At 61.0% G+C, this 50,532-nt stretch overlaps 5 protein-coding genes, 1 long non-coding RNA gene and 1 pseudogene across 8 annotated transcripts in view; 4 read left to right on the forward strand and 3 right to left on the reverse strand.

The window, feature by feature from the left end:
* The window catches only part of LOC128626393 (uncharacterized), a 4,497-nt gene extending 2,444 nt beyond the window's left edge, over positions 1-2,053 (forward strand). Inside the window, exons 3-4 of one of the 2 annotated variants that reach the window (XR_008390332.1) lie at positions 1-692; positions 1,212-2,053. The exon at positions 1-692 is cut by the window's left edge and continues 117 nt beyond it. This is a non-coding gene — a long non-coding RNA (uncharacterized LOC128626393). The remainder of the gene's footprint in view (positions 693-1,211) is intronic. The other variant, XR_008390331.1, reaches the window with a different exon arrangement.
* Positions 2,054-2,082: 29 nt separating this feature from the next.
* LOC128626392 (interferon-induced transmembrane protein 1-like) lies at positions 2,083-3,425 on the forward strand. The gene is made up of 3 exons (XM_053658701.1): positions 2,083-2,237; positions 2,396-2,607; positions 3,119-3,425. The coding sequence occupies exons 1-3, from the start codon at positions 2,105-2,107 to the stop codon at positions 3,311-3,313; spliced, it is 540 nt and encodes a 179-aa protein (XP_053514676.1). The 5' UTR covers positions 2,083-2,104; the 3' UTR covers positions 3,314-3,425.
* Positions 3,426-5,881: 2,456 nt separating this feature from the next.
* On the reverse strand, positions 5,882-6,903 carry LOC119060982 (interferon-induced transmembrane protein 3-like). The gene is made up of 2 exons (XM_053658702.1): positions 6,635-6,903; positions 5,882-6,162 (listed from the first exon to the last, which is right to left on the reverse strand). The coding sequence occupies exons 1-2, from the start codon at positions 6,818-6,820 to the stop codon at positions 6,019-6,021; spliced, it is 330 nt and encodes a 109-aa protein (XP_053514677.1). The 5' UTR covers positions 6,821-6,903; the 3' UTR covers positions 5,882-6,018.
* Positions 6,904-20,036: 13,133 nt separating this feature from the next.
* Positions 20,037-20,996, forward strand: LOC119060981 (interferon-induced transmembrane protein 2-like; annotated as a pseudogene).
* A 2,492-nt stretch (positions 20,997-23,488) lies between these two features.
* On the forward strand, positions 23,489-24,430 carry IFITM5 (interferon induced transmembrane protein 5). Its single transcript, XM_037161346.2, has 2 exons — positions 23,489-23,700; positions 24,105-24,430. The coding sequence occupies exons 1-2, from the start codon at positions 23,503-23,505 to the stop codon at positions 24,315-24,317; spliced, it is 411 nt and encodes a 136-aa protein (XP_037017241.2). The 5' UTR covers positions 23,489-23,502; the 3' UTR covers positions 24,318-24,430.
* Positions 24,431-26,384: 1,954 nt separating this feature from the next.
* Positions 26,385-32,265, reverse strand: PGGHG (protein-glucosylgalactosylhydroxylysine glucosidase). The gene is given in 15 exon segments (XM_053658567.1): positions 26,385-27,258; positions 27,340-27,551; positions 27,626-27,832; positions 27,834-27,866; positions 27,868-27,998; positions 28,115-28,248; positions 28,356-28,492; positions 28,580-28,652; positions 28,786-28,897; positions 29,094-29,225; positions 29,472-29,591; positions 30,395-30,830; positions 30,907-31,117; positions 31,436-31,719; positions 31,960-32,265. Coding segments are annotated over 14 exon segments (2,253 nt in total). The 5' UTR covers positions 31,695-31,719; positions 31,960-32,265; the 3' UTR covers positions 26,385-27,202.
* A 1,749-nt stretch (positions 32,266-34,014) lies between these two features.
* Positions 34,015-40,804, reverse strand: NLRP6 (NLR family pyrin domain containing 6). 2 transcript variants are annotated; one of them, XM_037161324.2, is made up of 8 exons: positions 40,586-40,804; positions 39,661-39,941; positions 39,388-39,426; positions 37,366-39,148; positions 36,740-36,832; positions 35,591-35,761; positions 35,321-35,488; positions 34,015-34,898 (listed from the first exon to the last, which is right to left on the reverse strand). In XM_037161324.2, the coding sequence occupies exons 1-8, from the start codon at positions 40,612-40,614 to the stop codon at positions 34,760-34,762; spliced, it is 2,703 nt and encodes a 900-aa protein (XP_037017219.2). In that variant the 5' UTR covers positions 40,615-40,804; the 3' UTR covers positions 34,015-34,759. The 2 variants fall into 2 exon arrangements, with proteins under 2 accessions (XP_037017219.2, XP_037017218.2); XM_037161323.2 differs by having other exon boundaries at positions 36,740-36,835.
* Positions 40,805-50,532: the final 9,728 nt, after the last annotated feature.

A 50,532-nucleotide genomic window follows, 5' to 3' on the forward strand; every position in this document is an offset into this window, starting at 1 on the left:
CCCTCACGCTGCAGGAGCAACACCCAGCGTCACCGGGAGAGGCCGGGAGGCACTGTCAGCAGCCAGGAGATGACACAGAAGCCTGTGTCCTCACTCTGGACGCGGGAAAAATTTCTCCAGAAAGACGCACAAAGCACGGCCCCTTCCTGGGAAACCCTCACGATGTCCAGCACACGGAGCCGGCTCTGCACCGAAGGACCAGGGAGTGCAACCAGCCTTGGGACAGGGCCCTGGCAGCCCGCGGAGCTGACACAGCCAGTGTCCGGGGCGGTGAGGACAGGAAGGGCCGAGGCCTGGGTCAGAGAACTTGACCGGGTGCCTCAAGGAGGGGGAGGCAACGCCCAGTGGCTGGAAGGACAAGGTGGGCCCAGCAAGCGGCAGTGGGCAGGACACACAGTGGGCCCACAGGAGGTGCTGCCCCAGGATGCTGGCGCACCTCCGGGCAGGCGTCCCACCCACAGCGCTGCGAGGCCTTGGTCCCCACCGGGGACAGCACGGACATCCCACCCAGGGGAAGAAACTCGGACTGTGGGACCAGTAGGCCCTCTCCTAGGTGAACACCCCAAGGAGTCGGGCCTAGGCTGCTGACCAGGGCCATCTTCCTGGGCCCCCCGCAGATGCCCCAGTGGGACGCCTACAGTGGGGTGAAGGTGCGAAGGACTCCACCCCCACCCCGGACCTGGCCCCACAAGGTACGTGGGTGCTGGACCTCTGCACCGACTCCCACAGCCGGGCGCCCGCATCTGACCTGGGGCGGGAAGGTCCCCCGAGTCCAGACGGAGGCTGTAGTGGTCTGGGCGAGGGGACACCAGGCGGTGGTGGCCCCACATGTGCTTGGAAGCAGGAGTGGGGCCGTTGGATGAAAAAGCACCCCATCCCCAAAGCCTGCTCCCGACATCCTCATTAGGCCCTGTTTCCTTTTTTTTATCTTTAGAGGGGCAGGGAAGGAGAGAGGCAGAGAAACATCAATGTATGGTTGCCTTTCGTGCGTCCCCTGCCGGGAACTGGCCTGCAGGGAACCAGCCTGCAACCCAGGCATGTGCCCTGACTGGGAATCGAACCGTGATTGTCTGGTTCGCAGGCCCGTGCTCAATCCACTGAGCTACACCAGCCAGGGCTAATCTTTGAGGTCTTGTAGGGGACTCAAGACTTGGAAAATTTTAGCTTCAGGTAAAAAGTTATAAGTCTAGCAAGCAATGTGTATGTTAAAGCTTTTGTTTCAGAAACTCCAGGTCAGGCCCTCCTGGCTCCTGGGAAACAGCCGACCCCCTGGGGCACCGCTAGAGACCACCACCTGGGGTCCGCGGGAGGCATCCAGGCCTTTGTGTTTCAGGCACAGACAGACCACCACCCTCCCCTTGAAACCGTGAACTGCTGAGGACAGGAACGTCGCAGCTTCTGAGTCTCACAGCCCACCCCCCACTTTATGAAAGGTCTGGCCTGGAAAGAAAAGACAAGATGGTCTGTTGGGTGTGAACCCACCATCTTCTCAGCTCTCCGCCATCTGAGTAAAGGGCCCATAAAAGATTCAATCGCTGTCATTGCTTCCTAGTTTGGTAGTGACAGGCAGCCCGAACGCTGGTGTCTGTTCCAGTTCCAGTCTCAGAAAAACGTGGAAATGGCTATAATGAGGCACCCGCAGTGCAGCTCTCCCCGCTCTCTGGGAACCGTGCCCTGAGCTGGGAAAGACAGTCAGAGCACAGGGCCAAGCAGCAGCTCCCGGGCCCCGAGCCCTCCGGGGCCCGGCTCCTCCCAGACACAGGCTCCCTGCTCTGCACCCCTGGCCCTCGGCCCTGAGCCTGCGGGGTTGGAGCCACACACGCCGACTGTGGTCGGTGGTTCCGAACTGCAGCAACAGAGCCACCTGCACGCTGTCCTCAGAGCAGAGGCTGGGCTGTGGACAGATGTTCCAACCAGCTCTGAGGCAGGGACAGCAGCTGTGACGAGCCCCACCTGGTGCTGGCAACCACGCAGGTCACAGACCCATTGTGACCACCTCCGCCAGGGAAAAGATTAAAATTTAAATTTAAAATTGAAAACAAGACAAAGACAATCTACATATCCAATCTGATTCATTATTAGCTCAGGACATCTCCCCACGAAGATGGAACCAGGGCCCCTGTTTGTTCACCTGGGCAGGGCCCTTTGCCCTAACGGGAGCAGAGCAACGCCGGGTCCACCCTGGAGAACGGGGCCCATAAACTTCTATCACACGCTCATATCTTCAACACTCCCAGGTACCACCCTATTCACCAACCCACTAATTGCAGGAAATAGAAACTTGGGAGAAATCTGAACTACCCCGGAATGGGAGGGGCCTAGAGCATTGTCCCTGGATCTGAAAGCACCCTGCTGAGGGCTCTGCTTCAGAAAGCTTCCACCTTCTTGCCTTAAGACCACACCAGCTCCCCAAAGCCAGAGATGATGAAGAGGGAACAAGAGGTGGCCGTGCTGGGGGCTCCCCAGGTGTCAGCACCAGTGGTGTCCACCGTGGTCAACATCCGGACTGAGACCGCCGTGCCCGACCACATCGTCTGGTCCCTGTTTAACACGATCTTCTTCAACTTCTGCTGCCTGGGCTTCGTGGCGTTCGCCTACTCTGTGAAGGTGGGTGGGGCGTGTGGGCCCCCGGGGGTCCTCCTGCCCACAGGGCCCTCGGGACCGGGAGTTATTGCATGTGGGTGAGCACATGTGTGTGTACAAGTCACAGTTAGTCTGTACTCGGTGCATGGGGGTGGCGGGGCCACCACTCGTCCCAGGATTCCAAGCAATTACCTACTGCTCTTCCCAGAAATTAGTTCTCTCAGAAAGAACAAAGGGACTCCCACACCCTGACCCACACCCTGACCAGTGGGGCGTTGAGGGCAGCAGAAGGGTCAGGACAGGGGAAGGATGGGCCCTGGAACCCCTGGAGAGGCTGAGAGGTTCTGAGGGACAGACCCCCGTGACCATGACCTACTCAGGCTCCAGGGATCAAGCACCGGAAGTTCCTGATCTGGCTGAAGGGCAGGGGGAGGGGCTCTGGGCAGGGACCAGCAGGGGAGGACCTGAGTCACAGCAGCTGGCTCTGCCCAGGCCCCACTCCAGGCCCCCCTCACAATCTCTTTTTCTCCCCCAGTCTAGGGACCGGAAGATGGTGGGTGACGTGATTGGGGCCCGGAGCTACGCGTCCACCGCCAAGTGCCTGAACATCTGGGCCCTGCTCCTGGGCCTCCTTGGGACCATAGGGTTCATTGTTCTTCTGGTGCTGGTGGTCTTCCCGGCAATCAGCTATGCAATAACACAGGCCATGCAGAACCACGGAGGCTACTAGGCGCTGCCCTCAGCAGGGGGACCACGTCTCCCCACCCCCTCCTGGCTCTGCCCCACCCCCCCACCCCTTCATACAGTTGCTGAACCCAATAAAGTGCACCTGGAAGTGACAATGCGGATGTTTCCTGGACCCAGGTCCCTGCTGAGTGCCCAGCCTGCCCCTGAGGCTGAGCCCACAGCCCCCCTGGCCCATCAGCTTGCTGCTCTGAGGGGGTCCAGCTCCTTCTCAGTTGTTCCTGGTTTCTGGGCCCCCACTGGGAGCAGCAGCTGGGCCAGGGTCCCAGGAGGGGCTTGGTCCTTCCCAGTATCTGAGCCCTGATCCAAGGGGGGCCGGATCCAGGGCCCCCTGAGCCCCCAGGACAAGCCTCCCTGAGCCAGGGCTGGCTGGTAGCAGGGGTGAGTGCTGCAGACTGGTGCCCTGGGAGGCCATGGTGTTCTCGGGTCTGGTGCAGGGTGAAGCCCAGCCCCACAGCCCCTCCTGGGTGGTCCCGCCATGGCTGTGCTTCCCCCAGCCCACCAGCTGTGTCCTTGCTTCTCCTCAGGGGACAGGAGCAGGGGTGTGCTGGGACCAGGGAGGGACAGAGCAGTCAGCCCTGAGGGACAGAAACCCTGAGAGGAAGGCCCAAATCCTCCCACCAGACAGGCTGGGCCTGCTGGCTGGAGCCTCTGCCAGTGCCCAGGAAGGGTCCCCCTGCCTTTGGGGACCCCCAGGCTTGGGGTGGGAGCCTTTGCCAGGGCTGCTGATTCACTTGGGGCCTGGGACTGTCCTCAGCTTGACCCGTTCCCTCCCCCCAGGCCCTGCCTGCAGTCAGCACAGAGAGGCTGGGGAAGTCTGGGGGGCCACAGGCTGGTGTCTGGGGGGTGAACGCGTCTGCACATGAGCCTTGCTGTTTGGGGACCTGGGCCAATCTGGGCTCCAGGTGTGGGGTGAGGTCAGTCCTGCTAGCTCTGGTCCGCGGGCAGCATCTCTTCCCGCTGTGGTCTTGTTGGGTCCTGGGGCACATGCTGTTGGAAGATCCTAACCCTGGCCCCCTTCCCCCTGTGCCCTGGTACAGCCCCTGTGGCGCCCCGACTTCTGGGCCAAAAGAGGGCAGTGCTGAGTCTGTGCTGGGTGACGCCCAGTGCAAAGGCGCCCCTGTACCCGGGGGGGACCCACGTCTGAGCATGAGGGGCCAGGCCCTGGGAAGAGGCCTTGCAGGAGGCGACGCTGGCAGACCTGGCCCTCTGGGTCAGAGAATTTGCTCCTGGCAGGACAGAGAGGGCGCCGCCATGTGACCGAGATCCCCCTCCCCGGGCCCAGGGCCGGTGGTACATCGTCTGCGGGGCACCAGTCAGGACGTGCGCTCAGCACTGCAGCTGAGACTCGAGACTAAGGCGCCGCCCGGCGGGACACCTCCCGCAGCCAGCAGAGCAGCCGCGCTCTATCTAGAACTTTGGAAAAATTACAGAGGCTCCTGAGGCTTCACGCAGGCGCAGTGTAGGCGCTGAGCAGGGGCTCCCCGCGGCTCAGCCTCCAGCCGCCTGAGTCCTGGAGCTGCCCTAGCATCTCCTCCTGGAATGTGGGCGGAGGGCGGTCCCCTTCACCCAGGTGGGCGTTTCTAGGATGCTAGGTGGGGTGGACTCCAGCCCGGGTGCAGAGGGTTGTGTGACCCCACGGTGGGCCAGGAGGGGAGGGGCCTAGCGGGTGGGCGGGACGGAAATGGGCGTGGCAAGCGTGTGGGCGGGGCCAGACCCAAGGGACAGGATTCACCAGTTTTGTCCCTGCCGGTCTCTCGTCAGTCTCCAGCGAGCCCCTCCACACCTTTCTCCGAGTCTTTTCTGGATCCAGAGAGGCTGGTCTGACAGCGTCTCCTGCGCAGGATGGTCTTCCCTGGGCCCGACCCCTCTCCTGCTCAGACGTGGGACCCCCGGGGACAGCCTGAGATCCTGTGGCTTATCCACAGGTCCCCAACCCGCCAGGCACCTCCGAGAGTTAGTGAGCAGCTGTTTGGGGCAGAAAGGAGGTGGGGGTGAGGGTGTGGAGGGTCCACAGCTGGGACTCGGCACAGGGAGGAAGGGGCAGTCTGGGTGGGCCCAGCTCCTAACGCCCGTCTGCTGCTGGTATCCCCTGGGTCTGCCCTGGGCCACCTCTTAGTGTACGATATCTGGAAGCCTTGAGAGAACCAGGTTTGGAGCTTACTTCCAGGTCAGGGCTGGGTTTCTCTTCCACCTGAAGAGCAGGGAAACCTGGGGCTGCCTCGCCAGGTGGCCTGTGGACTCCCGGAGTCCTGTCCCCTGAAGTCTTCTGGAGCTGATGGGGGCCTAGGGGCTGAGGGTCCTCTGGACCAGGGCCTCCGTACCTCAAATGCTCCCATCCTGGGTCGGGGCTCAGACCTCTGGGAAGGAGAGACCCCCCACCCCTAACTGTTCCCTCTGTTGCCCCAGCTGGGGGCCAGGTGCAGGTAAGGCCCAAGGACAAGCTCCACCCCACCGCCAAGCCAGCAAGCAGGTGGGATGGGGTGTGGGGTGGACTCAGCCCCAGGGGCAGACGGGGGCTCGCACAGGACCCTCCCCAGGTGAAAGCACAACGTTGTCAGGTGTGTGTCCTTTATTGCCTTCAGTTGGAGACACACGTGGGTAGGAACAGCTGTGAAGAGGTGACAGCCTCAGGCTATGGGCAGCCTCCAGAAACCTAAGTCTTTGTGACCTCCTAACTGTACAGAATAGTTATATTCCGATCGTTAACTTAATTACAATTAAAATGATGAACAGAGTGAGGCTAAAGACCAGGGCCACAATGTTCAGGCACTTGGCAGTGGATGAGTAACTCTTGGCACCAACCATATCCTGCATCATCTTCCGGTCCCTAGACTGGGGGAGAAGACATGGTGAGGGGGACCTGGGCAGAGCCAGCTGCTGTGACTCAGTCCCCCCCTGCTGGTCCCTGCCCAGAGTACCCCCCCCCCCACCTGCAGCCAGATCAGGACCCTCCTCTGCCTCTTCCTTGGAGCCTGGGCAGTTCATGGTCATGGGGTCCCTCCCTCAGAACATCTCAGCTTCTCCAGGGGTCCCAGGGCCCCCCTCCTCCTCCTGACCCCTCTGCTGGCCTCACCCCACAGGCAGTCAGGGTGTGGGAGTCCCTTTGTTCTTTCTGAGAGAACTAATTTCTGGGATGAGCAGTAGGTAATTGCTTGGAGTCCTGGGGACCAAGCCTGACCCTGCCACTCCCGTGTCCCTGGTACATACAGTGACCTGTACACCCACATGTGCACACACCCAATGACTCCACAGTCGCAGGGCCCTGTGGGCAGGAAGACCCCGGGGGCCCACACGCCCCACCCACCTTCACAGAGTAGGCGAACGCCACGAAGCCCAGGCAGCATGTGTTGCAATAGATGGAGTTGAACAGGGACCAGACGATGTGGTCGGGCACGATGGTCTCAGGCTGGATGTTGACCACGGTGGACATCACGGGTCCTGGGCCCTGGGGTGCCCCCATGATGGCCACCTCGTGTTCCTCCTTGATCATCTCTGGCTTTGGGGAGCTGGTGTGGTCTCAAGGCAGGATGGTGGAAGCTTCCTGAAGCAGAGCCCTGAGCAGGGTGCTTTTAGGTGCTGGGGGCCCCTCCCTCTTCAGGGTAGTTCTGACTTTTAGGAAGTGTCGATTTACTGCGGTTTTCAAACCTGGTGATTTCACGGGTACAAGAAGGTGGAAAAACCCACGAGTGTCAGGTGACAGGAGAAGACAGTGCAGGGCAGCCTGCAGTGTAACGGCCGCTTCCTGACCCTGTCACTCGGGACCATTCTTGTGGCTCATTCAGGGCTGGGGCGGGTCCTGGGGCTTTCTCCTGCCCAGAGGCCCCCCTCCCTTCCCCCTCCCCAGCCCTTGTGCAGGTCTCACTGTGCCCACACAGGGCCCCTGCAAGCGGTCACACAGACGCCCCTCCAGCCCAGGGGGAGCCCGCCCCCACAGCCCACACCTCCTCTGTTGTCCCAGGCCCCCTCTCTGGTGTCCAGGCTCCAGGTGGGGTTGGGTGCCTGGTGGATGCAGCCCAGGAACCAGTCCCTTTCCCTGTCCCCTGGGACTAGCAGGGTTTCCATGATCGAGGACACCTGGGGACCCGAGGAGGCAGCTGTGGTGGGACAGGGCATTTGGTGACGGCCTGGAAGCGCAGGGCAGCAGGCTGTGCAAGCCCCTGTCTGCTCCTCGCTCCTGCCCCTCAGTGGAGCAGAGGTGCTGTGGGGTGGTCACAGGACAAGCTGGAGGAGCCAGGACGAGCCCCGACCCTGGCCTGGACCCCCTTGTCAGGGAGCGGAGGGTGGCAAGGAGGAGCCAGGTCGCTGCTCTGTGGGGACAGAAAGACGGGGTCGTGTTGGTCGCCATCCGCAGGTCTCAGCAGCACGGACGAGGGTGGGGGTGGTGGTGGCCCAGGCCTGGACTGTCCCTGAGGACCACGGCCCTCGCCCTGCAGCCCGGCTGGGACAAGGCTGCAGACCTGCATCCCGGGGCGCCAGTGGTTCCCTTGTGGCCCAGAGGTGGCAGTCTCCAGGCTGGGCGGTCCTGCAGCTTCTGTGTTCTGGTCCCTTGAGCATCTGCCCCGTGTCCCCTCACAGGGCAGCAGCCGCTGCCCGCAGGCATCACCGGCCGCCCATCCCCACGTGATGCCGTGTCGTTGAAGGAGCTGGTGTGGCTCTGAGCTCCTCTGGACTGGGGACCCAGCGGCTGCCTCGACTGTGGGAGCCACTGGGCACTGGGCTGTCCTGGCTGTGGAGGACTGCCCCGTTGCTTTAGGACTGGCTCGTTCCAAGGGGAAGAATGTTCGATGTGCCCTATGCCGGGGCCTGCATCAGACTTCTTTTCTTTTCATGGCAAACAACCGTCTGTCACGTGGGATGTCAGTCTTTTTATCAGCGGCAACTTCAGGGACGTTTGAACTGTTTCTGCCATTTGTCTGCCACCTCTGATGTGACTTAAAAGTGTGAGCAGTTTCGTGTGAGCCCGTTACATTACTCAGGGGTGGATTCAGGCCTCCTGGATGTCTGTCTGCAGTCGTTCCAGAACTGCCGCCAGGTTTTTCTGGCGTGGCCCAGTTCCTCGGCCCTGGTCCTCGGTCCCATGAAGGAGCCCTGTGGTGTGGCCCAGCCTGGGGGAGAGGCGCCCACAGCCCTGGGATTAGGCCCCGCCTCCTCTCCAATCTGCTGCGCCCTGGGCTTTTCCATTTCCCCGGTGGTGACCCTGGACAGCCGGAGAGCCGCAAGGGCGTGTCTCTCTCCACCACTGGCTGTGCTCTTTGGTGAGGCCAGGCCTTTGCTAAGAACAGCAAAGCACCTTTCGGGTCCTTACATTCCTTCCCCCGCCCCGGAGCTGCGCTTTGAGGGCCTGCTGGGCTCTTGGAGATAAAACAGAAGTGTAGGGTGCCCTGAAGTGGGGCCTCAGGAGCTCCAGTCCCTGGAGTCAGTCTCCACCCAGTGTCCAGCAAAGAGCCTGTGCAGTGGGGCCTGCCTGGCCTCGGCTCCGCCGGTTTTGGGTTTGCAGTTCCCATGGTGACCTCGCTTCTCTGCCGGGGCTCACAGGACGGGGTGATTCTCAGCGTCTCTGTCTTCTTTCTTGTTGCAAGGATGGGAGTCGCAACTTCCAGCGTCTGTACTGGAGACCAGGAGTTTGTATTCAACTTAATTTTTTAAAAGATATTCTTTATGTATTTTCCGAGAGGGGAAGGGAGGGAGAAGGAGAGGAAGAGGAAGAGAAACATGGACGTGCACCAGTTGCCTCTCACGTGCCCCCCAGCTGGGACCTGGCCTGCGACCCAGGCACGTACTGTGACTGGGAATTGAACTGGCCACATTTCAGTTCATAGGCCGGCACTCAGTCCTCTGAGCCACACCAGCCAGGACTGTATTCAATTTTAATTTCAAGTTTAAATATCCTTTTCAGCTTTCATTTGTTTTTTTTTTTCTTAAAAAAAAGATATTATTATTTATTTTTAGAGAGGGGAAGGGAGGGAGAAAGAGAGGGAGAGAAACCTCAGTGTGTGGCTGCCTCTCACATGGCCCCCACTGGGGACCTGGCCCACAACCCAGGCCTGTGCCCTGACTGGGAATCAAACCGGCGACCCTTTGGAAACTGAGCCACACCAGCCAGGGCTCATTCGTTTTGTTGAGTAATTCATTTCTTTTTAGTCATAGTCTCTGTCCTAAGTGCCGGTACCCTCACAGCCTCCTTTCGTATGCGGTCGCGCCTGTCGGGCTGGTTTGGGCTCTTTTCCTGGGGAAGCCGATGATGGGCAGCCCGGCTCCCCCGCAGACTGCGGCTCCATCGTCTGGGGGAGGGGCCTGTTTTCTTGGGGTCTCGCCAGTCTCTGCTGGAAACCACACATTGCAGACGGTGTGTCCTCACTGTGGGCGCCAGCCCCTGCCTCTAGGGGCTTGTGGTCACTATTGGCCAGTGTGTTCAGTGACCACGGGATCTTTCTGTCAGTGCGGGGGCGGGGTGGGGGGCGCTCACCCGCTACCTGTGTGGACCCCTGGCGCAGCGGCTGCTCTGCGTGCGGACCCACTGAGGTCCTGGCTCCGTTGAAGGAGTTGCTTCTGATGTGAGTGCTGACAAGTCTTCTGACCCCAGGCTCGCCCGGGCTCACTCCTCCCGGCGCGCTGTCCTCCTCGCGTCCGCGGGACTCCTCCCGGTGGCCTTGCCCGCCACCTCCGCTGCGTCCGCGCTTCCTGCTCTGTGGCCAGTGCAGCCGGTTCCCTCGGGAAGAGATGGGGAACCATCTGCTTGACGGGCAGCCTGACCTCCCTGCCAGGACCTCTGCCCAGTGCTCTGCGGCTGCAGGGGGGGCCGTGGCAAGCTTCTCTCCGAGTGACCCTGCGGTCGGAGCGCCCAGCGGAGCCTGGAGTCCTCCCAGCCCACCTTTGCTAGCGCGGAGAGCCACCAAGCCATGAGCCGAACCAAGGACGGCCAGACCTGCCTGCCCGAGGCAGAGCGTTTGTTCTGCGAGCAGCCGGCCCCGCCCTGCGCCCCCCAAAGCCGCCTGGGCCGCAGCCTCGGCCTTAGCAGCAGAAGTGGGGCAGCCATGTGGGGGCTGCAGCCACACCCTCCTGGAGAGGGCTCAGGGCAAACTGTAGCGTTCACCGTGAATTGGCCTGTGCACCAGCGTGTACCATTTCTCCATGCATGTGACTTTCAGCTCAGACAGGAGAGAAAGGTCAGACCCATTTATAATGTGTTTAACGTATTTCCCAACACAGTTGCCTCTGTTATGCTGGGCAACACAGGTGCTGGTGTTTCCTCATCATACTTTGAGTTACTGTCCCCTGTGCTTTTGTCTTGACCTAGAGAAGCCCCGTTGGCGTTTTTGTGGGCCGGTTCCGCAGCCCAGAATCCCTGCCGGCTTCGTTTCCCGGGAACGTCTGATTCCCCTTCGTTTCCTGAGGTCAGTTGAGCTGGATACAGAATTCTTGAGTGACAGCCATTTCTGCTCAGCTTGTCGGGGCCTGAGCCCCAGTCCTGAGGAGGGACCCGTCCTGGTCGTGACGAGGGGCCGCTGCGCAGCCGCAGTTCCTCTCTCGAAGCTTCGAAGTCTCTGCCTGACTTTTCCTTCAACAGCCTGGTTACGCTCGCCCAGGTTGGGAGTCTGTATCGTCCTTCTGGGAGGTGAACCTCTGGGATGGACGGATTGCAGCTTTCCGCCATGTCTGCGAAGCTGCAGCCCTTGTTTCTTCAAATACGATTTACATCCCGTGCCTACGACCCTGTTCTCCTGGGACACGTTGTCCGCGTGTCCACGTGTCTCACGCGGCCCGAGGCCTCTGCGCAGTTTCCTCCTCTTCCTCTGTTCCGTTCCGCACGCCGAGTGGTCTGGCCTGACCTCCCTTCAAGTCTACAGGCCCCTCTCGTCCGTCTCAGACGGGCCACCGAGCTCCTCCGTGAGGTCCCCGAGTCTCCTGTATGCCCGCCGCCGCCGACTGTGTGCGGTCTCGGCGATTTCTACCTTTTCGCTGATATTTCCTATTTGGGGAGACCTCCTTCTCGCACTTGTCTTTGGTTTGTTATTTTCTTTATGTCCTTGACCATATTTCAGATAAGAGAGTTAGAGTCTTTTTGCAGTAATTACAGTGTCTACACTTCCTCAGAGATGATTTCTGTCAGCTACTTTTTTTTCCTGTGTGTGGGCCATCGTTCTTGTTTATTAGCATTTCTCAGAATTCTTTGGTTGGGAACTGGGCTTTTTAAATGCTAAAATGTGGCAATTTGAAAATCAAAAGCCAGATTCACCACCCCCCTGGGGGACTGTTACCCCGTTCTGCTGTTGCCACTGTCCGCTCTGTGCTCTGAAGCAATTCTGTTACTCTGAAGCAAATCTGTTCTTCATCCTGTGTGGCCACAGACGTCCCTGATGAAATCTGTGGTAAGATCATGTTTGCACAGAAATTACTTAAATACCTGAGACCAGTGAGTCCCACGTTTTTGCCAGGGGTTCAGGGAATGCGCTGGGGCGTGTCTGCAACACGCGGCCAGGCAGGCTCCCCCCCCTTTCCCCGACGGGGCGTCTTCCCGCACATGAGTTCCGCTTCGAGGACATCCGCGCTGCGGGCGGGTAGCCTTTCAACACCGCACAGTCCGGCGGCATTGACGGTATTCACGATGTGGTGCAAGCCCCACTCGTTTCTAGTTTCAACTTTTTTCACCCCAGAAAAACATCCTGTGTCCATTAGGTAATCGCCCTCCACTTCCTTCTGCTCCCACTTCCTGGAGTCGCCTGCTCTGGATGCACCTGCCATTTCGAAGGAGCCCTCCAGTCGGTAACTTCTGAGTCTTCCTCCTCCGAGAAGAGGCTCCTGAGGTCTGGGCCGGCTGTGTCGGGGCTGCTCCGGTGCGGGCTGAGTGGTCTGCGCTGGTGTGTGGGTGGTGGCTGCTTTCTCTCCCAGCCCCCGCTGGGCCTCTCCTCTGGGTCCCGCGGTCCTCCGGCCGTCTGCAGACCGAGACCACTGTCCGTCCGTTTCTGTGCGGACACACGTCCCCGCGGACCCTGGGTGAGCGTGCGGGGTCACGTGGCCCCTCTGGGCCTTCGGACTCCCTCCACGCCGATGCTCTTCCTCTGCGCCCACACTTTTCATTTTCTGGTGTTTTGCTAACAGCCGCCCTGATGGGTATGAAGTGGTTCTGGTTGCGGCAGGACTCGCGTTTCTTAGTGATCACGATGTTGAAAGTCATTCCACGCCCGTTGCCTATCTGTGTGTCTCCTTGGGAGAAATGAGACTCGGGTCCTTCGCCCATTTAAACATCGTTGTGCTGTACTTGAACAACAGCAACAAAAAAGATGGGAAAAAAGGACAAAAAAGAACATTTTTCTTAAATCAGCGACACACAATACTTTTGTTTGCATATGTCTTCTGTCAGAAGAATAAGGGTAGATGGAGGTGTAGGTAGACACACTATACCTCCTCGAACAACCAAAATAAGGACCACAACAATTCAGAAAAAAGTAACAACCAAAACTGAAAGAAAATTGAACTGTACGGAAGTCCGACAACCAAGGAGTTAAAATAGACATATTCATCCGGATCGGGAGGTGGGGCGCAGTCGGGCGGCCGAGCGGAGAGGGGTTGTGGCACAGGAAGCGGTGACACGGGGTGCACAAGGCACCCCGGGCACACAAGGTGGCGCTGGGCAGACCCTGGGCACCCAGGTGGCGGCTGGCAGACCCCAGGCGTGAGGTGGCAACGGGCAGAACCAGCGAGGCGGTGACTGAGAAGTGGGGCACCACATGCAAGGTGTGGTGGCTGACCGGGCAGCGGTCCCACATTCGCACGCAGAGAACTGGGAAGCGAGACAGTTCCAGGAACCCAGGGTCCTAGCACCGGGAAATAAAGCCTCAAAACACCGATTAAAAACACTTGTGAGGGTTGAGGTGCAGGGAGAGACTCCAGCCCTCACAGGAAAGTTCGTTGGAGAGGCCCACAGGGTCCTAGAACGCACACAAGCCCACCCGCACGGGAATCAGCACCAGAAAGGCCCAGTTGTCTTGGGGGAAGCAGTGGAAGGGGCTGAGGTGCAACAGAGAGTGGAGCAAAGCACCATTTTTTTCCCCTCTCCGACCCCGCCCCCACATACAGTGTCACAACCCAGCAACTGGCTTGCCCGCCCTGGTGAACGCCTAAGGCTCTGCCCCTCAAATGTTAATAGGCGTGAACAGACCAAAACATTATGGCTCAAGAAGAACAGCTCAGAGCTCCAGAGCTAATATTTCTCAAGAGATAGCCAACCTATCAGATGCACAGTTCAAAACACTGGTGATCAGGGCGCTCACAGAACTGGTTGATGTTAGTCACAAATTAGAGGAACATATGAAGGCTAAACTAATTGAAATGAAGGGAAATGCACAGGAAACCAATAGTGATGGGAAGGAAACTGGGACTCAAATTAAGGGAGTGAACCAGAAGGAAGAAAAAAATGACCAAGCAGAAAAATATGAAGAAACAAGAATTCAAAAAAAATGAGGAGAGGCTTAGGAACCTCCAGGACATCTTTATACATTCTAACACCCGAATTATAGGGGTACCAGAAGGGGAAGAGGAACAGCAACAAGTGGGAAACTTATTTGAACAAAAAACAAAGGAGAGCCCTGGCTGGTGTAGCTCAGTGGATTGAGCGCGGGCCTGCAAACCAGACAATCGCGGTTTGATTCCCAGTCAGGGCACATGCCTGGGTTGCAGACCAGTTCCCTACAGGCCAGTTCCCAGCAGGGGACGCATGAAAGGCAACCATACATTGATGTTTCTCTCCCTCTCTCCTTCCCTTCCCCTCTAAAGATAAATAAATAAAATATTGAAAAAAAGAAACAAAAAACAAAGGAGAACTTCCCCAATCTGGCAAAGGAAGTAGACTTCCAGGAAATCCAGGAAGCTCAGAGAATCCCAAGGAAGTCAGACCCAAGAAGGAACACAGCAAGGCACATCATAATTACATTATTTTAAGATTAATACATTAATTAATCATTACATTAATTAATTATCACATTAATTAATTTTGTAATTACATAATTGCAAGATTAAATTGAAGGAGAGAATCTTAGAAGCAGCAAGAGATAAGGAGACAGTCACCTACAAAGGAGTTCCCATCAGACTGTCATCTGATTTCTCAAAGGAGACCTTACAGGCAAGAAGGGGCTGGAAAGAAGTATTCCAAGTCATGAAAGACAAGGACCTACATCCAAGATTGATCTATCCAGCAAAGCTTTCATTTAGAATGGAAGGGCAGATAAAGTGCTTCCCAGGTAAGGTCAAGTTGAAGGAGTTCATCATCACCAAGCCCATATTTTATGAAATGTTAAAGGGACTTATCTAAGAAAAAGAAGATAAAAATACGAACAATAAAATGACAACAATCTCACAACTATCAACAACCAAACCTAAAAAAGAGAAAACAAAAACAAACTAAGAAAACAACTAGAACAGGAGCAGAACCACAGAAATGGAGATCACATGCAGGGTTAGCAACAGGGGAGTGGGAGGAGGAGAAGGGGGGAAAAGGTACAGAGAATAAGGAGCATAGACGGTAAGTAGAAAGTAGACATGGGGAGGGCAGGAATAGTGTGGGAAATTTAAAAGCTAAAAGAACTTAAGACACATGGACATGAACTAAAGGGGGAGAATGTGGGAGGGAAAGGGTGTGCAGAGTGGAAGGGAATGAAGGTGGAAATGGGACAACTATAGTAACATAATCAATAAAATATATTAAAAAAAAAATAAGGGTCGGACAGGCGTATAAAACACAGCATTTGGCTACAGCGCCCTCCTGCTCTCTCTTCGTGGAATTAATGCAGTTGGTGGCCGGTGCCACGGATGGTGACGGACTTCATGGCAAATGAGAACTTCTGTTCAACTGTTTTTTACCCCCAAAATCAGTTACAGCACATGAATATGATGGAATGTATGTAGCCAGGAAAATAAATGAAACAGGTCTGAGTAAATAAATAAGGTATAGAATAGCACGTAGAAAAACATACACAGGAAGAGTGGAAGAGTCAATGAGGAAACGTGCACACCAGTGACTTCTCAGGAGGGATTAGGAAGAACTGTTCAAAATGTTTGGTTTTCTGCTAAAATCAAAGAAAGGAAAGAAGCTATGATATCTTCATAAGCTTATTCTTATTTAAATAAGTATGAACACTGGGTGGTGAAAAGAACAGGCAAATATTAAGAATATCAAATGAACTGACAGTAACCAGAGGGGAGGTGGGGGGGGCTCATGGGGGAGAAGGGGAAGGGTTTTCAGGTTCACCTGTGAAGGACGCACGGCCCAGACCAAAGGGGGTGGGATCAAGAGTGGAAAGCGGTGACTCCCGGCCAAGATGGAGGAGTAGGCGGATGCACTGTGCCTCCTCGCACAACCAAAATAAGGACGACAAAAATTTAGAAAAAAAGTGACTATTTTCTGTCAGCCAGAACTGACAGAAAATTGAACCGTATGGCAGTGGGACAGCCAAGGAGCTGAAGTAGACACATTCATCCAGTCCGGTAGGCGGGGCAGAGTCCCGCGGCCCAGCGGAGAGGGTCGCGGCACAGGAAGCAGTGACACTGGGCACGCGAGGCACCCCAGGCGGGTGCGAAAGACACAGCAGGCGGACCCTGGGTGTGTAGGCGGCGGCTGGCAGACCTGGGAACGAGGTGGCAATGGGCAGAACCAGCAAGGCGGCGATTGAGAAGGGGGGTACCACACACAAGGCGACCAGCTGACCTGACGGCAGACCCACAGTCGCACGCAGAGAACTGGGGGAGCAAGACAGACCGTGCAACCCAGGGTCCTAGTGCCGGGAAGTAAAGCCTCAAAACACTGATTGAAAATACCTGTGGGGGTTGAGGTGCCGGGAGATACTCCCAGCCTCATAGGAGAGTTCGTTGAAGAGACCCACAGGGTCCCAGGACATACAAAGCCCACCCATCCAGGAATCAGCACCCGAAGGGCCCAGTTTGCTTGGGGGAAGCTGCGAGAGAAACTGAGGTCCAACAGAGAGCAGAGCGAGTGTCGCTGATCCCTCTCGGACCCGCCCCCACAAACAGCGTCACAACACAGGATGCTCACAGAACTGGTTAATTTTAGTCACAAATTAGATGAAAAAATGAAAACTATGCTAAGTGAAATCAAGAAAAATGTACAGGGAACCAATAGTGATGGGAAGAAAACTGGGACTCAAATCAAGGGAGCGGACCAGAAGGAAGAAAGAAACAACTAAACAGGAAAGAATGAAGAAACAAGAATTCGAAAAAATGAAGAGAGGCTTAGGAACTTCTGGGACAACTTTAAACGTTCCAACATCCAAATTATGGGGGTGCCAGAAGGGGAAGAGGAACAGTAACAAGTGGGAAAGTTATTTGAACAAAAAATAAAGGAGAACTTCCCCAATCTGACAAAGGAAATAGACTTCCAGGAAATCCAGGAAGCTCAGAGAGTCCCAAAGAAGTTGGACCCAAGAAGGAACACACCAAGGCACATCATAATTACATTAGCCAAAATTAAAATGAAGGAGAGAATCCTAGAAGCAGCAAGAGCTAAGGGGACAGTCACCTACAAAGGAGTTCCCATCAGACTGTCAGCGGATTTCTCAAAAGAGACCTTACAGGCAAGAAGGGGCTGGAAAGAAGTATTTCAAGTCATGAAAACCAAAGACCTACAACCAAGATTGCTCTATCCAGCAAAACTTTCATTTAGAATGGAAGGGCAGAAAAAGCGCTTCTCAGATAAGGTCAAATTCAAGGAGTTCATCATCACCAAGCCCTTATTATATGAAATGTTAAAGGGACTTATCTAAGAAAAAGAAGATAAAAATACGAACAATAAAATGACAACAATCTCACAACTATCAACAACCAAACCTAAAAAAGAGAAAACAAAAACAAACTAAGGAAACAACTAGATCAGGAACAGAACCACAGAAATGGAGATCACATGGAGGGTTAGCAACAGGGGAGTGGGAGGGGGAGAAGGGGGGAGAAGGTACAGAGAATGAGTGGCATAAACGGTGGGGAGAAATAGACCTGGAGATTTCACCAGGGCAGAAATAGTGTGGGAAATGTAGAAGCTAGCGAACTTAAGACACGTGGACATGAACTAAAGGGGGAATGTGGGTGGGAAGGGGTGTGCAGGGTGGAGGGGAGTGAAGGGGGGAAATGGGACAACTAATGGCATAATCAATAAAATATTTAAAAAAAAATAGTGGGAAGTGGGGACAGCCGGGGGGGGGGGGAATGGAGACAACTGTACTTGAGCAACAATAAATAAATAAATAGGTAGATAAATAAATAAAAAGAAAGCAAGAATAACTTTTGCTTGTTAAAAAAAAGAACATCAGAGAGGAAACTACTCTGCCTGACTAAATAAGTAAAAAAGCTGAGTGTAAAAAAGTCATTGTTGCAGCTTTTCTACCCCCCAGCTTCCCTCTGAGGCTTTCTGGTCAGCGTGTTCCCCGCTCCCCCTGCCAGTTCTACAGTGTCCCCGGGGGCAGCCCTGAGCCGGAAGAGGAGCTGCAGGACAGTGACCCAGGCGTCCTCACAAACCCTGTGACAGTTCTGTGGGCAGGAATTTCAGCCTGACAGGCCCCCCCGCACCCAGGGTTGTGGGCTGTGGGTTTCAAGTGCCCAAAGGCTGATGACAGTGACCGAGGAGGTATGGGGAGCTCAAACACCGAGATGCTCCTGCTCCCGCAAAGATCAGGAGCTTTTCTTGGTTGGCCCCCACCCAGGTTAGTGCAAGGGTTTTACAATTCCTGGAGTTCTGACAGGTTCCATTCTTACACGTTTCACCAGTGTTACCACCACTCTCCTGGCAGAGAGGGTTTGGGGTGGGGAGGGGGTGTCACTTGACCACCGTTGCCGAAATCATCTCATGCACATTTTTATTTTATTTTACTTTTTAAAAAATTTTATTTAGTTATTTTTCATGCACATTTTAAGTAAGAGCCCTGCCTTCCGGTAACACAGCTTCCCGGGCTGCAGGAGAAACTGAGAACAGACATTGGGGGCCCCTCCCTCAGCCAAACAGGGCCAGAATCAAAGACGTCATCAGGATTTCCTGTAACCTGACAGCTATTCTTATTTGTCACTCAATTAAAAAGTAGAAACAGAATAGTTTCTTTCATCTTCACTTATTCCTCCTCTAATGCATTGTCTGTCTCAATGGAGGTCTGAGTTTCTCACTGCAGTTTGATTTCTGCCAGGAGAACTTCTTTTTTTATTTTATGTATTTATTTTTGGAGAGGGGAAGAGAGGGAGATAGAACCGGATAGAAACATCCCTGGGTGGCTTCCTCTCAAGCGCCCCCTACTGGGCACCTGGGCCGCAACCCAGGCACGTGCCCTGACTGGCAATCGACCCAGCGACACTGTGGTTCGCTGGCCAGTGCTCAGTCCACTGAGCCTCACCCCCGGGGCGAGCACTTCTTTGAACTTTTCTTACAGGAGAGCTGTGCTCCTGGCACACACGTTCCCTGACCCCGTCCATCTGAGAAAGCCCGTGTGTCCTCCACTCTTGAGGAACTGTCCCACTAGACCGAGAACCGCCCACAGGCGGGTGTCTCCTGTGTCCATGTCTGGTGGGCGCCTGGCCTGACTCCTCACCGCGTCGCTTCAGACACGGCACTCAGTGCGATTCTTGTCTTTGATTTTACCACAGACACGGTGTGTTGCGTGTTGAATCTTTTTTTCGATATTGTTGCACTTTGAGTATGATATGCCTTGGTGTGGGGTTTTTTTCATGGTGAAATATCCCGTTGGTAAGGTTTTTTTTTTTTTTTTTCCTAAAAGTCTACACTGTTCTGTAGTAAATTAAATGCAAAGCAACCTCTTGGTTAATATTTCATGCTGTACATTTTTTGTTTTATAAAATTCAAACTTTTCCACCCTTTTCTCAAAATTTGTCTTACAAGAAGCATAAAGTTTTATTTAAAATTTTAAATCAGCTTTAGCAATCATTGAATTTAATCTGAATAAGTTAAAAATCTCACCGTTTGGCCCTGGCTGATGTGGCTCAGTGGATTGAGTCCCTATGGCCCCCCCACCCTCCCCTTCTGTCCACCAAGGGTGAGAGAATAAGTCCGCCAGGACGTGGTCTGCTTGGGGAGGGAAGGTGGCCGATCTCTTGGAGGAGAAGGGCCGGGAGCCTTTTCTCTGTGGACTTTTACTGGTTCAGTTTGCACAGGAGCAAAAGTAAAGCTCATCGGTCCTTGTCAGGCTGTAACGATCAAACATTTGAAGAACTCTGAGGGCTTATTCTGAGTCAGGGTCAGAAAGCTAAAGGGCCATAAAACTTTGGAGAAACAAACCAGCAGCTGCTGAGTCCAGAGAAAACAGGGGCATCTCAGCACAGAGCTCCCCCACTGGCAGGGATCCTGCATGGGGACAGTCCAGAGCCTGGGGTGGGGTGAGTGCAGACTGGAAAGGGTCCCCGGGGCCCACCACAGCTCTCAGTGAGGAGGGGGGTGGCTGAGACGGGCCCAGACTTGAGGGCCTGGAGGGGGAGTGCTTCTCTTCCATGCTCATCTCCCGTATTGCTCCACGGGGACTCCCTCCCAGGACCCAGCCAGGTGACCAGCCTGTAACACACCAGGAAATGAAGCATAAACCAGAGCTGCACCAGAGTGCAAGGGGCCCAAGCACTGTCCAGCACCTAAAAGCACCCCGCTCAGGGCTCTGCTTCAGGAAGCTTCCGCCTTCTTCCCTTGGGACCACACCAGCTCCCCAAAGCCAGAGATGATCAAGGAGAACAAAGTCACCATCATGGGGACTCCACAGGGCCCAGGACCCGCGATGTCCACCGTGGTCAACATCCAGCCTGAGACCGCTGTGCCCGACCACATCGTCTGGTCCCTGTTCAACACGCTCTTCTTCAACGTCTGCTGCCTGGGCTTCGTGGTGTTCGCCTACTCTGCCCACAGGGCCCGTGACACTGGAGATTCCCAGTAAAAACAGTTTTCTGGGTGTGTGTGGGCGTGTGTTGGGCGGGGGCTCCTTCCCCAAGAGAGTCCAAGGGGGCTGCATAGACACACCTGCTGTTGGGAGGGTCGGCACCGTGTCCAGGAGCCTTCCTTTCCATCCCAGTTGGGGAAACCTTGTCCCTCACACATCAGACCCAGACCTCATGGCTGGTCCAGAAATAAGAAAAGATCCTCAGAGACTCTGACCCCTGGTGGGGTGAGGCCAGCAGAGGGGCCAGAGCAGGGGGAGGAGGGGCCAGGACCCCTGGAGAGGCTGAGAGGCTCTGAGGGAGGGACCCCCGTGACCATGACCTACTCAGACTCCAAGGAACAGGCAGAGGAGGGTCCTGATCAGGGCTCTGGGCAGGGACCAGCAGGGGAGGACCTGAGTCACAGTAGCTCGCTCTGCCCAGGCCCCACTCCAGGCCCCCCTCACCATCTCTTCTTCTCCCCCAGTCTAGGGACCGGAAGATGGTGGGTGACGTGATTGGGGCCTAGAGCTACGCGTCCACTGCCAAGTGCCTGAACATCATGACACTGGTCCTGGGCCTCCTTGGGACCATAGGGTTCATTGTTTTTCTGGCCTTGGTGGTCTTCCCGACAGTCAGCTATGCAATAACACAGGCCATGAAGAACCGCGGAGGCTACTAGGCGCTGCCCTCAGCAGGGGGACCACGTCTCCTCACCCCCTCCCGGCTCTGCCCCACCCCCCCACTCCGTCACACAGCACTGTGTTCGGACATTGCTGAACCCACTGAACCCAATAAAGTGCACCTGGAAGTGACAATGCGGATGTTTCCTGGACCCGGGTCCCTGCTGAGTGCCCAGCCTGCCCCTGAGGCTGAGCCCACAGCCCCCCTGGCCCATCGGCTTGCTGCTCTGAGGGGGTCCAGCTCCTTCTCAGATGTTCCTGGTTTCTGGGCCCCCACTGGGAGCAGCAGCTGGGCCAGGGTCCCAGGAGGGGCTTGGTCCTTCCCAGTATCTGAGCCCTGATCCAAGGGGGGCCGGGTCCAGGGCCCCCTGGGCCCCCAGGACAAGCCTCCCTGAGCCAGGGCTGGCTGGGAGCAGGGGTGAGTGCTGCAGACTGGTGCCCTGGGAGGCCATGGTGTTCTCGGGTCTGGTGCAGGGTGGAGCCCAGCCCCACAGCCCCTCCTGGGTGGTCCCGCCATGGCTGTGCTTCCCCCAGCCCACCAGCTGTGTCCTTGCTCCTCCTCAGGGGACAGGAGCAGGGCTGTGCTGGGACCAGGGAGGGACAGAGCAGTCAGCCCTGAGGGACAGAAACCCTGAGAGGAAGGCCCAAATCCTCCCTCCAGACAGGCTGGGCCTGCTGGCTGGAGCCTCTGCCAGTGCCCAGGAAGGGTCCCCCTGCCTTTGGGGACCCCCAGGCTTGGGGTGGGAGCCTTTGCCAGGGCTGCTGATTCACTTGGGGCCTGGGACTGTCCTCAGCTTGACCCGTTCCCTCCCTCCAGGCCTGTGGGGGCGACTTCTTTCTCGAGGTCCCCCTGCTGCCACAGACATGCGTGAATGAATAAATATGGCCGAGACATGCTGGATCTGTTTGGGGATGGAGTTTCTCTGGGGAGAAAGAGGCCTCGAGCGCCCTCCTCCACGGCCTTTTATTGGGTTGTACTACACAGGAGTACAGGGCGGCAAGGATCAAACAGTACATAACATTACAAGGAGATTTGAGGGCTTCAGTCTGAGTGAGTGTCTGTTAGGAAGAGAGTTGCAGAAACTTTGGAAGACATACTCATTTCCTCTCGGACCCTTATATGAATGAAAGCACTCTTAGCAGAGCAGATTTCACAGGTTTATCAGCAAGTGTTTGTGATGCCGGATTTTTCCCAAGGACACGCTCTAGCAAGGCAAGGAGCTGCACCTCTCCCCATCAGGTATTCATGCTTAAGGGGAATAGAGCCAAACGCTTCTCCCAGAGAACATGGGGACTCGGGCTTTGACAAACCTGGGGGGCGAGAGTCCATTGCTCTCTGTTGCAGCCGCCCCCCCAGTCCTTCCCTGAAGGCCTCCCAGGTGATCCAGTCTGGCTTAGGTTACCCCCCGCTGTGAGGGGTCCTACCTGTCATTGACGTCCTACCAAGCTCTGGGGGCATGGAGAGTAAACTGAGGCAGCATTTGCTACCAGAGACAAGCTTTGTCTCCTGTGGCTGGCATTCCAGAGGTTGTCTCTCGCCCTTAGCTACAAGGGGTAGAGATACAATTCCTAAAACTAGGCAGAGCGGTCCACAACACAGGCCCTGCCTGCAGTCAGCACAGAGAGGCTGGGGAAGTCTGGGGGGCCACAGGCTGGTGTCTGGGGGGTGAACCCGTCTGCACATGAGCCTTGCTGTTTGGGGACCTGGGCCAATCTGGGCTCCAGGTGTGGGGTGAGGTCAGTCCTGCTAGCTCTGGTCCGCGGGCAGCATCTCTTCCCGCTGTGGTCCTGTTGGGTCCTGGGGCACATGCTGTTGGAAGATCCTAACCCCGGCTCCCTTCCCCCTGCGCCCTGGTACAGCCCCTGTGGCGCCCCGACTTCTGGGCCCAAAGAGGGCAGTGCTGAGTCTGTGCTGGGTGACGCCCAGTGCAAAGGCGCCCCTGTACCCGGGGGACCCATGTCTGAGCATGAGGGGCCAGGCCCTGGGAAGAGGCCTTGCAGGAGGCGACGCTGGTGGGGAGTTTGTTCCCCCTCAGGCGGGACCCTGGTGTCTGGACGGTGTGGTTCAAGCAGAGTCTGCCCACTGGGCACTGGGGATGGAGGGGCAGTGGTTTCCGCAGCTCTGGCCTGAGGCTGCCCTGAAGCTGAGGTGCCCTTGTCCCCACGAGGGCCCCAAGGCAGCCGTTCTGACCCCTCTGCTGCGGGGAAAGGGGTTGTGGTGGGCGGGCCACGTCCTGTGCCCATCCCCGCAGCAGCCTTCACGGGAGGTCAGGGGGCAGGGTGCACGGAGGGGGGGGTGTCTCTGGAAGGCACTGTGCGGCCTCCGCAGGGTCATCCACGGTAGGGGGACTCTGAGCCGGGACCGGGGTGTGGGGTCCTGCAGCCCCTCCCAGGCCCCCGACTGTTCTGGGCGCAGGCGGCAGGGGCCCCTGGGCGGGCGGGGCATGGTGCTGGTGGCTGGTACTCCAAGCTGTCATTTGTTGTTATATTTAGCAGCGGCCCCGGGCTGGCGGGAGGCAGCGGGTATAAGCAGCCCTGGGCGCCCCTCATACCGGCAGTGGAGCGGGCGGCGGCGACGGCGCTGGAACCCATGGACACCGCGTACCCCCGAGAGGACTCCGGGGCCCCGACGCCCCGCACGGCTGCCTGCGCTGCCCACACGGCCGTGGCCCTGGGGCCGCCGCACGCACCACCACCACCACGAGACCACTTGATCTGGTCGGTGTTCAGCACCCTCTACCTGAACCTGTGCTGCCTGGGCTTCCTGGCGCTGGCCCACTCCATCAAGGTGGGTGTGGACTGCGGCGCCAAAGGGTGGGGGGTGTGGCTGCCAGGCAACCAGAAGGGGCTCCTGAGTGCCTGAGCTGCCCACTGAGGCCGGGGTGCTTCTCATAAGTGACTCCCCACCTACTGAGGGCCCCTGGAGGCTTGCGCTGGCCTTGGAGAAAGCAGGGGGCCCTCCCAGCCTCACCTCAGGCAGAGCCCCCTTTAGGGCCACACCCCTGTGTCCAGCTGGCGGCAGTGAAGGGAGGGGGTGAGCCCCGGGCAATGTCCTCTCGGGCCACACACCAGCATTCAGATCTGGGGTTCAGCATGGCCCTCTGAGGTTGGACCTAGTGCTGCCTGGAGTGGAGGGGCCCCCACGCCCGGGGCCCAGCACAAGCTGCCACCTGACCCTGCTGCCCCCTGCAGGCCAGGGACCAGAAGGTGGCTGGGGACCTGGAGGAGGCCCGGCGCCTGGGCTCCAGGGCCAAGTGCTACAACATCCTGGCCGCCATGTGGGCCCTGGTGCCTCCCCTACTGCTGCTGGCGCTGGTGGTGACCGGCGCCCTGCACCTGTCCCGGCTGGCCCGGGACTCGGCTGCCTTCTTCAGCACCAAGTTCGAGGACTCGGACTATGACTGAGTGGCTGGGCTGCCCCCTGACCTCCTGGCCTGATGCACACCCCTGGCTGCACACCTCATGCTGACCACGAAGGTCCCCCCCATGGGGCCCTGGGGCCCTTGCCCTAACCTCAATGGTCCCTGGTCCCCACCTACTCCCATCCCAGCCGGAAGCTGTCCCCCACCTCACCAGGCCCCGCCTGGTTCCATTATTAAAGACGCTTTTGGTTCTATGAGGTGCCAGCCGGGCCTGGTTCCTGGCTGGGGTATGGGCAGGTGTCCTCCTGAGGGGACAGGCCCCTAGGGTCACCCCAAGCCAGCTGCCCTGGACAGACCCCAGCAGGATGGCGGTTCTGAATGTTCTGCTTTTGGCTGTGGTCTCTGACTGTCCCCTGGGCACTGGGTGGCCTGTGGCTTCTGGGTGGAGGCGCCCGAGTATTTTGGAGTCAAACTTGGGAACCCAAGCCTTTCATCTGCCTGCCCTGCTGGGCACCGTGGTTTAGTGGCCTGTCTTCCAGAACATGTGTGGTGTGCCTGATTCCACGCGTGCCCACCCTGAGAGTGTCTGTGTGCAAGGCCAACACACACTCTCCTGTGTGTTCCTGTCTGGGGGGTGGGTGTATGCTGATCTCCTTTGGGTCATGTTGTCAGTGGGGCTGGACACAAAGACACACGCACACCCAGGCACGCTCATGCCATCACCTATGCACACACACCACACACTCATGCAGATGGGACCACACCCCCACCACAGGCTGTGCAGAGCGGACACTGGGGAGTGAGGACATTTTCTGAGCATCCTTAGTGCCACATGCGTGTCCCTGCGTTCCCCCACCTCCTGCACTCCCCGGACCAGCCGTCTGGCTGTGGGGTGGGTACAAAACACATGCACACACCCTGTGGGCTGGGGGAGGTCCCCTGGGCCTTGCTGTGGATGGGCCAATGACAGGGCAGGCTAATTGCAGGGGTCATAAGCACAGGGTGTCTCAATGTTGGGAGCACCCCACCCCGGGTCCCCTCTGTCCCCAGGGAGCCCCCTTTGCCTGTCCACTCTGCCTGGGTTGGGAGTGGAGGTCTGTGTGCTGTACTTGGAGTCCCCAAAGCCTCCCCCACCCTCTGTGACCCCCAACAGCTGGCCCAGCTGCCTCCAGTGTGGCGGCAAGACGGTGCCCTGGCCCCAGCCCAGGAGTGTGGTGTATGCAGCCCTGAGCCAGCACAGGGCTGCCCTGCCGGGTGCAGGCCCCACACTGGACCAAAGACAAGGGCCGTGGGCCAGCGTGCGGCCCAGGATGGAGATGCCTGCTGACCCTGAGCTCCGGGTTTGGCTCAAGAAGGGACCAACCTGCTGGACGGAGAGGCTGGGAGCAGGGGTCAGCCTGTGTGTGGCCAGGTTCGGGTCCCCAGCACGGGATGGGCTGGGGGTCGTGGGGGAATCGAAGATCCTCCGGCCTGTGACCAGGTGCTGCGGCAGTGTGTGGTCAAGGCAGGTAGGGGGAAGGTCCTGAGCACCAGGTTGTGTCCCGGGCAGGCCAAGGGACCCTGGTCCAGTCTGGGCCTCTGGCTACTGAGAGCCCCCAGGCCGGCACATGTGCACTGCCACCCGCTGTCCCTCTGAGGGTGGCCCTGCCGTCGACACAGGTGCTGTGCCCGGGCAGCAGGACCACGCTGGGTCAGAGCAGTCCCCACCCTGCCCGGCTCCGGGGCTGCTGCCCGGGCAGCCTCAGCCGCTTCAGCAGACCGGTGGCCTCGCCGGGGAGGGAGAGCCCGTGGGCACCCGGAAGCCCCACCAAGGGCCTCAGGAGCCAGTGCTGGCGTGTGCGCTGGACTGCTACTCGGCCACCTCCTCAGAGGCCACTCCGTGCCGTGTGCTGCCCCCCACCCCGCCGGGCAGCCACGGACAGTCAGGCCTGGGACCCCCCATGCCTCCACCCACCCCCTGTCTGCCACCGTTCGCCTGCCCAGTGTCTGCTTCTTGGAGAACTGGGACCCCCGACTGCTAGAATGCACGCAGCCACAGGGAGGAGGGTGGGAGGGGCAGGTGTCGGGACCCAGCTACCAGCACCGAGTGAGCGAGTTTCCCACCACGCACCCTCCTCACGGCAGACAGAGCCAGTTCCAGCCCTGACTTTAATTGGGCAGCACTTGTGCAAGCCTTCCCAAGAAGGGTAGGCCCAGGGCCACGGCTCTGACCCCACGTGCACTGGGCTCAGCCCTCTGGCCGGTGGAAGAGAAGATACGGGGTCTTGTTCCGCACCCCACTCGGCTGAGGAAGGGCATGTGACGGGGGCTGTCCCACCTGACTGAGGCGGCCCAGAGTCAAGGGCTGAAGACGCTGAGCCCCCACGACAGCCAAGGGCACCCAGGCATGACAGCCCTCAGTGCGTCCGAGACACAGAAATTTCTCTGGCGAAGCTGCGGGCTTGCCCCTGCCCCTGCCTCTGCCGCAGGTGCCCATGCCCCCCCTCCTGGGGGTCACGCAGGTGCAGGTGTCAGCCCCAAGGGGCAGGCGTAGACCTGCTGGTGTAGGAGGCCACGGGGAAGCCCCGGTCCATGGGGCTTTCAGTGGAGAGTCTCGCACTTCGGGCCACAGAACCCAGACCTTGCCTGGAGCCCAGGAACCTGGCTGCCAGGTGCAGGGAGGGTGGGTGGGTGTCGGACAGTGGGCTGGGACCGCGTCCATGAAGCATGGGTGCAGCCCACCGGGAACCCCGCACAGGGGAGTGCCAGAGGGGGGCACCCCAGGTTGTCCCTAAAACCCACAGCACTGCCAGCTCAGGGGCAGGAGCTCAGGGCCCCGTGAGGGACTCTGTGGGTCCAGAGGGCCCAGGGGTCCCAGAGGGGCGGCTCCAATGTCTGCAACAATCTCTCCCAGGGTTTTCTAGGAGCAGCGCTTGCTGCTGCTGCGTCCTACGAGACCGAGCTTTGTATCCGGCCGGCAGAGCAGGGGAAGGAGACCTTGTGTCCTGCAGGAGAGGGGCCACCGGGGGGTGAGGACACACACCTGGGGTCACGGGCCCTGGTGTGGGGCAGAGGCAGCAGCCTACCTGGGGGCAGAGGCAGCCGGTCCCCTGACGGCCACAGCTCCACCTCAAGCAGAGGCGCTGGGGGCCCTGCCCGGGTCCTGACCTCGACCGTCACCGAGCCCTCGGAGAAGGAGAAGTTGAGCTTGTTCCCCAGGTAAGAGATGCCAGAGATGCGCACAGCAGAGACCGCCGCTGGACACGTGGGGTCAAAGGTCACACCAGCCCTGGTGATCCTGGGGAGAGGAGGCGGCTGTGTGTGTTGGGCAGGCAGGGCCGGTGACCAGCTCCTGCCGGTCGGCCCGCTCACCTGAACCCTGTGAACCCGAAGAGTGCCGCCTGCAGGAAGCCCCCCATGCCCGTCAGGAAGTTCACGGCCCCGGACCCATCTGCATTCTCCGTCCACACCTGCAGGGTCAAGGTCGTCAGGGCCAGGGTCCCCAGGACACAGGTCTCCTGAGGCCACTGTCCCTATCCCTGGAAGGTCAGGTGGGAATTGCCAGGGCAGTGACCCCTGAAGCTGGGCTCCCACCCCCACCGCCCAGGGCGTCTGAGGAAGGGGCAGGTGCGGTCGGGGCCAGGCTGGCCTTGAAGGGCTCCGTGATGTTGGCGAAGCTCCTTTGCAGAAGGTCCCATGCCCTCTGGGGCTCCTTCAGCTCCATCCAGCCCACAGCAAACATGCTCTGGGGTCAGAGGTCAGAGGGCATGCTGAGGTGAGGTCCACTGCATGGGGCGGGAAGGCTGAGGTGGGCAGGGTGGGGTGGGGCCAGACCACCGTGAGGACCGCCACCCATCTTACCCAGGTCATGGCAGGGCCCCGGGGAGACGTCACGGCCTCGTAAACCTCCAGGTTGTTCCTGCGAACTTGAGGACTCATAGGGAAGGGGATGGGGTACCCCAGGAGCACGACATCTGCCTGCTTCACCTCCTCTCCTGGGGGGGCATGGGTGCTGTTGATGGGGGGCAGCCAGGGACTCGGGGTCGGGAAAGGGGTGGTCAAGAGCGGGAAGGGGCCTCAAAGGTACTCTGAATCCACTCACCAAGTTCATACCCATCAAACTCAGGATGGAAGTTCCGAGTCAAGTCAAAGGGCACCTTGATCTTATCAGCCACCTCTAGCCACCGGCTGGGGATGGGCTGACCCAGGTCCTGGGCCAGGGCAGCAGCAAAGCGCAGGCTAGGACAGAGATGGGGAGAGAGGGCTGCAGCCCGAGCTCACCTGGTGGCCCCTGCGTGCTGGGTGGGGCAGGGGCTGGGGTCTGACCTGTTCTGGGCCAGGACGTTGGTGTACACGGAGTTGGTGACCCCTGAGTGGTACTCGTCGGGGGGCATGACTCCTGGACGCCGAGGGCAGGACAGTGCTCAGTGCGGGCTGGCCACCGCAGGCACCGTAAGTCACACGCAGAACTGAACGGAGGGCCCCCCCCCCGCCACACCCCCGTGACTACCCGCCCCCCCCCACGCCCGCACCCTTCAGGTGGTACTTCTCCTCTGCGGGGCTCCACTCGACACGGCTGCACCAGAACTCTGCCACGGCACTGACCACGTCCCAGCCCCCAGCCTCCTGGAAGAGCTGCAGGTCCTGGGGGGGACAGGGCAGCACAGGGCCCTGAGACCCACGGTGCTGGTTCCCGGTGGTCACTGCATCTCCTGCCAGTGCCCATCCATTCAAGTGCCCTGATGTGAAGGCCTGGCTCCAGACGCCTGGATGGGCTTGCAGCCCAGTGGGGGGGTGGCCCCACAAGGAGGGCACAGCTGGGCCCACAGCAACGCCTCACCTGGGTGCTGTGCTGGTACAGCTGGAAGGCCAGCACCACGGCCCCGTTGATGTGGACTTCCTGGGTCCCGTAAATGTCCTCCGGGCAGACCTCCAGGCCAGAACCGGCGCTCTCCCAGGCGAACTTGGCTCCCTGACAGTTGAGGGTGACTGTTCTCAGGGGCCTGGCGGGGAGCAGCCCACACATTTCCCAATGGGCCCCCACAGTTTCCACGGTGTGCTGGCTGTCTCTGGCTGGTGCAGGGCAGTGAGGGGCCCCAGCTGGGGCCCACCCAGACTTGTCCCGCCTGCAGGATGCAGGCTGTGAGGATGCACGAAGCCCCACCCTGCCCGGAAAGAGGCCCTGTGGTGCGCCGGGGCGGTGAGCAGGCCCCCTCACCTGGTAGCCCAGGTTTCGGGCATTGTCCAGGGCTCCACCCAGTGTCTGGATGCGGTACTGCAGGAGAGCCCTGGCGGCCTCTGGCTGGAACATGAGGACATTTGGGAACATCCAGAGATCCTGAGAGCACAGCCAAAGGGTCCCTTGTCCTCCAGCTCTGCCGGCCTTCTCCCCACACTTGTTCTGCCCTGGTGGGCCTCAGAGACAGCCAGCTCCTTGCTGCCCACTGGGCCTGCCCAGGGCCTCACCACCACCACTGGCCCACCACACTCCCCCATCTCCAGCTCAGAGCCCCTGGTCCCCACCCCAGCGCTTCGCCTCCCCAGTGGGCATCTGGGACTGGCCTGATGCTCAGGCCAGAAGCTGGGTGTGGGCAGCCTGGAGGGGAAGCTGCTCCGTTGCTCACTGGCTGTGTGCCCTGCAGGGAACACCTCAGCCTCCCCCAGCCCTACAGTCAAGCGGGGGCCACAGCACCAGCTCTCTGGACCCTCCCACGCCCACTGGTCACCAAGTCCCAGCTTTTCCAGGCTCCTGCTCCTCGCCCCCCTCCATCCATGCTCCCTTAGCTGCTATGAGGGCTTTCCCAGAACACACACCTGTCCCTGCCACTCAGGATTCACGGCTCCTGTAGCCCCTCTCCCTTACCTGGCCAGATGCCGTGCACCCTCCTGGCTCTGGGACTTTGCCCTCTGATCCCCTTGCCTGAGTCGCTTTTCCATCAAACGCCCACACACCCTTTGGCGGAGACACCGCCTCCTCCAGGAAGCCTTCCCTTTTGCCTTGGCCCCCAGGCTTCCTCAACCACAGCCCTTGTCCTGGGCAAGCAGAGGCAGCAGCACACCTGTGCCCTTAGCCACAGGACCCTCCGTGCCCGTGTGCCGCCCACCCTGTGGCAGGTGCGTGTTGAGGTAGATGGTGCACACCTGGTCCCAGAACACATGGCCCCAGTAGCATTCCTCACAGCTCCCATTGGAGAGCCCCCCGGGGCTGAGTCCGTGGCAGACATGTCCTGGGGCCCCGGGCTCAGGCAGGGCACTGAGCAGGTAGTAGAGGGCACCTCGCAGGGCCTGGCGCAGGGGCAGGGGCCCCACCACATCCAGGCCGCAGCCGTCCCAGAGCTGGGCCCAGGCCTGGGCATGGGCAGTGTACAGGGCACCGCTGGCCTGCAGCTGCAGTGCCTCAGCGAGGCAGGCCTGCGCCTCGGCCTGGCTGCCGCCCACCACGGCCAGGAACTCCCAGGTCCTGTGCTGCTGGCCTTCCCTCAGGGTCAGGGTCGGGGGCGCTGGTGTCCACAGCATGTGCACCTCCTGCTGGGGCGCCCCGGGCTGCTCAGGAGTGAGTGTGTGGCCATACAGGTACCTGCAGGGGCACGGCTGCGTCTCAGGGACAGGCTTCCTCCGGGGTCCCCCGGCTTGCCCCCCGGCCCCCTCCTCACCGGGCTCCCTGCCAGTCAGGCCCCAGACGCAGGGCCAAGTCCGGGCTTTCTGGGGAGAAGGCAGACCGCAGCGTCACGGTGATGGGCTGGCTCCTGGGGGCCAGGCAGGTGACAGACACAGCGCAGGCCAGCACGTGAGGCAGCGTGCGGTGGGCGTAGATGCGCTGGGAGGCCCGGAAGCGGGAGTCCTCCAGGGTGTGCAGAAAGGAGCCTGGGGAGGGGGGACAGGCAAGTGGCAGGCCTGCCCCACGGAGGGCCAGCGCTCACAGTTGCTAAGCTCCTGGCCTTCCTGCGCTGGGAGTGGCTTCCACCTCCCCCCCAGTGAGGGGGACCCACCTCTGCAGCCCGCCTGACCTGGGCAGGAAGCGGCAGCTGCACGGGGACTGCTCCCGCCCCACCCCCACCCTCCTTTCCCTGGGCCGGGTGGGGGAAGTTAGGCGATGCCAGGTGGGGTTCCTATGGCCTCTCCCCCCACCAACCTGGAACAGTGGCTGGGGATGGGGCAGGGGCCGGGCCAGGCGGCAGCTACCTGTGTTAGTGTCCAGGACAAAGGTTGTGGTCAGCTGCTCTCCTGGTCCCGCGGGGGCCTCCAGCTGGATATTGAGGGGACTGGGCAGAACGGCCCGGTGCGTGTCCCCCAGAGCCCCATTGTATATGCCACTCACGTGCAGTGTGTCGTGGTAGACCCGTGTGCCCAAGTACGCATTGGTCACACTGGCCCAGAGCCGGCGGTCACTGGGCAGAGAGTGGGCAGTGAATACGGTGGGGTCTTCACCTGCGTCCGCCATGGAAAGGCTTGCACAGTGGAGGGGCCTGGAAAGGGTGGGGTCAGGGAACCTCCAACGGGCTGGGTCTCCCTCTTCTGGCGCTGTTGACCCTAAAGACCCCTCCTTGGAACTTGGCTGCTCCCGAAACAGATGGTGGGAGTGTGGACCCATCCCACCAGCCCTGGTTCTCAGACCCCCCCCCCACTTTGGAGCCGCCCCAGGGAAAGCCCTGGACCCCTCTCACTGATCCCCAGGGACCCACCTGAGTCCCCAGACTCTGACTTACCAGCCCTTTCCAAGCCACACCCCCAGAACCCCGCCCGGCGGTGGAAGCGAGGAGGCTTCCGCCAGCGAAGTTTGCTCCTCAAGGCGGGAGGGCGGGGTGTAAAGAGTGCCGTCCCGGGTGCTGGAGCCCTAGCAGGGGGTCGCCGCTGTTTCTGGGCTCACCGAAGCCCTGCCGTGTCCCTCGGCTCTAGCCGGGCCAGCGTTGCCGCTCCAGGGCCCCAGGGGGAGGTCGCCAGTGGCTGCTTTTTCGGCCGGAAGGCCCCTCATTCCCCGCCCCCGGGGTAGCGCGCAGGACGGGCTGGACTGGCCCGCGGTCCCCGCCCTCGGGGCGGTGCTGGGCAGGGGACCGCTGAGCAGAGGCTGCGCTCAAGCCGGAGGCGGGACTGCGGGGCGGTGGGTTGGGCTCTACCCCCTCCCCAGCGGAGGCCGCGTGTCTGCGGACCCGGCGTGAAGGGTGCGGAGATGGGGCTCCAGGGAGCCAGCGAGAGAAACACAGTATCGACTCCGACCTCAAAAACTTCTCCCGGGTGGACCTGAGAGGCGCTGGGGCCTCTGGCGGTGGCGTTCTCCTCCCGTCTGCCCTCTAGGGGACGTCCGGGTGTCCTCCTGCACGGGCGTCCTTCTCTTTTTGCGGGGCGTCTCCTCCTGGCTCCGTGCGGCCTCTTCTCTCAGCCGCCATCTCCCCACCTGCCCCCTAGACTCCCAGGCTCCTCACACCCAAATGTCTGAGTCAAGTGACGCAGGTGCTCTGTGCCCTCGGCCCTGCCTGCCGGAGACACCCAGATCGAACACTTCCCTGAAACCGTTCTTCCTGCCACCTCCCCCAGCACAGGCCAAGGCCACACCGCTGTCCCTGCGCGCACGTCCACCCACGAAGCTCGCCTTCCAGACCTGCCTGCCCTCCCCGGCCCCGGCCCCGTGGCCTCCTGGGCTGGTGCACTCCACGGTTTCTGCTCCTGCCCTGCCCTTGCTTCCCAACAGGGCTGAGGTCAGACCACGCCTTCTGCTCAGAAGCCTGCTGCGGTGCCCACCTTGCCAGGGGGACCAGTCACCAGGGTCTCCCCCCCACTGCACACCATCAGCTGGCTCCCTCCGCCTCTGCGGCATTCAGACATTCTGAGTGTGCTCCCGGCTGCGGACTGAGTGGTTGTGTTCCCCCCCCCCCCCACACACACACACAAATCTGTCCGTCTGCTGACATCTGATCCCCAGTGAGATGGCATTTGGAGGTAGGGGCTTTCGGAGGCCATCGGGTCAAGAACCACCAAGAATGGGACAAGTGCCCTTATAAGAGACTTGAGAACAAGCAAGACCTCTACGACCTGAAGACAATGAGAGGACAGCCACCTGCGACCAGAATCAGGGTCCTCACCAGACACCGAGTTGACTGGCACCTTGACCTTGGACTTCGCAGCCTCCAGGACTTTGGGGAATAAATCCCTGTGGCCCATGACCCATCGGTGTCTGTGTTTTGCCACAGCAGCCCCAGCTCACCAAGACACCCCCTTCAGGGCCTGGGTGCCAGCCTACTTGTCCACGGCCTGGAACACTTTCTCAGGGTGTCCTTGGGGCCCCTGTCCCCACTTAGGCCTCCCCAGGCCCTCCCAGTAACAGGAAGGCCTTCCCTCCGGTCCCCTTCCGCTGCATCCCTCCCCTGCACAGCCCCGCCCCGCCCCGGCTGCTCCAGTCGCCAGCTCCGGCAGGGATTTTGTCTGGTGTGGGGAGCCAGTGACTGGGTTTGAAAGGGACTGCAAGTCCCCTGGGAAGTGGAGGGGCTGCCTCCCGGGCCCCTTCCACTTGGACGGGGGGCTCAGGGGCTGGCCAAGCCCAGCAGTGTGGAGCAGAGGATGCCTGAGGACCTGAGAGCTGTCCACCGCTGGGCTGTCCATTGAGCCTCAGAGCTTCCCGCTGCCAGGCCGCTCCCCCGAGTCTCGGTTTTCTCACCCCTGAAATGGGGCCCCACACAGACGGATCCGACACCAAAGGAGAGACGGCCAAGAGCAATGGGAACCAACACACAAGTGCAAAGAAGGCCGCCCTGGCTGGCGAGGCGCCGTGGATTGAGCCGAACCAAAGAGTAGTGGGTTCAATTCCCAGTCGGGGCACATGCCTGGGTTGCGGCCCAGGTCCCTGGTATGGGGCACAAGAGAGGCAAACTCACGTTGATGTTTCTCTCCCTCTCTTTCTCCCACCCTCTCTCTAATCCTTAAAAAATGTAAAGGAGACTTTATTTTCAATGGACACCCCCATGTCCTCCCAGAGTCCGGCCGCTGCCTGCTGCACTCTGCCCAGGCTCCGGTGCCTGAAGACCTTCAGCGGCCCGTGGACCCCTCTGGGCTCGGCCTTCCTGCCTCCGGGACGGCTTCACTCCTGGTGCCAAGACCCAGACTCCCAAGGAGGCACGGTGACCCGCCGACTTCTGCTCAACCCCTGCTGGATCCTCAGTGGCTGGGACAGAACTGTGGGTCCACAGGGCTGGTACTGCAGTCAGTGACGGGGCCGTGAAGGTGTGGCTCTGAGCCCGGCACCCCGGGGAAAGGCCAACACGCGGCAGGGGCTCAGTCCCCGGGCATCTCGGCACCGTTATTGTTGCCGGGGACATCGGCAAGGGGGTGGCTGGAGGGCCCCATGAGAGAGAAGTGGGTGGGGACAACATGGAGGTTAGGGGAGGAGTGGTCTCTGGCTGTCCCCAGGGCGTGCCCTGTGCCCCTTCCAGGACCATGAGAGGGACTGTGTCCATCTGGGCCTCTCCCTTCATCGGACTGGTGGCAGCCCTCCTGGTCGCGCTGGCCTTCGGGGCCTCAGAAGGCTGTGTTGAATCCCTTGAGGGGCTCAGGGTGGCTGTCCAGTGCTGGGTGTGTGATGACCAGGCCTGGCTTTGCCGTCCGCACAGCCCGCAGCTCCCCCAGCGACTGCTCGCTCAGCTCCACGGAGGTCAGACTGCAGCCGTGCACACGGGACAAGGGCACGTTGGTTGGGAGGGAAGAAGAATCCAGGGTGGGGGTAGGTGGTGGCAGGGGCACAAAGGGGGCAGAAAAGGTACACGGTGACAAAAGACGAACAGCCAGGGGCGATCAGAGGTGGGGAGAGGGGGCAGGAGCTGGGGGCCAGGTCTTTGGGGAGTAAGAGGGCGCTGGCTCATTGACCCAGACTGTGGCCACGGGCTCCAGACCACAGATGGACCTCTGATCTGGCAGAGTGTGTAGGTAAGGGCTGGGCCAGGGCTTTGGAGGCTGTGTCTCCCGGGACTGCGGTCACTCAACGGGACCCTGGGAGGGGCTCTTCTCCAAGGTCACAGGGAAGCCCTCAGGTGCCCGCCCCAACCTGGGCTTGAGAGGTGTGTCCCTACGCCCTTCCTGCACCTGAGGGTCTGCAGGCGGCATCCTGGTTGCTGCAGGACCGCACACAGGTAGGTCACCATGGGCTCTGACAGCTGGCAGCCGCTGAGATCCAGGGTGGTCAGTGTGGAGCTGGGCTGGAGCAGGGCAATCAGGTACTGGAGGGCTTCCTGGAGGCCGGGCTGCTGCAGCCTGGGGACAGTTCAGCTCAGGAGCCTCTGGGGGCTCCCCACCCTGGGGGGGTCCACACCCTCTCTAAGTCCCTCCCTAAGTCCCTCCCAAACCCGGCCTCACCTGAGTGTCTGCACGCGGCACCTAGGCCAGGCCAGGCCCTCGCTCAGCACCCGCAGGCCCTCCTCACCGAGCCCGTTGTGGAGGAGGCTGAGCTCGGTCAGGGCGGGGGCCTGCCTCAGGGCCTGGGACAGGTCGTGGCAGGCGGAGTCTGGGAGTTTGCAGCGGGACAGCCTGGGGGCCAGGAGCACAGAGTCGGTCTCAGGCCCCTCAGCTGCCACCCGGCACCCAGTGGTGCAAACTGCCCGCTCCCCACTCCCCGGGGCTGAGGCCAGTCTGGACATGTGCTGGCGGCCCTGCCCTTCGTCACCACGGGCGTCCCCGGGGGCGGGGCTGCACGCCAGTCTCCCCCAGGACACGGTGGCACACGAGCTTCAGGAGGGGCCCATGCAGGCTCTTCCCTGCTCGCGTCGCCTCCACGCCCTCGTCCCTCTGGTCCAGGTGACCGCAGTTTGGCTGCCTGGTGCCTCGTGGCCGGGCGGGGTGAGGCTACTGCTCTTTCTGAGTCAACGCTGTGGGGCTCACACTGCGTTCGAGCGAAGCTGCCGCGCTGCCGTGACAGACAGACGGCCCTCCTCCTCTGGCCCCCGGCGCGCCAGCTCCCAGGCCGCCCTGACTTTTGCCTGCCTGGTGCCCACCGACGGAACGCCAGGATGCACTGAGCGCTGTGCTGGGGACCGCGCTGACGCTCCCAGCAGCCCTCTGAGGCCGACCTCGGCTCCGTTTCCCAGGGGAGGGGCCTGGTGCTCCGACGGGACTGACTCGCCTTCGGGGGCAGGACACAGTCTGGCCTCCTCTGCTGTTCCCGAGAGTCCAGAGGGGCCGCTCGGTAGCTGCACATGGTGCGGAGCAGCCCCCCTTGGATGGGAGATGCGTTCTGCTCTCCTCCATGCCCCCCACCGAGTGCTCAGCTGCACCCCGAGTCTGGCTGGAACCTGGCCAGCCCCCTTCCTAACCAGCACCTAAGCCCGCGAGGGACCCCTGCCCCTCTGCCCCGTGTGGGCGGGGCCTGTCGACCCCCCTACAGGAAGCCAGAGGCTCCAGCCTCTCAGCCGTCTCATCAGCCCTCCCCAGACAGGGACACCCTCTGTCCTTCCCAGGGCACCCCGCTCTGCGTCCCTTCCGGGGAGGGCTGGCGGCATGGCCACTCACGTCAGGCTGGTCAGCCCGCACTGCTGGTCAGTCAGGGCCTCGCAGAGTGGATGCAGTGAGGAGGCCTGGGGCTTTCTGGTGGTGGCTTGAGAACTGCTGGGGGAGAGAGAGGTGAAGCCCCCCGGCTCCTTCCAGTCCCTCCCCGCTCCCTCCCGGTGTCTTCACCCGAAGCTCAGAGTGAACCCTCTTGTCCACAGCCCCACATGCCTCCCCCTGACGCCTGCTGTGCGGGGCTGCGGGGCCCTGTCGCTCACGTTCCCAGTGTGGGGCGAGGCAGGCCCCTGCAATGGCGCTCCCAGCCCCTGTCAGGGCCCCGCCGTTGGGGGGGGGGGGCGGCTAAGTGCGGGGGAACAAGGAGCCCAGCCTCGCCCTGGGGCAGCTGAGGGTCTGGGGAAGGAGACAGGCACAGGCCGCTCTCGTGACACAAAATGCACTTGGGGGTGGGCACGGAGAGGGCGCGGGGCGGGGGGAGAAGGTGGGAGCCGGGAAGGCCGCCTCACAGTGGTGTGGCCAAAACCAGCCCCGAAGACCTGCCTCTGGTGAGGGGATAGGACCTGCCTGTGCGCGGGCGGCGAGCCCCGCCCGCGGAGCAGGCCTGGGGGCGGAGACCCAGCCCCGAGACTCACGAGCTGCCACTCAGGCTGTTCTGCAGTCGCTTCACCAGGCTCTTCTTCTTCTTCTTCTTCTTCGGGGCAGGCAGCGTGCAGTTAACCAGCCGCAGCGCCTGTCCGGCCGGGCAGCACCGCAGGCAGTAGCTCAGGACGGCCAGGTCCATGCGGCTCAAGCGCAGGTGCTCCAGCGCAAGCTCAGGGTGGCCTCGCAGGGCCTGGCGCACGAAGGCGCCCTCCTGCGTCTCGTACAGGCAGTACAGGAGCACCATGGGGAAGTTGAACTCCTCCTCCTCCTCCTCCTCCTCCTCCTCCTCGGACTTGGATTCTGACCTCTCAGTGGCCTTGAGCGAGTTGGTGTCCTCGGCCCCCTCTGGCAGCACCCTAGGGCGACCCTGGCCCTGGTCCTGCACCCACTTCAGGACATCCTGCTTCATGCGCTCTGAAACCGCGCAGCCGAAGTGGCGCTCGACGTCGCGAAGCCTCTCCGCACTCAGCAGTCCGAAGAGGAAGCGCGTGGTGAGCGCGAGGTGGTGGCGCATCTCGGGGTCGCCCTGCAGAAGCTCTTCTACTCCGCCGGCCGGCGCCCCGGGCGGCCCCTCCTCCTCCAGCAAGTAGGAGAGGGCGGCAAAGAACTCCTGGAAGCTCTGGTCAATGAACTGGTAGGTGACCTCGGCCTGCAGCACGCCGGGCAGCTCTTTCTTGCTGAGAAACAGCGTCTGCACCTTGGAGCCGTGAAGCTGCAGTCTTTCCAGATCCTTCTCCGCAAAATGCGCCCGCCGCCCCAGAACTCCTTCCCGGGCCAGGCGGCACAGCCTGCGCAGCTCACCTTGCAGCTGGGGCCGGTCCTCGGCCGGCGCGGGGCTGAGGACGCTGACGATGAAAAGCAGGTACACGGACGTGGTCGTCTTGGAGGTGCGCGACAGGTCCTGGCCGAGCTCCAGCTGCTGGCGCAGAACCGTGCACACGATCCAGCACACGAAGGGCACGAAGCACAGCGCGAACAGTGTCTCGTTCTCCTTCACGAAGCCGTAGGCGCGCTCTGCCCTCCACTCGTCCTGGAAGTACTTGTAGAAGTACTTCTTCTTGTCCTTGTCGGAGAAGCCGCGTACCTCGGCGCACTGCGGCGAGCACAGGCGGCCCTGCAGCCTGCCCGGGTCAGCGGTGCGCGTGGTCACCAGCAGGCGGGCCTGGGGCAGGAGCGCCTTGCTCAGGAGACCGCCCAGTACCTGCGCGCCGCCTGCGGCCTCGAAGGGGTCGGTGCAGGGCGCGGCCTCCGCCAGCCCCGGCGCCGGCAGCTCATCCGCGCCGTCCAGGATGAAGAGCAGCCGCTCCGACCTCTGGAGCATCTGCCGCACCGGGGCGCTGCGGCCCGGGCACTGGGCAAGGATCAGGTCGGCCAGGCTGCACGTGCCGGGCCGCTCCAGCAGTTCCGCGCAGGGCAGGAAGAAGGCGAAGTCCACCTCGCCCCGGTACAGCTTGCCCGCCGCCCAGTCGTACAGGATTTTCTTGGCGGCCATGGTCTTGCCGATGCCCGCCGGCCCCTGCAGCACCACGGTCAGCGGCCGCTGGCCCTCCTCGTCGCGGCCGAACAGGCGGTTGAAGGTGTGGGTGTCCGAGCGCCGGGCGCGCTCCGGCTCCGGCTCCTCCGCAGGCCCTGCGGCCTCCCACTCCGGGGCGGCGCTCTCAGGCGCGATGAGCAGCTTGGTGAAGCGCTTGGAGATCTTCACGGAGCGGGCGTTCCTCTCCTTCACCTTGGCGTGTTGCCGCAGCACGTGCTCGCGGTATTTCTTCTTGTACTCTGCGGGGCGGGCCGTCGGGGCGGGCGGTGGGGCGGGCTGTGCCAGCCGACCGCCCGTGCCCGCTGCGCTCCCTCCCGCCTCCTGGCCCCACTTCCCAGGCTGCGCCACGGACCCCCAGCCCGCTGGCCCTCCCTACCCGCTGCTCTCTGGGAGCGGCTGTGGGGACCAGCCTGGCTCGAGGGCACTTGTGCCCCGCCCAGGACAGCCCAGGGCCTGCGCCTCCCACCCGGAGACCTACCGGACACGGAGAGCAGCGCCGCGGAGCTGGGGCCGAGCCCTGAAAGGAAGACCCACTGTGAGGCCAGGGCACTCGCGGGGCAGGGGTGCAGTGGGGGGTCGTGGCCACCCCCAGGGGCACCCGGGGATCCCAGCCTCGGGCCGGGGAACCTGTGGGCGAGTGGTGCGTGGGGCTTCCTTGGGGAAGCGGAAGGGAGGGCGGCTGCGTGCCGGACTCCGCCCAGACGGTAGGGAATGGAGGGGCAGGCACTCGGCGACCCCTGCCCCCGCTCACGCTGCAACCGCTGCTCCTTGAGCCAAGCCGCGATGTCGCGCGCGTCCGCCCTCTTCAAGGTCTTGCGGGCCACGTCCAGCGCGGGCTCCGGCCCGTAGAACTGGGTCAGCTGGTCGGCGAGGTCCACAGCGTCCGCCCGCTCCAACCGGCCCCACGGGATGCTGCGGCCGTCCACCAGCGCGTCCCGCAGCTTGTGCCGGAAGCGCTTCAGCTGCTCCTGGCTGAGGTCCTCCAGGGCATCGAGAAGCAGCTCGCGGGCGGCCGCCGCGCGGGGCTGCACGCTGCGGGCAAGAGGGTGGCCCGAAGGGCGGGGTCAGCAGTTGGGCCCCGTCCGGAAACCTCCGCCCGCCTCGCCGCAGCCCCGACCCGGACTCCCGGCGCCCATGATGGGCGGGGGCTCAGGCGCGCCGGCATCTCCCCAGGTGGCTCCAGGCCGACACTCTGCACGGAAGGGAGTCTGCCCCTCCCAGCACCCAAATTCGGGTTTTGCTTCCAGGCGTTCCCGGAGTTTGTCTGTGAAAGTGTCTGGTAGTGAAGTAGGTGCCCTCGGGGGTGGGTACTGGCCACTTGGGGTGCCTTTCTGCTTCCTGCCTCCCCTCCCTGCTCGGTGCCTCTCTCAGGCCTGGCCTGGCCAGGTCAGTCTCCCTAGCCAGGTGGTGAGGAAGGCTGAGCCCGCTGCTTCCCTGCATTCTCTGCCCCGGGAGCCGGGGGCCTTGCACTCAGGTCCGCCGGGTCTGCTCCCGAGCACCCAGTGGGGAACAGACCCTGGGAGGCACCCCTAAAGTCTGGAGCCCGGGGCCATGGGGGAGGCATGTGAATGGGGCTGTGAGGCCCAGGCAGCGAGCAAGCAAGCAGGGTGAGCCCCCAGCCCCAGAGACCGAGACCAGCCAGTTCCCGAGTCATCGCTCTGAGATGCAGCACTCACCTGGAGCAGGGGGCCTCCGGCTCATCCATAGCCACCGGCCCCTAGGTCTAGGACTCCAGGACAGAGGCGGGGATCAGGGAGGCGACCCCTCTGCACAGTGACGGGAGCCAAGCCCTAAGGGGGCTGTCCAGCCCCGTCCATGCCCCAGGCCCAGGTGCTTTATGAGGCCAGTGCTGAGATGCCTGTCCGACAGACACCCAGCTCGCAAGCTCAGTCTCAGCTCACCTGTGCACTGTCACCCTTTCAGAGCTCTGCCTGGTGACCTTTGAGTTCCCCCCAAGGACCCATGGGGTGTGGCAGCGAGGCCTGGCTGTGAGCAGGTACCTGTGTAGATCAGGGTGGACTGCACGGAGGAGGTGGCTGGCTCAGAGCTAGGTTGAATTCTGAAGGCAGGGCTGAGGAAGGGCTTCCTCAGGGGAGGGAGACAGAACAAAGGAGGAGCTGGCAGTGTTTTCAAGGAGAGGAAGGCTGTCACCTGGGGCCAGGAGACAATGGGACAAGGAGGACTGTGTGGCATCCAAAACCAGGCTGGAGCAGGCTGATGGGAAGTGGTTTGGGTGTGCGGAGGATGTGGGACCACACGGGGCCACGCGAGTGTGGGGCCCTCCTGACCGAGTCTGCCTGTGTGAGAGCGTTAACACTTCCGTGGACGTGTGGAGGGCCGGCTCAGTGTCTGGGGACTGGGGCGGGGGCTCACCCCGGCCCCTGGGAATGTTTCCTCCCCTGTCAAAGGGACTTTTCCAGTGTGATTAAATTCAAGATCTTGAGATGCGGAGATTTGCCTGGATCATCCAGGTGGGCCCTGCACGTCCTCAGGCCTCACCGAGGGAGACGAGGAGACTGGGAGCCTGCTGACTTTCCTTCCGGAAGAAGGGCCCCGGAAGACCCCAGAGGGAGGTCTGGGGGGCCCGCTCTCCCCAGAGCCCGGGGCCCAAGCCCGGGTCTCCGCCCAGTGAAACTGGTGTTGGACTCCGACCCCCTGGACTGGGACTCAGGAAACGTGTGCGGTCGGAAGCTGCTGTGTCTGCAGTAACTTGTTTCAGCAGCCACAGACGCGGAGCCAGTGTGTGTGAGAGCGTGCGTGTGTGCGTGTGAGTGTGTGTGCGAGAGCATCTCCCTGATCTCGCACCGTCAGCACGGGTGCCTGCCTGCAGGGCCGCTGCCTTCCTGGCCCCGTCACCTGCAGACCCCAGGTCACCCCTGAGTTCGGTCCTGCTTCTGCCAGGACTTGGGGGAGAACCGAGTCCTGGGTGTCTCTGTCCCGCTGCCCCTCCACAGGCAGGGGCCCGAGCAGGGGCCCTTTCTCCCCATGATTTTTTTCTCTTTAAGACAAATAGGCCCCAGCTCTCCCCAGGGGGCGCTCAGGTTGTCCAAGGTGCTGTGTGGTCGCCCTCACATCAATCCCCTGTAGACGCCTTGCTCTCTCCTGCGGGGGCCCCACCGCTGGCCTGGTTGCCCTGCGCACGGGCAGCTGCCCGGGCCCACGTGCTGGGCAGGGGACACTTTGTGCTTTTCCAGGACCAGTCTCACCTGTCCCCACAGAGATGTGCAGGGCGAGCCCCGCCCCCAGAGCGCAGTGTGGGCGTCACCTGTGAAGCAGAGCAGAGCACGGGGTCCCCGCAGCAGGGTCCTGCTGCAACTGTCGGGGGTGACCCTGCGGGGTCCCTGCCTCGGCCGCCCGACCCGCTGGCACTCGCAGTGGGCGCCCTGAGGGGCGGAGACTGCAGACCCCGGACCTGGTGCTGCCACAGGCATTGGTGGGGGAGGGGCAGGGTCCTGCTGAGCTCCCACACGGCTGCCGTCGCACGGACAGACAGATGGCCCACACGGACCGCCGGCCCACGCATGTGCATTCCCTCTGCCACGCGCACGCTGGTGAAGCGAGCTCCCCACAGCTGCACCGCCTTCCCTGACACTTCAGACAGGGCCTCTGTCCAAGGCACAGCCTCCCAAGCCAGCCCGCCCGGGGTCACATCCAGCTGCCTGACGCCTGGGTGACGACCTTGGACGGGCTTCTCAGCCTCCCTGTGGCGCTTCCTCACCTGCGCCCCAGTGAGGTCAGCGTGGAAAAGAGCAGAGCTCTGGCCCACAGGCCCGTGTGCCGGGCATTCGTCATTGTCACCACTCCTGGCTGTGCACGGCCCCTCACTGGGAAGCTGTGCCGTCTGGGGTCACCAGTAACGGCCCTGTTTCTACACCCACTTCAGTCTGGCTCCACGTCACTTAACACTGCGGACTGTGGCCTCTTCCTTTTGCCGAAGGAGCCCAGGGGTGCGGGTGACGGACAGCACCGGGCCGAGACGGGGGCCCAGGAGGTGTTGCCCGTGCTCTGCCGCAGCAGCACGGGCCGGTCCTAAGGCCTGAGGTGTGGGGGTGCCAAGGCCATGCCTGCGCCGAGATGGACCCTCCTGGAGTGAACTGTGCACCCCATAAACTCTCCGCACCTGCCGATAACAGCCCCGGGAGTGGCTTTCATAACAGGCTGGCATTTCTGGGAAATGGGAGGGCAGCCAGGTAGGTTGGCTGAGGGGCGGCAGGGTGGGGGGGTGAGAGGAAGTGGGCGGGGGGAGGAAGAGAGGGAGCCAGTTCCCTCTGGACTTGTGTCACCCCGAGGTTTAGCTTCCGGGCTATCTTTCATGAATAATTTACACTTTTAAATCCTCGGCAGTTCAGCTCTGGGAGTCTCATGGAAGCCGCCCTGGGCTCCCACACTCTTCCCCAGGTGCTGCGGGACCTGGGTGCTCCTCCCCCTGCTCACCGCACAACTCCCCTCGGCTCTTTCTGCGGCTCCCCAGCCTCCCGTCCACAGACCCCCAGCCACACGCTTGCGCCCGTCCACTTCCTCTGCTGCCCCCTAACATCCCAGTGCCCCACACCACTGTCCTGCTGGCCTGGCCGCTGTCTCTCCCGAGCAGCAGCCCCTCCGGAGCTCGATTGGCCCAGAGCCTCCAGGGGTCCCGAGTCCTGCTTGCTGCCTCCTCCTCCGCATCCTCTCGGCCCGATCTTCCGGGAGGGGACCTTGGCACGGGGCCTTGGCCAGTGAGAGGGGCGAGGGCGTGTCACCCGGGAAGCCTGTGCTCCTGGGGGTGGTTGGTGGAGTGGACACAGGCTTTTGCTCTTGGCCCCCCCCTCGTCCTGGGAGGACGAGGACACAGGGCCTGGAGGTCTAGGAGGCTGTGCGTGTGAAGGTGGAAACTGCTTCCCAAGGCCAGGGGACCGAAGGAGCCTGGCCCGAGGACGGCGCCTGGGCCCCAGGCCAGCTGGGAGCGCCTCCAGCACCCTGGTTAGGAAGACCTGGAAGCCAGGGTGTCTGTCCCAGGCAGTGCTCAGTGACGCCCCTCCCTGAGGCCAGGCCTGCCCTCGGGTCCTGGGGAAGGCCCTGCCCCCACAGATGGGGGTTGTGGGGCTCCCACATGTGCAGGTCAAACTTTGTTGTCTCGTAAAAGAAGACAAAGAGAAGAGCTTGAGGCTGTATGCTAAGTTAGTCACAAAAGGACAGACCCTGCGTGACCCACTCACAGCAGGGCCCTGGAGGAGTCAGACTCACGGAATCAAAGCAGACCCTGGCGTGGGGGCTGGGGAAGGCCGGGAGCGAGTGTTTGGTGGGGACGGGCTGTCAGTGGGGGAGATGGAAAGTTCTGGAGACGACGACGTGACCACTGCACGGCGGTGAGTGTTTACGACGCTGCGCGGTGTGTGCACTTAGAAATGGCTGAAATGGTACATTCTGAGTTATGCATATGTAGCTCCATTTACAAACATAAGAGAGGAGAGTCACTGAGTCCATAATCTGATTAATGATTAGCTCAGGTATTCCCTGCAGACAGGCTGCAAACCCAGGAAGGGCCCCTAGCAGGAGTCAATGATAGCAACGCTCTCTCCCACCCCAGGCGACTGGGCCCATAAAGTTTTACCAGGCTTATCACGCACTAACGCTGGTCACCCAGGGTGACCTGGGCCTGCTGGGGGCCTGCATCATGGCCGCCTCCCCCCCAGATCTGGGCTGGTCTGGACCCTGTGGCCCCTGTCCCCCCCATGAGGCTTCAGGAATTGTCACCTCGATGGCAGCTGGCAGGCTCCTCTCGCCAGCCAGCCGTCCGACCGTAACCAGGAATGCAGGTGCGGCTCCTGCCGCAGGAAGCGCAGAACTCAGGAGGCGGGTGCTGGTGCAGAAGGAAGGGTGTTTACTCAGGCGCCACCACCTGGGAGACCGGTGGACCCGTCTTGAAGACCGTCGCCCCTTCCCTCTCAAGTCCGAGGTTCTCACAGGGATAGGAAGAGGTGGGCTCTTTTTTCTATCCAGTTATCTTGATAGCTTTGGCAGGGCTGGGGCCCCGTCCGTTTATCTTTCTAGCGTCTGACGTGCTCAGTGTAAGAACCCCTCCCCCCAGCACCATCTTGGCTGACGGGGGTGGGTGGGGGGGACTCCCTGGTGCTCCCTGACCGGCTTCGATAACCAGAGCACCTGCCTAAGACGGCCTCCCCCCACCGCCTGGCTCTTGTCCCCAGAGGTGGCAAAGCCTGAGGGTCCAGGTTGACCTGCGGTCTGACTCCTAGGTCTGGCACTCATCAGCCACTTTGTGACCCTAGCCAAGCTCTTGACCTCCCTGGGCCCCTGTTTCTGCGTCTGCAGACGGCCAGTGCCTGGCTCCTGGTGCTTAAAGGGCGGCGATGTGGGAAAATGGCTTGAAGCCTTGGAAACACCTCCTGGGTCCTCTGGGGTCCGCATCTAACACACAGGAATTAACGTAGACCCAAGGCCTACATTCAAGAACTAAAACCATAAAACTTGTAGGGGAAAAGCATGAGGGAAAATCCCTGTGACCTTGAATCTGGCCATGGACTCTCAGTCATGGCACTCATGGAACGAGCAACAAAAGGGAAAAATAAACTTGGGTTTATCAAATCAAAAGTTTTTGTGCATCAGAGGACACAATACAGAGAGTAAAAAGAAAGCAGAATGGGAAAAAGTGTCTGCGAATCCCGAATCTGGTAAGGGATTAATACCCAGGATACACGAGGTCCGTGCAGGAGAAGCCCACACACTGCCAGTAAAATGAGATCGGTCTGTGCACGTCGACGGGCCGGGCAGCCCAGGCGAGTGGACTGGAGTGCGTCTGCATGAACCGTGACTTCCCCGCACTGGTCAGCGGGGGCGGCAGACACTGCTGAGTGACCGTCACACTGAAAACGACGGAGTGAGCAGAGCAACGGATCCGCATCGGTTTTGCGTTCAACTTGAACCTTCCTCTGCAGAAACCGTTCGGATGTTGCAGAGGCTGCAGCTGTGGGCAGCTGGTGACTGGCAGCTCCATCACCATGACAACACGCCTGCTCACGTATCACGCCTGCTGCAGGGTTTTTTTGGTGAAACACCCAGTCACCCAGGTGACTCAGCCCCCCTGCAGCCCAGAGTGGGTGTCCTGTGATTCCTGGCTTTTTCCAAAAGGAAAATCACCTTTGAAAGGAAAGAAATTTCAGGCCGTTGAAGAGATTCAGAAAAATACAACGAGGCAGCTGTTGGCGATGGGGAGAACCGTGGGAGGTCCCAAGGTGCCTCCTTTGAAGGGGACTGAGGCGTCATTGTCCTGTGTACCATGTTCCTTGTATCTTGTGTCTTCTTCAACAAATGTCTCTATTTTTCACAGTACGTGCCTGGATACTTTCTGGACGGACGTCGTATGAAGAATGCCTGCTGCTCAACAACAAAAAACAGTGTCCCAAATAAAAAATGGGCAAAGGACTTCCAAAGAAGACACAGAAATGACCAAGGAGACAGCACCCCGTACTCCCCACCCCCCGCGTCCCATCCCTGAACCGCCTTTCTGCGCCCACCATGCTGGCCCTTCCCCTTGCTCCTGGACACTCTGGCTCCTGGCCCCTGGCCTCCCCAGCCGCACCTTGTGTGCCTGCTGTGTGTTCAAAGCCAAAGCAGATGGTCTTCCTGGCACCTTTCCTCCCTGCTGGACCCCCCCCTCCAGAGAGGGTCCCATCGGGGCCCCTCAGCCTCTCACTTCTCTGGCGACCCCTGAGGTCCCGGAACCCACAGCCCCCAGCAGCCCCACAGCTTTCTCCACAGCCCCACTCTGGTCTCCACCTGTGCTCACACCGCCGGGCCCCCTCTGGATGCATGGCTCTCACTTGGCAAAAGCGTCACTGCCACCAGGACCCAGCTGAGAGCGGCTGGAGACAGAGTCTGTCTGGAAAGACCCTCGGTGGTGACTCTGAGCCTGACACTAGCCTCCCGGGCTCACAGGCCACATCTGCGTCCACCGCACCCACCGTGGAGGTCTTGCAGGTGCCGGGTGCCCCAGGACGGGGCTCCCGCTGCCCCTGACACCAGTGGCCTCTGCCGGGCCACACACTAGGGGTGAGTGCCCTGCCCCTGCCCTCCCACTGCCTGCACTGCTGCAAATTCCCGGCTCAGCTGCCCCGACTGTCCTGCGGGGTCTGGGTTCTGGCTCCCACACCTCGTCCCAGGCTCCCCTGAGTCCGCTCTGGAAGAGCTGCTGCCCGCCCCCAGCACCCCGGAGCCCAGGGACCGCCCACGCTCCTCGTGGCCCACGTATTCCCAGCCCTGCTCCACCTGCCCCTCCTGGCTGGGTGCCTGGCCCGCCCTCCTCCCCGACTCGCTGTGAGGTGACACCACTGCCACCCAAAGTCAGACTCAGCACCACCCAAAGCCCTACAGGAATCTCCAACTCACGTCCGAAAGCGAGTTCAAGCCTCCCTGTGGCCTCCGCACCAGAGACGCTGCCAACACGCTGCTTCCAGCAGCTGCGCCTTGCAAACCACTGCCACGACCTCTCTGGGCTCCCGCCAGCCGCCCTGCTCCCGCAGGCCCATTCCCTCCCCGAGTTCCCACCTTCTCCACCACCCGAGGGGCTGGCGAAACCCACGTCTGCTCAGTAAAAGGGACCAGGGTCCCTTGGCTTATTTTAAGGCTGGGCAGAAAATACACAGGAGGAAGTCTGGGACCTTCCATGGTGCCAGTAAGGAAGGAAGGAAGCCCTCAACACAAACTAGAAAGGAAGGTTCCGGAGTGACAGGGGCGCAGAAGACGGACACAGCAGCTGAAAGGAAGCGCCCCCAGTGGCCAAACTGGGAAATCGCAGCAGCAACATGAAGCGATTCCACGTGCCGGACACCCAAGAGTCCATGCTGATCTAACTCACTGAGCCAACAGTAACAAGTGGATAAAAACTAACGAGCAGAAATACTAACAATAAATGGGAGGACATTCCAGTGCAGAATTCCAGTGAGTCCTGGAGAGCCTGCCCCTCCCAGCAGAGCAGCCACAGTGCGGGCATGTGGGGGTGGGGTTGGTGCACAGGGGCGTCACCCCAGACACAGAATGGCGTGGGGAGGCTGAAGAAACAGACAAAGCTGCCTGCGCCTGGAGCTCAAGGTCAGTGTCTCAGTGAGAAGCTGCGTTGCCCTGGGCGGTGTGAAAAGACCATCGGCCTCTGTGGTCGGCCCCCCAAACCCCGGCTCGGGCTGGTCCTGGAAAAACGTCAGACAAACTCCTGTAGGGGACACCCTCCCACCCACCCAGGTCGGTTCCACAGCAGGGGGGTCTGGGGAGCCAGCACAGCCGAGAGGGTGACTGGAGTGCCAGAGAGGAGCTTTGGGGTGGCACATGGTGTCCTGGAGAGGGTCCTGGGGTGGGAGAGGGGCCCGAGGGGAAACCCGAGGGAGTCTGAGAGAGCGTGGTCTTCAGTTACGTACCATTCTCACCGTATTAGGCAGGATTCTCCAGGGAAACAGAACTGGCCAGACACGCAGACTCATCACCAGGCCTCCGGGCTGGAGGTGCTGTCTCAGCTCTTGCCTGCAGGCAGCAGGAAGCTCGTCCCTCCTGAGTGAGGCGCCGCCACTGCTGGGGCGGGGTGGGGGGATCAGTTTTAAGGAGTTGTCTCCTGTGAATGTGGAGACTGGAAATCCAAATGCTGTGGGGCGGGGGCGGCGCCGGGGCCCAGGGGAGGTCGAGTGCTGGGGACGGCCCCTCCCCCCCCTCAGTGTGTGTGTGGGGGTCTGCTACACTTAGAGTCTACGAATTTAAATGTTTGGTGAATTTTGTCCAAAAATCACTGTCACAGAAACACCCAGAAAAGCGTTGGAGCAAATGCCGGCAACCTGGCCCCGCCCTGACGACAGGCGCAAGGAAGCCTCACGCCAACAGAGCTGCCGCTGCACGGGCCTCCTGCGGGGAGCACGAGGGACAGGCGGCAGGGCCTCCCCAGGGTCCCCACGCACGGCCCCTAAAGCTTCAGGAAACCCTGCTGACCTAAAACACTCAGTGGAAGGGTGTTTCTGCAGGTTAAAGGGAAGGACCGAGTTTCGCCCCCTGGGTGAGATTTCCATTTTCTCAAAGTGGCCACTTAAGTTTGGAATGAAACGGGGTAGAGCGCTGTGTTGATGTGACATGAGAACAGTCCTCAAACTTAAAACTGCGCATCTAAGTTTCCTGGGCGGGGGGGCGACTTGTAACAGGTGACGCGGACAAGCCCAGAGTTTGCAGGTGATTCCCGACAAGCGGCTGGTCCGGCCACCACACTGTGAGGACCACCCGTATGTGCTGAGAGTAGCCTGAAAGCAGCAGCGAAGTCATATGGGCATGTCTGCAGGTACGGCGCCTGTCCTGGGTCCCGTCCTGGGTCCCCTGTCCTGGGTCCCCGGGCCTCTGCTCCCCCAGCAGCGTCTGTAGTTCTGAATGTGGACACAGGGTGGCGCCACGTGCCCACAGTACGCGCCCCAGAGCTTGCTGGTGGCCTGGCAGTTTTTCATGCCCCTGCCCTCCACCCGCCTCCGAAACACACACACACCACAGGCAGGAAGGGCAGGTCAGCGCAGACGGACAGATGACCCTGAGATGAGGGTGAGGATTTGACCACTTGGGGAGCTCTTCCCCCTCCAGCCTAGCACAGGCCAGGACAGCCCGGCTGGCTCCGAGCCCCGGGCCCTGCTCCCACCCCAAGCCTTGGTTTCCCCGGGTCACAGGGGGCCCTCTGCACCCTGCAGCCTTAGAGCCTGTCACTCCCTTGTGCAATGTGAGTGGCCACCACCTCCTCCAGGTCATGGCAGGCCCTAGTGGGGAAGGGGCACCTGGGACACAAGCCCTTGCTCTTTGGGGCCTGCAGGCTTGGGGTGATGACGACAGAGGCCATCGTGCCAGACCCCACCTCTGGTGACCTCAGTGTGGGGTGTGGGCAGCAGGGGCCTGTGCAGGGTTTGGTTTGGACAAGGGGTTCTGGGGACCAGAAGCCCAGTTGGGGTGAGGCCTGGAAACTGGGTCCACAGGGAGCCAGGAGGGAAGGTGTGGGTGGAGTGAAAGGTCCAGAGGGCTGAGGCCTTGTGGCCGTCCAGGCCTGAGGGAGGGGCTCGGTCCCTTGGGGGCAGCCTCTCTGACCCAGGGCTGGCGGGGAGCCGCCCCCCACTGCTCACTCCCTGCCACACCAGAGCTCGGGAGAATGGGGCAGCTCCCTCAGCCAGGCCCGGGGGTGGGGGCTGCAGGTCTCATCTGGGAAAGGAGAACCTCATCGGCTGGGTGACTGATCCTTTTTAATCTACAGCTTTATCCCCAGCTGTACCCCAAAGCTATAATTAAAGTTTCAGGCGGAAGGAATTATTCTGGAGGAGGGGCGGCCCCCCCACGGTGTGAGCTGGCAGCTGGACCCAGCATGGCTGGGGGTGACACCGAGGCCACCTCCCTCCCTCGGCCTCCGGGCTCGGGGCTCCTGCCTGGGGAACCGGGTCATGAGAGTGGGTCCGGCCTGGGCCCTGGCAGTGGGGCAGCGGACCGGTCCCAGCTCTGAAACGAGTGTGGCTTCCGGGCAAGAGCAGAAGCGACACTGTGCTCTGTGGGTAACGTGGGCACGTCCTCACCTCAGCATTTCTAAATCAACTGAGCAGGGCCCAGGGGTCCCTGTGGAGTCTGGGGGCCTGAC

Source organism: Artibeus jamaicensis, unplaced genomic scaffold (genome assembly GCF_021234435.1).
Source record: "Artibeus jamaicensis isolate MK-2021 breed Jamaican fruit bat unplaced genomic scaffold, CSHL_Jam_final scaffold_537, whole genome shotgun sequence".
NCBI classification, from domain to species: Eukaryota; Metazoa; Chordata; class Mammalia; order Chiroptera; family Phyllostomidae; genus Artibeus; species Artibeus jamaicensis.

Coding starts and splice junctions, on each gene's coding strand:
- NLRP6 (XM_037161323.2), bottom strand. CDS start 40,614: ATGGATGAGCCGGAGGCCCCCTGCTCCAG. Junction 39,149..39,387: donor GGCGCTGCTCTCCGTGTCCG/GTAGGTCTCCGG, acceptor CCCGCCCCGCAG/AGTACAAGAAGAAATACCGC. Junction 36,836..37,365: donor AACAGCCTGAGTGGCAGCTC/GTGAGTCTCGGG, acceptor TCTCTCCCCCAG/CAGTTCTCAAGCCACCACCA.
- LOC119060982 (XM_053658702.1), bottom strand. CDS start 6,820: ATGATCAAGGAGGAACACGAGGTGGCCATCATGGGGGCACCCCAGGGC. Junction 6,163..6,634: donor CGTTCGCCTACTCTGTGAAG/GTGGGTGGGGCG, acceptor CTTCTCCCCCAG/TCTAGGGACCGGAAGATGAT.
- IFITM5 (XM_037161346.2), top strand. CDS start 23,503: ATGGACACCGCGTACCCCCGAGAGGACTCCGGGGCCCCGACGCCCCGC. Junction 23,701..24,104: donor CGCTGGCCCACTCCATCAAG/GTGGGTGTGGAC, acceptor TGCCCCCTGCAG/GCCAGGGACCAGAAGGTGGC.
- LOC128626392 (XM_053658701.1), top strand. CDS start 2,105: ATGGAACCAGGGCCCCTGTTTGTTCACCTGGGCAGGGCCCTTTGCCCT. Junction 2,238..2,395: donor CATATCTTCAACACTCCCAG/GTACCACCCTAT, acceptor TCTTGCCTTAAG/ACCACACCAGCTCCCCAAAG. Junction 2,608..3,118: donor CGTTCGCCTACTCTGTGAAG/GTGGGTGGGGCG, acceptor TTTCTCCCCCAG/TCTAGGGACCGGAAGATGGT.